General features: G+C 38.7%; 2 protein-coding genes across 2 annotated transcripts; both read left to right on the forward strand.

Annotated features, from left to right (window-relative positions):
* Nucleotides 1-11,171: 11,171 nt before the first annotated feature.
* LOC149845647 (vacuolar protein sorting-associated protein 24 homolog 1-like) lies at nt 11,172-34,616 on the forward strand. The gene is made up of 6 exons (XM_089995888.1): nt 11,172-11,522; nt 11,629-11,705; nt 11,790-11,892; nt 33,014-33,135; nt 34,051-34,245; nt 34,330-34,616. Exons 1-6 carry the CDS (start codon nt 11,411-11,413, stop codon nt 34,408-34,410), a joined length of 690 nt encoding a protein of 229 aa, XP_089852014.1. The 5' UTR covers nt 11,172-11,410; the 3' UTR covers nt 34,411-34,616.
* A 21,585-nt stretch (nt 34,617-56,201) lies between these two features.
* LOC149845648 (putative xyloglucan endotransglucosylase/hydrolase protein 32) lies at nt 56,202-58,847 on the forward strand. The gene is made up of 4 exons (XM_089995889.1): nt 56,202-56,412; nt 56,497-56,597; nt 56,725-56,942; nt 58,314-58,847. The coding sequence occupies exons 1-4, from the start codon at nt 56,202-56,204 to the stop codon at nt 58,702-58,704; spliced, it is 921 nt and encodes a 306-aa protein (XP_089852015.1). The 3' UTR covers nt 58,705-58,847.
* The last annotated feature ends 13,242 nt before the right edge of the window (nt 58,848-72,089 follow it).

Consider the following 72,089-nt stretch of genomic DNA (forward strand, 5'->3'; position numbering starts at 1 on the left):
TAGACTGACTCTGACTCGAAGGAAACGAACTTCGATGATGCTTGCCCAGCTGATATGCTTCACACTGAAATGATGTGGTGGAGGGAATCTGAGGAAAGACCAAACGAAGCTTTGACAGTAAAGGATGACCAAGACGACGATGCCACTGAACAGGACTAAATGAATGGTCCACTGCAGCATGAACAATACCCATTGGATGATGTAAGTAGTAGATTCCATTTTCTTCATAGCCTCCACCAATCTTTTTCCCCGTCAGCAAATCCTGAAAATGACAACCCATTGGATCAAATATTACTCTACAGTTTTGTTCTTTTACAAGACAACTCACAGAAAGTAAACTTTGAGGAAATTTTGGAGCATGAAGAGCATTTTTCAACTGTAATGAGGAGGATATAGAAATATTTCCCTGACCAACAACCGGGGAGGTACTCCCATCGGCTAATGAGACTCCAAGCTGAGCCTTAATATCCTTTAGATCTGAAAAAACAAGTGAATTTTCACACAAATGTCTGGATGCACCAGAATCAATAATCCACTTACGGTCAGTCGGATGAAGAAGATTTCCGGTTGAATAGGCAACACCAGCAACATGAGAGGTAGAGCTCAAAGGACGAAGAGCTATCAATTCATCATATTCAGCACGACTGAGGGTTATACTACTGTCACTTGCAGAAATATTGTCTTGTGCCTTTGTTGCCTCGAGAGAAGTAGTATTAGCTCTAGGAGCATATGACTTTGATGAAGATGAGGTTGGTCGGCCATGCTTATCCCAGCAACGATCTTCTAAATGTCCAGATTTTCCACAGAATGTACATTGAAGCTTTCCTCTGCCTCCCACACCTCGGTCGCGACCTCGTCCTCTGATGTTCTGAAGATTTCCACGTCCATAACCAGATGAGACAACTAAGGCAGAAGACTGAGTCACAGGCTGAGAATGTGGAAGAGATATAGCAAGTCTGCTTAGACGGTTATATGCCTCAGCAAGAGTAGGTACATCTGAACCAGTCAACATTTGGACTTTTGCAACAGAAAATTCTGAAGATAAACCTGTAAGAAACCTAGCAACCATAGTTTGTTCTTGATTATCCTTTTGTTTCGAACAACAGAGAGGTCTGTGAGCATTAAGTCTTTCAAAAGCAGCTTTTACGGAGGCATAGTACTGGGCCAAGGTTTGATCTCCCTGCTGTAAATTGTATATTTCCTGTTCGACTTGTAGGATACGACTCACATTAGTTTCTTGTGAGTATGTATCTCGAAGATTGTCCCACATCTGTTTGGCTGTATTATAATAAATTAAACCATCTGCAATATGGGGTTCGACACTATTCATAATCCATGACATGACTATGTCATTATCTTCATCCCAGGTAACATATTTTCCCACCTTTTCAGTGGGTCCATCTTCCAACAAGATATGTTTTCTACGATGTCCAGATACCGACATCATAAATGTTCTGGACCACCTGGCATAGTTAGTTTCATTTAACCTTACAGACGAGCCGTACGAAAAGGGATTGGCAAATGCCTTATATTCTCCAATATGTTCCAATTTTGAATCACCTTTCGAAGTTTCAGCCATACTGCAGGTTAAAAAAAAACTGGACAGTCTCCACACTAAACAAAAAAAACCCGCGTGTTACACCCACACGCCAACTGATATTCCAACCAGCAGTTGTTCACTCACGAACAAAAAAAAAAAACCCACTACAGTAGTGAGCAGCAGCCCACAAACAGAAAGATAATTCAGCACTTCAGTGAATCACAACTAACACGACTTCTGCATATGCAGCAATATTTTTTTTCATAACAGGGGCAGCTCCCCAGACATATACAGTTTGACAATAAGTCATTCATTTTTTTTCTCACGAGCAACACCACTAAGAGTTGGATTGCTGTAAAAAAAAAATAAGCAAGAAGTCACGACCTGAAATCACGACATTTTTAGTGCAAATAGTACCAACACCAATCAAACTCCCCACAGCCACGATATTAAGATACACAAAACAGGGCCCCAACCATATGTAGAATCACCAACAGTAATCAGACTCCCAACAACAACTATATCAATATCTCACGACATGTTCAGTGCACACTATACCAACAACAATCAACTCCCAACAGGTAGCCACGAAACTGACGGCAGGAAATACCACCGAGACAGTAGGTAGTCATGAAACGATAAAAACAAGAAGCTGCGAACTCACAGCAAGCATCCACGACCAGCAGCGTGATCAGATCTGTCAACAGATCTAAAAAAAACATTTTACATCGCTGACCTGATTAGGTATTTATTTCTTTTACTCATTGGATCTGTTGACAGATCTGGTGGCCTTGATCATGATCTGATTAGGTATTGAATCACGATCACGATGGCCTCCACGATCGATCGAGCCTTGATCAGACTCGATCACGCTCCCTCGTCACGGTCGATCACGCTCCCACGATCACGCTCCCACGTCACAGTCGATCACGCTCCCACGGTCGGTATGGCTTTGATACCATGTAGAAGATGAACTGGGCCCTAGAGAGAGAAGAGAGAGAGAGAGAAGAGAGAGAGAGAGACGGCTGCAAAGAAAAACCTCAGAACCTTCATCGATATTAGGGCCTCTCTCTATGTTAAATAGAGAGTGGCTTAAAGACCTAATTACAATACAGCCCTATTATAAAGAACTAAATTACAAAAAGCATCTTAATGTAAAATAACTCTACTTAAAACCACCTATTCTCAACAAACCCTATATATCTATGTCTATGTGTGTGTGTGCGACTGTGCGTGCATTTATATTGTCAAATGCATGCCCAAACGAAGCTAAGTGGTATATTATATGTTTCAACTGTTTCTGGGGCATCATCCTTCATAAAATCACATAAAACACTTTTTTTTTTATAAGACATAAAACTCTAACTTGCAATAGCGAAAGGCAACATGACTTTTACTAACAGATTGCAACTCTCATTCAATATAATAAACATTAGTGATATATGCTGAAGGGGATGGTTATGATGTAGATGGTTGAAGTCTTTGTAGATAGTTGAAGTCTTGATTTCATGCATGTTTTTATCTTCTGCTTTTCGTTAGCATGAACAAGGGCATCTGCCTCTAAATAACTGAAATACAGATAAGAAACTGCTTGTCATTCAGGACTGATCAACACTCTCTGTCATACAAAACCTAGTATTTTAGTGCAGTACCCACAATTTCTCAACTAGATCTCATCCTGTGCATGACCTCAACAGTTTTCAAGTTGCGGATTTCGCCAACTTACTGAAAACTTCCAATTATCCTATATAGCCTACTTTTGTTTTTTCACCTTTTTCTAGTTGAAATTCCTGTCGTTTTGTAGATGTTTGGCATGCCCTAGGTTGGAATGACACTTCCATGAGTATTATCACCAGTCGCAATAGAACCTGACATCTATATTAGAAAAAGAAGTATACTTGATGCTGAAAAAGAATTCTTTCTTCCATGAAGAACCGCTGGCAGTTTCAACTGCCACATCACTCACACCATCCTTCTGTGATCCTCAGCTGTTAGAAATGCCCAGTACTAATCCCATTCTGATCACGCCCCATGCACTAACCCTACTTTGTGACCAGGTTTTCATAAAATGGGTTCCACTACAATCAGTGCCACCAATCACAACAAATCTAATTGATGCTTTATGCTTTATGACCTGCCGAAACCACCAGAGGAAGCTGCGGAAGCATAAGTTAGAAGGAGGACTGATGGGACAGAATCTTCTGGTTGCTATTTGTTAGTATGGATTATAGAAAAATACATGAAATCAAACCCTAAGCCTCAATTGGCACTGGCTATTGATCATGATTATGCCAAGCAACAAGCAGCTAAGAGAATGACCAGTTCTTCATGTATCATTTACAAAATTTACAACAAAAAAAGAAAGACATCTTCATTAATCAAATTAGATAGTGAACGTCAAGAAGAAGGTAAATGAGGTGGCAGAGACTGAGGTATGTGGGCCAGGATATGGGCACCCAGCAACTGTGCAATGTAACTGCACAAAAAAGACTGCCGCCCATTTCCTTGCACACCTATTGCTGGGGCCCACAAAAATGACAAAAACCAGTCAACATTTGTCGGTCCTACAGTCTGAACAGGATACATGTTATGCAGCTGAGGGGAGCTGCGCTATTTTTGTGCAATCACAGTGCACCAAATCCTGCTCCAGCAATAGAGGGGAGTAGGATTGGAGTAGGAATGATCTTTATTAATCTCTATAAAAGACACGGTCCCTCCTCTTCTGCTGTTAAGTTCATTCTAAACGTTTAAATTTTCTTTAATTTAATAGGATGGTCTAAAAGAGAAGGCTTAATTGCTTTTAAGCTGGAGAACAACCACTTCCCAGCTGATGAGAAGAAAAACCTTTATATTAAAAGCACAGAATGTGCATGAGAAATTTCAGTTGTTTCTTTTCATTTTGTATTCATAAGGAGCAATTTTATATACTAATTAATAAAATAATATTGCAAATAGGTAGAGGATAAAAGTCTCAACTATTGATCCATTTCATCATGATACATAAGACAACTCAAAAGAAGAAGTATAAAACTTACCAGAATGACCAACAAATAGGTGCACAGAGTCATCACCTTCATCTATGGCCAGAACCATACAAAGACATTCATCAGTTAGTATTGCCATGATCTTCATTTGTAGCACTTGATAGAGCAAAGGGATCTAAAACTACAAGCTTGATGTTACATGACTAGTTTCCATTTAAAGCAACATTAAATGCCACATTGAATACTACACTAGCTCAGGCATATTTCAAACAAAATAAGAATACCTAGGGTGTAAAACCAAACAAGATTAGGAGAAATGGAGAATGAACAAACATGAAAAAGAATGAGTGAACATTCAGACCTACACAAATTTTACACCAATCACCCTAAACCACAAACACGAACTTATAAATGCTTCATGTTTAAGAAAATTGCATGAGGCATCACAGACAATTTGGAAGTTGGAACCAATGAAATTAACATGCATAATGATAAATATCATCACAATAAATTCAACTCTAAAGAAAAGCACAAATGCTTGGAAAGTTTCACTGGAAAAACATTTTTTAACAACCACAACAATGTAGGTAGTCACCTAAGACGAAAAAAAATCATAAGATATCATTTCATGAATTTTCAAATCTTGGAAAAATAAACTACACCTAAGCAAAAGTTCCAGATTCCTTCAACTGCTTTTAAAAAGAAAAAAATAATAACTACATTTGATGAAAATAATCCAAGAGAGAAAAAGTTACAGAAGCTTGTATCGATGAGAAAATTTTGAAAATAAAACAGAAATGATCTCAATGAGGATATAGCATTAGTTTCAACCAAAGGTCCATAACGGCAATATAAGCTTCTCTAGTAACAAGCTAATTCGAGAATTTGAACAAGGCTGCAAAATTAAATGAAAAATGAATAAAAAATAGGCCAAGCAGAAGCAGCGTTCCTGTCATCAAATGCAGTTATGCCTTAATGCACCAGCATATCTAGAGAAGTGGATAAACTGGGAAAATGCATTATGTTCCACAACATAATATTACACCTTATCCCACTTTTTTGAATACTTTGATGTGTTTAAATGTCTCCTATGGTTGATTTGTACTGTAACTGGAGTTTCACAAATAACCATAGTTCCATTTTAGCATTCATATGCTATATAATATCACTCCAAAAAAGGAAAAACCTGTACAATATCATATATTTAAGAAACGATTCCAACACCTATGTGCTATTGACTGAATAAAAAATGTCTAAATATCAGCTTCTGAGAAAACACCAAAAAACAGAGACAAAAAAGAAAATGCGTGCCACAAAAATAATTGTCACCAAAGAATCATAGTTTTAATAAAAAAGAAACATGAAATAGAAGCAACAACAATATTCAAAACTTTAATTTATTTTTTGACAATGATTAGCAAATCCCAACTAGTGATTCAAAGCTCAACTAGGATATTATCATGAGCATCGGAGTCCACTCCATCATTGGCATCGGGAAGATCTAGTTACATGTAATAAAAAAATGAAAAAATAGTAATGAAAAGGCAAAAGAAGGGAAATAACATAATTAAATTGAAAAGACATTCTATGAGAACAGCGACCTTCATCATCAAGTGTTTCTGCATGTACGATGTCATGTTCATCGATAAAGACATCTCCATCAACTTCATCATTCTCCCAAGTGGATTCATTGTTTTACAAGATATTCAAGTCCAACGGTCCTTGTAAAATCTATCCAACGTTCCTTCTAAAATCTAACACCCTTAAAAATGCAACCACCCCTACGACAGCAAAAGGACAAACAATTAGAGAGGGATCTGCACGCATTCATGAAACACCAGTTTAATACTTGTCTCTCACACTAATCTGTTGTCGCAAGGAATGCCGGTCTAATAAAACTATTCTGATATCACATCCTAGCTGAAAGTTTCTCTATTCGAATTAATTGAAAACCCAATCCGTGTGTTCAAGAATGCTTCGTCATGCTACTCGTTTTTCAAAAGGGTATTATTGTGTTGTGCATGGTAATGGCCTAAGAATAACAGGGATTAAAAAAAAAAAGGCATCATCCACTCAATCCAAAATCTTGTCTATTATAAGGAGAGTGAGCCTGGATAGTTGTGGCCAAGACAACTATTTCCGGTCGTGAGCTCCAGAGAACTCCGTCTTCCATCAGAATTCGATTTCGCCGATTTTCAAACGCAAGGTAACTAATCACCAATATTTCCACAATAGAATCCAGAGCCCTAAAATCCTACTAAGAAAAGAAACGAAAACTCTCGGCCGACAAGGGTCAGCATATGCTTATTACACAACTTCTTCGGAAGAAGAACCCCAAGAACTCGCTAATCACAGGCTTCGGCATGCTAGTGATTCAACAAGAAAACTAAGGAAGTGGTGGAAATAATAAATGCAATGCCAACTAGAAACATATGATGAAGCGCGAAATCGATATGAAGGGGAAATGAAAAACCAAAAAATTAGGAACCAAGAATTGTCGCAGCCATGGCGGGAGAGAGGGAAGACGGAGGCGGCGGGATAAGTCGGACTGAGGAAAGACGTGTTGCATCTTTATAATACCTTTTCTTTTATACATATTTATGGAAAATAACGCTGGTACATTGAATATATCGCGATATTTTTAGGTAGCGGTGGAGGCCCTAGAAATATCCTCAACATTTTAAAATAAAGCTTATTTTATAAATATCATGATTGCTGATTTTAAATTTATCTTTCACGTTATCGGTACACTTTTCTACGGCTTATGTTTCCGACGTTTATATCGGTGTTTTTAAAAAACAGTTTCTTTTATTTGATCGCGAGATCTTCGATTCTACAGTCTACACCGCAAAAAGGCCACTGCTCCGTTATCAGAGATTCGGATCCTACCCGAACCCGGTAGGACCGAGCTCAGTGGAACTCAGTGAGACCGAGCTAGAAATTCCCAAAGCAAACTGGACTCACCCAGGTCTTAATCAGATTAGGTCAAACTCTTGGATCCAGTTGCAGTGAAACCATAGTGGGCATGATATACAACTATATCATTGGATTTTGAACCTGCAACGTCCCAACACAAGGTGCAGTGCCGTAGCTGCTCCTACCAGACAAGCGGAGCCCTGTTGTTCAGTATAATAAAATTCTATGGTACCCTTCAGAGAGACCCCTTGCTTTGGCTTGCGCAAGGAGGTGACACTCGTAGGATTTGAACCTATACCACCTGTCCAGCTGCCTGAAGCACTCTTCTAGCAGCCTAGCCACCCAAGAATCCATGTCTGCATAACTTTTTTTTCGAAAAAAGAAGGAATTCATGTTTGCATAACTGCATCCTGTGCGATGTTGGACCGGGTCTAGATCTCAATGCATTATCATGGTCTGTCAATTGATGCCACACTCCCCTTCAAAGGAGTAACAAATCTATGACTGTGAGACTGGTAGCACTTATATATATATATATATATATATATATATATATATATATATATATATATATATATATATATATATTTATTTATTTATTTATAGGGAGAAAACACCCCAGGATCATAGACCTAATCGCACTTAGGGGTGGCAATCGGATCGGGTTGGTGAGTTGGCGGGTCAAAATACCTCAACACGAACAAGACCCATTTATTAAACGGGTCGGATGTGGCAAACACGAACACGACCCATTTATTAAATGGGTAACCCAACATGACACCGTTAACCCATTTAATAAACGGGTCAGGTCGACACGGTGACCCATTTATTAAATGGGTCGACCCGATAGCAAAGACACGATAACCGCACAGGCGCACACCACCACTGGAGAGGAGAGGTCTCGGGCTGTGGGTTGACGGGTTCATGTAAACGGGTTGACCCAACCCGTTAGAAGTTAGGGTTAGATAAGTTAATATATATATATATATATAAATGGGTTGCGGGTTGACGGGTTGGTGTAAACGAGTTGACCTGCCCGCCTAACCCATTTATTAAACGGGTCAAATGGGTTGGCATAGCCCTAACACGAACATGACTCATTTAATAACACTACAAGAAACCTGTGGATTAGCGACAACCTAAATCCGTCGCTAATCCGACGCTAATTCGTCGCTAAACAGTTTAGCGACGGATTAGCGTCGGATTAGCGATGAATAACTTTCATCGCGAATTTTTCGACGCTAAGTAGTGACAGAACTTATCCGTCGCTACTGTCGTCGCTAATTTACGACGGATTAGCGACGGACATGATCCATCGCGAGTCCTTCGCTATTTTAAATTAGCGATGGATAATATCCGTCGCTAATCCGTCGTTAAATTTAAAAAAAAAAATTAAAAAAAAATTGCTCTCTGCCGGCGTGTTCTCCGGCAGGAAACAATTTTTTTTGCACAGGCGGGTTCCGGCGTCGGGATGCTCTTCCGCAGCGAGCCAATCACGGCGGACGGCCTCAGGCGAGGAAGCGGCAGGACGGGCGGTGGAGACCGGCGAGGGACACCGCCGGGAGGAGGAGAATGGCACGGGGGAGAGGTAGCGTGAGGAGGAGGAGACCGGCTAGGGGCACCGCCGGGAGGAAGAGGACGACGCGAGGGAGAGGTAGCGGGAGGAGGAGGACGGTCCGGGGGCCGACGCCAATCACGATCGAAAGGCCTCAGGCGAGGGAGAGGCAGGACGGGCGGTGGAGACCGGCGAGGGGCACCGCCGGGAGGAGGAGGATGGCGCGCAGAGGAGAGTTAGCGGGAGGAGGAGGACGGTTCGGGGGCCGACGCCAGTCACGCTCGGAGGGCCTCAGGCGAGGGAGAGGTAGGACGGGCAGTGGAGACCGGCGAGGGGTACCGTCGGGAGGAGGAGGAGGACGGCGCAAGGGAGAGGTAGCGGGAGGAGGAGGACGCTCGGAGGGTTGCTGCGCATCGTCAGAGGAAGGGCGATTTAAATCAAACAGGGGGGGGGGAAGAAGGGAGGGAAAATTTCGCGCCTCAGGCGGGATGGTTTAAATCGAAAATTAGCGACGGATTTAGCGAGAGAATTTTTCCGTCGCTAATCCGTCGCTATTTAGCGACGGAAAAATTCCCTCGCTAAATCCGTCGCTAATTAGTATTTTTTTGTAGTGTTTTGGCGACAGAAAATTTTTGTCGCTAATTCATCGCTAAGTAGCGACGGATTTAGCGAGGGAAATATTTCCGTCGCTACGTTTGCAAATATTTCAAATGTTAGTGACAAATAGTTTTCTTTCGCTAATCCGTCGCTACTTTGCGACGGATTTTTTCCGTCGCAAATATCCGTCGCTAATTAGCATTTTTCTTGTAGTGTAAATGGGTTAGGCAGGTCAACCCGTTTATGACACGAACCTGTTTAAGCCAAACCCTAACCCGGCTAAAAATCGGGTTGTCGGGTCAGGTCAGATTTTGCCACCCCTAATAGCACTGGGTCTGCCTGCCATACTTACTAACACTGCCATGGCAGCATTATTGCATTGTTTCTCATGTTCTTGCACCCATTTCTTATTTTAGTATTAGTAACTAGTTATAGGGCTGTGAATGGATTGGATAGGGGCTGGATCCTGTTTTATCTGAACCCAAATTCAAATCTGGTTCTAAATGAGATCCAAGGATGTAAAGCTGAATCCATATCCGAAATATGTTGTGTAATACTGGATCTGTTTAAAGAGGACAATCCTTTTTATATTCTTTTGAAGGGATTTTTTTTTTATATACTCTTATTGAAAAAGCAAAGTTCTAAACCAAGTTTCACCAACTAGGCTCCAAACAAACACAGATCTGGTATTGGATCCTACAATTTCAACTAGGGCTGGATCCGAACATTGTACAGTAAATCCAGATCCGAATGAGATCCGATGATGTAAAGTTGAATTTGGATCTAAAATATGTTGGGTAATGTTGGATCTGGTTAAAAAAAAAAACCTTAAACACGGTTTTTGCATGTAAAAGATGCAAACAGATCAGGTCTGAAACCAAACAAAATATGATTTGCAATGTTAGTCCTTATTCAACCCAAATCCAACAATTATCTGAACCGGTAATTTTGAATCCGACCCGAATGGCATCCCGAATCCCGATCTCTTACTTTAAGAATCCATAATTACAAATATACTGTCAGTTTTGGATCTCATTTAGAACCAGATTTGAATTTGCAGCCCTAACTATTTAGTATTAACATATTGAAAAAAAAACATGCATGAAACATGAAAAACAAGTTCTTGTCACCATTTCCTATATAAAAGGCATAGGCCGTGGAGTGGAGGTCATAGTATCTAAGTTTTGGGCTGCTGCCATGAAAAACAAGTTCTTGGCGGGTTAGCGGGTTGGGTTGGTTGGCGGGTCGACCCGCCCGCCTAACCCGTTTATTAAACGGGTCAGCCGGGTTGGCATACCCCTAACACGAACCCGACCCATTTAATAAACGGGTTAGGCGGGTCAACCCGTTTATTAAACGGGTTAGTTTAAGCCCAACCCGAACCCGCCTAAGAGGCGGGTTGGCGGGTCGTGTCAGGTTTTGCCACCCCTGTATGAAACAAGCAGCAATGTTGTCAGAATGGAAAATTTTCAAAATGATTAAACGCCCAACTTTCCTGAGAAACTTTTTTACCACTCGGAAAACGATGTTTGAGGCAAGGACAACCGGTATTCAAAATCCGTGCCACCCAACCCAAATTACCAAACGAGGGATTGCGGCAGCCGGGAGGTTAGACTCGGGGGAGTCTACGGTTGCGGTCGTCTCCCTCAGGGATTCGCACAGAACGGGAAAAGAGATTCTCGCCAGACTTTCCTATCCGTGGGAACCCAACTTTTCTGCCGATCTAAAAAAGCAATCTCCTCGTCATCATCTCCACCGAATCCATTCTCCTTTCCCTTTTCCTTTAGTCCCTAAATAAGAAGAAGAAGAAGAAGAACTATGGAGACCGTGAAGGCTATGTTGAGGCCAAAGACAAACCCTCAGCAGCAACTCAGGGATTGGCAGAGGCGCCTCCGTCAAGAATGCAGGAACTTGGAACGCCAAATCCGAGGCAAATTCCAAAACCCTAAATTCCCTATTCTCACCGTCCCAGTATCTCCCCGTCCGTTTTTTCTTTGCTCGAAATTAGAGCTTCGTTTGGGTTTTTGATAGTGCAGATACTCAGAGAGAGGAGAAGAACGTCCAGAAGGCGATCAAAGAGTCGGTGAAGAGGAACGATATGGTCTCCGCGAAGGTAATTCTTGATTTTTTTTTTTAATTTTCCCATTTTTGGATGGATTTCGTGATCCTTGGATGCGGTGGTTTGGGTTTCGAGCAGGCGCTTGCTAAGGAGATCGTTAGATCAAGGCAAGCTGTGAGCCGACTCCATGAGAATAAGGCACAGTTGAATTCAGTGTCGATGCATCTCGGAGAGATTGTCGGTACGATCTCGCTTGATCTCAACTGGAATTTGTGATCTCTTAGTAATCCTGATGGTTTCTCTTGATTGGATTGAATTTGATGACTGAGATTATAGGTTTGCTAGGTCGCTGTTTCGAATATTTGATGATACTTTAAGGGTATATTATTCGAATAATGGTCCAATTGGCTGAATTATTATTGTTCTTTTATCTGATCTGAAGGAAGACTATAGTGCCAGCAGTTGATAGCCGGGAGGCCCAGAACTCTAGAAAAAGACATGTTATTTACACTTCAAGATGAAAACAGATAATCGTGAAGCCGATGTTAGAGTTTTTCTAAATGTCTCATTGAATGAATTTATCTGAAATCAAGTAGCAGAATCATGTTGATCTGAAATCCTCTACTGTAGCGCAATGGTAATCTGCTACTTGCTTCTCTTGAATCGATTGGAAAGATCAGACACGAAAAAAAAATTGAAAGATGCTAAATTTATTGGAAACAAAAAAAATTGTAGAAAAAATATTTTTCTTGATTAGGAAAATCGATATGCGTAAATTTCTTGTTTTACTTTATTTTCCTGGCTAAAAGCCTCGTGAACTTTGATGCATGTCCCGATCAAGCATTAGAATGCGTGAGAATTGAACCTTCATTGGAAATCCAAGCATTAGCCAAAATGGAGTATCTGTGTGACATAGTTTTAAGTTGATTCTGTTGAGGCTCAACTAGGCAGTGGAAGTACATATTTTGTTGTTTTCAGGATGAACTTGGTTTTCTAGATAATCTTTTCCCTAGTTTACATATGATGCTAGAGTTGAACTCGACTAGTGAAAGACATACTAACCTCAGATGAGGTATCTTGGGTCCACACCCTGGCAGGGGCTCACCCCTCTGATTCCCTTCAAAGTAAAAAAAAAACTTTTGGTGATTTGTTGATAAGCATGACAGACCAATGTTGTCAGTATCGGTATCGGCCCTGAATAGTTGGGCCACCAATTCAGCTACTGATACTCAACTGAATAGTTCTGTATCGGCCCAAAAATAATAATAAATTATTATGTGTCAATCATAACATGACACATGGTAAAACCATTCAAATAATATTAAAAATTATTATTATTTTTACATTTATTAAAAAATAGCCAATTCAAGCCTGCAGTGTATCGAATTTCTGCGGATACTATGCATATCGGCCGATACACACCGATACTGATAACATTGTGACAGACAACAAGTTCACTATCTATTCTTTCAAATAAGTTAGAAATTATACTACTTCAAATTATGCTGCTTCTGTTGCTCCTGTTACTTTTCAGTTATGTCAGAGAAACAATGTTAGACACCTCGTGTTAGATATTCACTCATATCAGCTTTTGGGAATACTCTTGTGTGAACTCCTTTTATGCCATCTATTGCTACTGATTCTTTATGAATGCCATGTGTCATAGTTTAGTCTTGCTTCCTATTTACTTCTCTTGTTCAAGGATAAAAAAACATGCATCAATTGACTCATTATCTTCTATCTTTCAGACTTCAGCCTACATGTCAACTCATTTTTCTACTTATAGTGTTGATCCTACATCATTAGCCACTGCTTCATGGTGTCTGTCTGATGCATACCTGATTCATTCTTTTTCTTAGTAAGGTTAGTCATATAAGATTAGACCACAAGCTTTCTTAGCTAATTGATCATTGTCATCGACATAAAGATAAGAGGTGTTTGGGTCCTTGGGGATGTATTTTTGCCTTGGTCTAATTTATTTTTTGATAGTTGACATCCTCTATTTGTTTTGGCCTATTCAATAATTTCTTCGCCTAGCTCCTTAATTTGTGCAACAAATGTCCATGTTTTTGTTTGGCTTCGGAGAGTTGTATCTTACTTCTATTTGTTTGTCAGATCATTTATTTTCATAATTTAGAAATAGATGTTGCTTTTCCATTTCAATTGGGATATGGATGGACTATAATGAAATGGAGCCCCTTTGGGATTCCCTATGAAATGAGACATGGAATGGAGCCATTGCGAAGAAGTTCCAAGAGTTATGAAGGAAACTTCGGGCTCATATTGGTCATTGGTTGAAAACGAGAGTTTAAGGCTATAAGGGATGATTAGGCATATTTAGGCATTGGAGGTCACATACTAAGCTTGTGAAGGCATTGGAAGTGGTCTGGTTCTGAATCCTACGGGTTTGATCCCCGAAAAGAACAGTTGACTTGCATGTGTTAAGCATATCGACAATTGAGACTTTTGTGCAGAAAGTGGGAGAATCTTAGGATTGATTGGAAAGTCACATTTTCCGGAAGATTGGAGTCTTATACCGAGCAATTCCTTGAAGTTGGGCCACATACGGAAAATCTTGTTAACTTAGATCGGCTAGGCTATCCAACAGCAGAAGTCATGTCAGACACTCGTAACATGTGCAATGTGGGCTCGCTCAAAAGAAGAGTCTACACTCTATGCTCGTTGCTTTTCTGACGTATCTTGGGGGGGAAGCAATGGAGGTGGGGTTTGTATGGGAGGTTGTCCGTAGTGGTTAGGTTGCATGGGTGGTTGCTGTGGAAATTCCAATCGGAGGACTTTTGACTAGGGTTCTTTCTAATGGGAGAACCCTGTTTCATAGCTCATGGATGCCTGTTACTGCTGCGATGGTTCCCTCTCTTTGATCCTGCTTCAGAGGAGTTCGGCTTCAGTTTGAATTAACCTATAAGACCTTTCAGGCCATTTTAGCTGCTGCCAAATCTGTGTTGCTAGCGCGTTCAAGAAACCGATTATGGTAGACCTTCCAACGCATGATGACGGCTAGAGTCTGCGTAGAGGTGGATCTGGAAGCAGATATGAGGGAAGGAGTCTCCGGTGGGGTGCATTTTGCAACCAGCTAATGATCCTTCCCCAGTTGTGTATGGAGTGCGGCTGCGGCTCATAGAGCAAACAAGTGCGCTATCAAATTCTCTAGTTGTCCAAATGAGAGGCAAGGTAACTGTCACTATGAGCTAGTTGGCTGACAAAACAAGAATCACTGAAGGATGAAACAAAGTAGATCTTGAGGATTGATGCGTTGTATTAGCAAGAGATATTGCAAGAGATGTTGAGAAAAATCATCCACAATCAAATAGAGAGGTGAACCATCATGAAACAATCATGTACACAACATAATATTGATAAACATGATAGAAGGAGGTGTTGGTAAGGCTGGAAAATGCATATCAACAGTTGTGAGCATGAGATTCACATTTTCTAGTCATGGTTATTATTATTGTGATATGTGATGTGGATTTATGTCTTTCTTCATGCTTGTTACATGATATGTTCTAATCAACATTCAACTGTTGGAACTGTCAAGTGCATGGTGAGATACAAAGAGCACCTATTGTAGCATATGCTGGGTATGGATGTGATGCACAATTTTGTCTCTAGTCTGTAAAACATAGATGATGGATGTAACTTTCTGTTCAATAAAGATGATACTGATGCAGGTCTTAGGTTTTTATGCTGCCCGCTATGTCACATAATTGTGGGTGCGAAGGGTGCAACATGGCAGCTACAAAAAACTTGGGTGGCGTGCGCGCGCGTGTGTGTGTGTCTATATATATATATATACCATAGTCACATATATTATTCAAGGTCATTTGTCGTGAGATTTTCAAAAACTGTTTTTTCTCTGGAAAATCTGAGAAATTAAAAAAATCAAATAAAAAGATAAAAAATTAAGTAAAAATATAAATAATAGAAAAATAATAGAAATTATCTTCATTCCCTCTTTTTTTTTTCTTCCCTTCTTCTTTCTCTTTTCTCCTCTTTTTTTTTTTCTTCTCTTTCTTCCTTCCTTCCTTTCATTCGTTTCTTACCTTTTTTCTCTTTCTTTTCTTTCTTCCTTCCTTTCCTTCCTTCTGTAGCTCCTCTTCTTTCCTCTTTTCTTTTCTCTTTCCTTCTCCTCTTCCTTCCTTTCTTAAATCCCTTTCCTCTTTCTTTTCTATTTCCTTCTCCTCTTCCTTTCTTCCTTCATTCCTTCCTTTCCTATTTGAAAAAAAAAACTCCAGATCTCATAAAATCTCACAAATCTATCATTTTGATTTGCTTTTTGAACCAAATCAAATGAAAATTGGAAGATTAGGTTGTCTTTTTGGGAAAGATTTTGATATTGGATTTTTAATCAAAAGGTTAAAAGACAGGTTGTTTTTGTTCTTATATGTCGTGATATTATCACTATAATATCATGATATATACATTTTGCAAATATTTTGAAAATATCGTGATATTTTGCTGATGTTTTTGGCTCATTTCAAAATGCCGATATTACCGTGATATTTTCAAAGTATTGTTGTATGTGCGAATATGTATCTAAGTATATACTATAGATAAAACTGGACTTGGTTAGGGTTAACTAAGTCCAGATCGTGTCAAGTTTTGGACATAAATGGACCCCGATCTGGTTGACTGCACCTGACACTACGAAAGTTGTGTCCAAGTGTCGCACCCACAAGGACGCGGGTGCGACATGGGTGTGTTGACCTTTTAGAAGAGTCTTTATTACATAGGCTGCCAGTGTATTTATAGATGGACTAATAACTTTTTGGGAGTCATTTTCCCATTTCCATGATTTTAATTGGCCTATTTGATATACTGGTACTGATCCACCATATGAACTTTAGAGGGATGCCCTGTAGCCTGTAGGCAGGAACTCTAGCTGATGTAGTGTGGACTTGTATGCTGCTCCAGGTCAAAGTTGATGAATAGTGCCCCTTGATCTGTGTTTTGAATGTGCCTCATGAGTTGGGCATCTGGATGCCAACCGAGGTTGCATCTTTTGTTTGGTGCTGTTGTAACTAGTTTCTTTGAATTTGCCCTAATTCAGGTTTGGGAAGTCCTTTGGTTTCAATTGGTTTATAGCAGGGCTACCAAAAGCATTATAGGACCCAGGGAAGCATGCTTCCTCGAAGCGCGTTTCGGAAGCGTGAAACGTGGCGCTTCTGAAATGCGCTGGGAAGCACGCTTCCTATTTAGGGGAAGCACACTTACCCCAAGTCACAGGGATTTGGCCAACCAGGTGCCGCACCCGTGTCGACGCGACGCGGGTGCGTGTGCGGCACCTGGTGTGGTCAACCCGACCCTGGGTGCGGTCAATGCACCCAGGGTCATAACTGTCCAATGTTTGGACATAAAAAAATGAAGCCCGATAAAAAAGGGCTGAGAGGAGAATTAGAGCAATTTTTTTTTGCCATAATCCCGACCTCGACTGTGCAATGACCCGACGCCGTCGATGACCAGTCTCCCTACCCTGACGCCGGCGACAACCTCGAGCGACACCGTCCGGTATGCATTCTCTCTTTCTCTCATTCTCTCCTTCAATCTCTCTCATTTAGATTGATGAAAAATCTGTAATTTTAGGTGTTGAAAAATCTGGTTTTATTTATATCACGTTGGGTTTTAAAGCAACGAGAATCAGATTTTTTTTACAGAGGTTCACGTTGGATTTTAGGGGAAAATCTGGTGTTATTTATAGATGTTCACGGTGGGTTTTAAAGCAACGAGAATCAGTTTTTTTTTTACAGAGGTTCACGTTGGGTTCTAAAGCAACGAGAATCAGATTTTTTTTTTTACAAAGGTTCATGTTGGATTTTAGGAAAAAACTTGGTTTTATTTATAGATGTTCACGTTGGGTTCTAAAGCAACGAGAATCAATTTTTTTTTACAGAGGTTCACGTTGGATTTTAGGGAAAAATTTGGTTTTATTTATAGATGTTCACGTTGGGTTTTAAAGCAACGAGAATCAGATTTTTTTTACAGAGGTTCACGTTGGATTTTAGGGAAAAAAAACTTTATTTGACAGATGCTCACGTTAGGGTTCAAATTAAAAAAAAAAACTCTGTTTGATAGGGATTGGAATGGGTTTTAGGATTCATTAAAAATTTCTATATTCCCTGTTTACCTATGTGATGTTTGTTATTTTATTGTGCACTGGTTCAATTCAATTGTTTCTCTTTATTGTGCATGTATGCATTGCTCCTGCAAATCTTGATATACTGTGTGTTGGGATTTTCATGCATATCAGTAGGCTATTTGTTTGTTTGTTTTTTCTTTTTCTTTTCTCGGTTAGCTATGTATATCTGCGGTTATGCAAACCTGTATGTGTAGAAGTTGTATATGTGTTTTGGATGATGCCATGTACATGCAGTTTTTAGTGCCTATGTACATACCATTTTGTTAACACTTATACATGCAGTTTTTAATGCCATGTACATGCAGTTTTTATTTAAGAACCCTTTCGGTTTTGGTATTTATTTATACGTACTACTACTATATTTTTTAGAACTTATTGTATATGTTATTGACCTTGCACTCAATATTTTTAATCTTAATAGTGTGCATAATTTATTTTAATATAACATTTTTTTGTTTCCCCACATGTGAGTTTTGCTGGTAGTTGTAGTGGGAGTGTTGATTCAAGTTCTTTAGCTGCAACATGTGATGGGCCACTATGGTCACATGTAGATAAGCTTGCAAAAACTAGAGGAGGTGGTGAAAACAAGAGATTTCGATGCAAGCTCTGTGAAAGAGATTTTATTGGGTCTTACACAAGAGTTAAGACTCATTTGTTGAAGATATCAGAACACAACATTTCAGGATGCAAAAGAGTTGATGAGGCAATGCGAAGACAATACAAGAAAATACAAGAAAAATATGAGAAGAAGAAGATAATGAGTGATTCTTGTGCAATTAGTGTACTATTTTTAAGCCACCAAGAAGATGCTCAAAAAGAAAAGAAAAGTGAATATAGGAGGTAGAGGAATAGGAACGACATAAGCATCATTCAATATATATGGAAGGGAAGAGACATAAAAGTAGGAAAGTATTTTTATTCTAGTTCACTCCCATTTAATGCAGCTAGAAATCCTTATTGGAAGGATTTAGTCACTTCTTTGACAAATTATAATTTGAGTGACTATGTACCTCAAAGCTCAGAAAAACTACGAACTACACTTCTTGCATAAGAGAGGGCAAATGTGGAGAGATTACTAAAGATTAAAAAATATTCATGAGAGCAAAATGGAGTTTCTATTGTTTCTGATGGGTGGACAGATATTCAAAGGCGTCCACTAATCAATTTCATTGCTTCTTCGCTTAGTGAAAATGCAGAGTATTTGAAGGGGCTGTTTATAGAAGTCATAAAAGAAGTGGGTGATCAGAAAGTAGTACAAATCATCACAGACAACGCTCCAGTTTGTAAAAGTGCAACATTGAGTTTGGAGAGTGAGTATCCTCATATTTTTTGGACTCCTTGTGTAACACACAACTTGAATCTAGCCCTCAAGAGCATCTGCAACCCCAAAGAAGAAGAAAATTTACCAGCATATGCTTTATGTTCATAGATTGAAGAATTAGAAAGAAATGTTAAAAGCATTAAGAATTTTGTTGTTAACCACCATCATGGTAATGCTATATTTAATAGGCATTCTGACTTGAATTGTTGAAGGTCGTTGAAACACGTTTTGCGTTCATCATTGTGATGGTAAAGAGGATTAAGGAAGTGAAGAATGCTTTGGTTAACATGGTAACTGATGAAAATTGGACATTCTATCGTGCTGATGATCATGTCAAGGCTTAAGAAATTAAGAAATTCATTGTTGATGATGAGTTTTAGGACAAAGTCGTATACCTTCTTCAATTTACGCAACTTATTTGAGAAATGTTGAGAGAAGTTGATGAGGATGAGCTCATGATTCACAAAGTTTATGAAATGTGGGATAATATGATTGAAAAAATACAAGTTATAGTTTTCAAGCATGAAAGAAAAAATCCTGCTTTGGATGATTCAAAATTTTTTAACCATATTCATTCAATTTTAGTTAGAAGATGGGATAAGAGCAATATTCTTTTGCATTGCATGACACATTTTCTTCATCCAAAATATTATAAAAAAAAGTGACAGGAAGGTGGTATTGATGGTGTCCCTCCAAATTTAGACATAGAGCTATCAAGACATAGAAACATGTGTATGACAAGACTTTTTCCAGAAGCATATATTCTAAATCAAGTCACACAAGAGTTTGAAAATTTTGCATCTTCGAGATTATATGGACAGACATTACTCGCGAGAGAGGAGGATAATATAGATCCTATCACATGGTGGTCAACATTTGGATCATAAACACCTCTTCTCCAATGTCTTGCATTAAGATTGCTATCCCAACTGCCTTTGGGCTGACATATTTTGTGAAGAAATTGATAAAGGAGTGAGGAGAGAGAACAGACTCTTCTTGCGGAATCGGCAACCACTCTCTTTTTTTCTTAATGACTGCACTAATACATCATTAAGCTTAATAGGGTTACAATATTTTACATGGACGAAACTGCCCTGTATTAGTAATACATATTACATTAAAAAATAAAACATGCATGTGCTGTATCGGATATGGATCCTCTACTGGATCCATATCCGTTCCATATTCTAATACCCTCCCTCAAGTTGCGCATGGGAGTGAACCATATGTAACTTGTTCTTCAGATACCAGAAACGGTTACTTGTGAGACCTTTTGTGAACATATTAGCGACTTGGTCTTCTAAAGACACGTAAATCGGTTCAATTTATTTGTCTGCTATCTTTTGTCTGATGAAATGTTGGTCAATCTCAATATGCTTAGTCTGACTCTGATGAACATGATTGAACGCAATTTGTATAACACTTCTATTATCACACATAAGAGTCGAACTTGAGATATTCTCTCCCATCTCTGTAAGTAAATGCCTAATTCAGGTCACTTCTGCTGTGGTGGCTGCCATAGATCTATACTCTGGCTCTATGCTAGATCTCACCACAACCTTTTGTTTTCTGCTACTCCATTAAACAAGATTTCCTCCAATAAAAACACAGTATCCTGAAACATACCTCCTCTCATCTGGGTCTCCTGCCCAGTCTGCATCTGTATAGGCCAATATGTCATGTTTTGGTATTTCTCATGAAGATTGTACATATGTGAGTCCATCACCCACCATGCCTTTTAAGTAACGAAGAATGCGTTTGACGACATCCATATGACCAGTTTTCGGTTCATGCATGAACTGATATACTTGATTTATAGAATAAGCAATGTCTGCTCTAGTAAAAGTGAGGTATTGTAGCATGCCCACTAAACTGCGATACTTGTCTGCATAAGGATATAACTCACCATCACAAAGACTGAGTTTTTTATTGACAACACTGGGTGTGGGCAGAGGTTTGCAATCTGTCATTCTTGCTTTGGCCAGAAGGTCAAGAGTGTATTTGTGTTGAGTCAATAACATTTTTCCATCCTGTCTGTCCACCTCTACACCAAGAAAATATCTTAGTTCCCCAAGATCTTTCATCTTGAACCGCATACTTAGTAAAACTTTAATTCGTTGAATATGGTCTGGAGCATTACCAGTGATCACGATATCATCAATATATATAAGTAAGAAAACCATAGTGGTTCCATCTCTCTATATGAATAGAGAATGATTTAGTTGGGAGCGAAAGAAACCGTGGTTCTGAATCTTTAAGGAGAAGCTTTCAAACCATGACCTGAAGGCTTGCTTTAAACCATACAATGCTCTTCTTAATTTGCATACATATTCTTTTGGGTCTCCCCCTCATAACCTTGAGGTTGCTCCATGTAGACCTCTTCTTTTAAATCCCCTTGAAGGAATGCATTTTTAACATCAAGCTCACTAAGGGTCTACCCATGCTCAATTGCAAGGCCAAGAATAATACGAATAGTTTTCATTTTCACCACTGGGCTGAATGTTTCATCATAATCTTGACCATATTCTTGAGTAAAACCTTTGGCAACAAGACGTGACTTGTATCGTTCAATGCTACCATCCGGTTTATATTTAATCTTATATACCCATTTTGAGCCAACAACATTTTTATCTGGAGGACGACCAACTATCTCCCATGTTTGTCACTCATGAAGTGCCTCGATCTCCTCATTCATCGCTTCAATTCATTTGTTAGATTGAATAGCTTGACAAAACCCAAGTGGTTCCTCGTGTTTTTCAATCTTGGATAGAAAGATTTGAAAATCCATAGAAAAGTTATCATAACTCACCCATTTTTTAATAGGATGTCTTATCCTGCCTGATCTTCTTGGTGCCTCTTTGTCGTTGGACAATGCCACGTGTTCTCTAGCAGGTACATTTGTTTGCTCTCTGGATCTCCTGGTATAGACATTTCCTTTGTATCTCAGACATTTTGTTTCTGATACCTTATCTGAAGTCGTCTCATCATGTATGCTTTCAGAAACCAAAGTAGTATGTTCTGCAGCGTGTGGAATGAGTTCAACACTGAGCCATTGATCATACCAATTAGCAACTGCATCAATATGATCACGATTGTGATCTGCTTTATTCCCCAAAAAACTATTTTCATCAAAAACAACATTTCTGGAGATTCTGATCTTCTTACTTGCAGGATCATAGCACATGTAACCCTGTTCATCTGCATAACCTACAAATTGGCATATAGAGGCTTTGTCCTGAAATTTAGTTCTCATGGATTTATCGATATGTACATAACATGTGCATCCAAAAACTCGTAACTCATCATAATCGGGATGTACATCAAAGAGAACATAATAGGAAGATTGATTTTCAAGGATAGGCATAGGGAGACGATTTATCACATGAGTGGCAGTATAAAAAGTTTCTGTCTAAAGACCAATAGGTAATTTACAACCATGCATCATACTCATTGCACTTTCCACAATGTGTCTGTGTTTGCGTTCAGCAATTCCATTTTGCTGTGGAGTGTACGGGCAAGAAACTCTACGATGTATCCCATTATCTTGGAGAAAATTTAAAAATTCTTTGGAGGAATACTCACCACCTCCATCACATTGGAGAGTTTGAATATTTTGGGAGAATTGAGTTTTAACATAGGCATGAAAGTGACAAAAAATAAGGAAAACCTCTTTTTTGTGCTTCATAAAGAATATCCAGGTAAAACGAGAGAAACTGTCAATGAAGGATACATAATATTTACTTCCAAAAGAGGAAGGATTGGGGACTGGGCCCCAAACATCGAAACATATTATCTCAAAAGGCATGGAAGCTTTTTTATTTATTTGATGAAAAGGAAGTACATGACTTTTGTAGACCTGACAACTGGGACAAACTTTGTCTTTCAACGAAGGTGAAACAGACTCTGAAAGGAAACCATTTGACACTAATTTTTCAATAAAGACTTGACTACAATGACTAAGACGAAATGCCAAAGATCTGGCTTATTACATTTTGATATACTTAGAATGCTTTTAGAGACATGATTGGACTTGGGCTTCAGGACACTGGCGGCTGGATCTTCATTGAAGATATACATGTTTTCACGTCATTCTCCTTTAGCGAACATCTCTTTCATTTGAAGATCTTTGACAAAGACAGAAGTAGGAGTAAATTCCATAGATGAATTGGTAGAGTCAACAAGCTTAGAAATAGAGACAATATTTTTCTTAATGTTTGGTGCATGAACAACATTAGATAAAGGAATGAATGAAGACTCAGACAAAGGGATGAGCACGTTGCCTACGTTTGAAATAGGGTGGTGAGTCACATCTCCAGTTAGAATATTAGATTTACCAAAATAGGGAGTCAAAGTAGAGAACTTACCTTCATTGCAAGTGACATGAGCTGCTGCCCCAGAGTCTGCATACCATATTCCATCATAATTTTGTTTCAGATTCAAGTTGGCCATAGCAGATAAGAGAAGATCCTTAGCATCATCACTGACTCGAAATGTACATGTAGTTCCTGATGTAGCAACATTTCTATTGTTTTGTGTTCTATTACAATTTTGTGGGTTGAACCAACAGTTGGTTTTGATGTGACCTCGTTTATTATACTGGTAGCATGTGGAAACATTCTTTGAAAAGCTGTCAGTGGAATTTGGTGTAGGTAGCAACCCACGTCCACTCTGGATTTAGGCTCCCCTGCCTCTGACACGCCCTCCTCGTGCACGATCAGCAAACATCCCTGTGACAAGAACCTCATGCGTAGATGCTTGCCCTGCTGAAGCATCAGACATGCTTTTCAAAGACATCTCGTACTGGAAGAGTTTAGCACGTAATTCCTCAAAACTGGGCAACATGGGCAAGCATATTAAAGAAGTGACAAGAACATGATACTCTCATCCCAGGGCATTTAGTGTCTGCTGCACCTTTTTTTTATTTGACACTGGATATCCAACAATGGCTAATTGATCTGTGATGCTTTTGACTTTGTTTAAAAATTCAATAATGGTCATTGCCCCCTTTTTTAAAAGCTGAAATTCACGCTTGAGAAATAACACCTTAGCCTCTGATATCTGAGAGTAGGTCTGAGCTAGAGTCTCCCACAATACTTTAGATGTGTAATCATCAGGAATAGAAACCAATACTTCTTGCGACAATGTGGAAGTGATCTACGCGACGAGGGCCTGATCGCGCTTCATCCAAACAACAAATGTAGGGTTGCGAATGATGTTTGGTAATCTTGTGTCTTCTTTTGCTTCGGTTGTGATAAATTCTGGAGGCATTGGAGTGGAGCCATCCAAGTGACCTGAAAGATCTTGACTTCGAATAAAAGGGGTAATCTGCCTTTTCCAAGTCAAATAGTTGTTTGTATTTAGCTTTTCCGAAACAAGTTGCCCTAGGAAATTGGAAGAAATACTAGAATTGGCTGAAGTATCCATTTGTAGACTTATGACAGAAAATCAGCTTTATGACAAAGAGAATAGTGGCTGAAATTGGATTGCTATCATAAAATAACGCAGCTTTATGATTTATGATAGAAATTGGTACAAAGAAATGATTTATGACAGAAATCGTCACAAAGTTTTTTTTTTAAAAAAGAAACAGACAATGTCACGACAAGATTTAAAAAAAAAATAAGAACTCGACAAAAATGAAAGGAAGACTCAATTGATCTTAGATATTATTTCAGATCTTTGTAGGATGCACAACAGATCTGAATATATTCAAATCTGTGAATGAATGAGAAAGGAGAAAGCGTGACCAGGAGAGATTGCGTGAAATAGGAAGAAAGAAGGAAAAGGCGACGCACAACACAACAGATCTGAATCTGAATATATTCAGATCTGTGAGACGAATAGCGAAGCTCGTGCAGGAAAAATGAATGAAGGAGAAGGCGTGACAAGTAGTTGCCAGACCAGATTCACGTGACTAGGAGAAGTCACTCGAAATAAGAAAAACTCGACTTTTGCATGAAACAGGAAAAAAAATGATAGATCGACTTTTCGCGTGAAACAAGAAGAGAAGAAAAGAGAAGAGAAGAGAAGAAGAACTCGGCTTTTCAAGGAGAAAAACAAAAAGACAAAATTAATGAAAGTGACCTGATGAAGAGGAGAAGGACTCGACTTGTCACGTCCCTGATGAAGATCCTTTTTACGCCCAGAGATGCTGCTGCTCTGATACCATGAAAAAACTGCCTTTGGGCTGGCGTATTTTGTGAAGAAATCGATAAAGGAGTGTGGAGAGAGAACAAACTCTTCTTGGGGAATCAGCAACCACTCTCTTTTTCTTAATGACTGCACTAATACATCATTAAGCTTAATAGGGTTACAATATTTTACATGGACGAAACTGCCTTGTATTAGTAATACATATTACATTAAAATATAAAACATGCATGTGCTGTATCGGATATGGATCCTCTACTGGATCCATATCCATTCCATATTCTAATAACATAAAGAGAAACAAACTCACCAGCAAGCGTGAAGAAGATTTAGTATATGTTCATTCAAATCTTCGACTACTTTCGCGAGCCAATGATGAATACATGTACTAATTTGCTCTCTTAGTTATTTGACTATTTCTTAGTTTTTTCATTTAAATATACTTGTATGTAATATTTTCAAATTGTTTAAAATTTTTAATAATGCTGACAAGGATCATCCAAATTTTGGGATGTAAACCCAAAAGAGTGTGACTTAGAGGGAGAGCATGATTTCAACATTACAAACATGGATTTATCTGAGCCCAGTCTTCCTTTTTATGATGCATTTAATGACGAAGCAAAAAATTATTAGGATTCATTACCTCATCGTCATATACATTGTATAGGATATACTTTTGGTACGTAATTATGCAATTTTTGCTTCTTTTACTAGTATACTATATAATTTACTTCTTTTCTGCTTTACTTATTTGATTGTTTGTATAATATATTTAGGTTGATTTAATTATGGTGTTAGTTTTTATGATGTAGAATAAAATTGTAGATTGTTAATTTGATTTATTGTATGCATGATGATGAATTGATTTGATGATATTATGATAATTGTTTTTTATTTCATTAGTGTTATTGTTGTTATTTGTTAACTGTTAAAACTTAAAAATTATATATATATATATATATATATATATATATAATTTTTTATATTTTTACCGCACCCAAGTTTTTTGAAAGTGCCGCACCCCTGCACCCGCACCCATGTGACATAGCACTTACCCATTAATGGGAAGCTCACTTCCCCTTCTTTTTTCTGTTTTTCCTTCTTGCTTTTCCTTCTTTTTTTCCTTTTTTTGCTTCTCCCTCGTTTTCAGTTCGCTTCCTAGGTCACTTCCTGTTCGCTTCTCTTCTCACTTTCGAGATGGTTCCTGGTTCACCTCTAAGTCGTCCCGCACTTCCCGCTTTCTAAAATTTTGGAAGTGACTCGCTTCCTGCTTCCACTTCCCGAATTGTTTCTCACTTCCGCTTCCTTGACTGACAACTGTGGTTTATAGTGTCTGCATGTCATACCATTTAATTCTTTTGATTTGCCGCTCAGTAGTTTTTGAACTCTCTTGCTTCATGACTTTATTCCTAAAAGAGTCGGTCCTGCAGGTTCGGTGCACAAAGCAGGCTGAGCGTGGGGGCACGACGTGCAACAGAGGTTGGCGCAGGGTTGGAGGAGCACAAAGGCTGAGTGTTGGGGGTGTTGCAACAGTGTCACAACAACGGGGAGGGCCGTGTCCCCGTCAGGGGACACAATCACGGTATGAAAGAGTAAAGGGGTGTGTCCAGACGGGTGACACGGCCAAGGAACCCGTGTGACCTTGGGCGAGTCCTAGGGGGATTCAGTCAAGGGGAAATAGGCTGATAGGGAGAGAGAGCAGTGCCTTTCCTTGCTGGCTTGGTATACAAGGCGAGTAGCGTGGGTGGAGGGCAGGGTGACATCTGAAACAGAGAACTTCAATCCCGACAGGTCGACGACAATGGTGGAGGACAGACAAGGGAGGGAGAACATACCTTCCCTCAGAGACAAACCAAGAACGAAGAATAAGAACCTTTGTGAGAAAATCTCTCAAAAAAATTCATCAAAAATAACTAAACCAAAGACACATATTTATAGAGTTTACATAGGAGTTGAAAAGGAAAAGAATGCACACAATCCCACCCTGGATGGGATTCCAAGGGGGGCGTCCCACTAGAGTCCCAGCCTGGGTAGGACTCCAGGCTGGTTGAACTTCTAATAAATTTAGTATCTTCCTAATCTAATAAATCCACTAGAATCCCACATGGGTTGGGCGGCTCCTACTGGAGTAGATCCAAGGCTGAAACAGATCGAGGTAGGGCGGATCTGTTGGGACGGACCTGGAGTAGAAAAGGGTGTGTAACTATCTACCCTTCTCAAACGTGCTTTGTCTTCAAGACGAGAGCTCTCGGGAAACTGTTGCAGCAACCGATCATTGTCACCTCCAGGGTCAAACACTAGGCACATAGTTTACCCATGTGCCAAGATTATCTCCTTCACTAGATGCCAAATCTCCTACTTCTGCGCATGTGCATATTTTTAGGACCGAACATTAGCCAGCTTGGCCCTTGGCTCTATCAGGATCACATGGTCATGTGATCGAGAGGTCGTTTGGCCCTTGGGCTCATCGAACACTGCTAGACTCCTGGAGCAAGGTCTCTAATTCGTTATGTATTTCAACTAGGGTTGTGGGCACCCCACTCACTGCCATCATCATAGACATCTGTGACACACTTTGCCGGACCACCTTGGTGAGTTGTTTAGACTCAGCCAGAGAATCTGGTGTCCGTGGAAGGGCTTGGATAGACACTTGATCACCTCCGTAATCAAATTCCATAATCTTGTCCTTAAAGTTCCACTGGACAAAACCCAAGAGCTGGAGCCACTGCATCTCGAGTACCACGTCCGCACCCTTGATCGACATTATGTACATGTTTGTGGTTAGGATAGTGCCCTGGATTTTTAGACGGACTCCAGGACAAAGGGTGATGCATCTGAGTTTGCTACCATTTCTGACTACTACCTCGAAGGGCTGCTGAGAGGTAGCCATGCACTTGGCTCGTTTAGCTATCTGAGCACACAAAGTTGTGCATCGAACGAGTGAAATCATCAACACACCAATTCTACCAGGTACCCTCATCGTCTGAGGTACCTCCATATCGGCTAGTGCGTGGTACGAGATCTTTGGAACCTCCTCCAGAGTGTCCTCTGCCGAATCCGACAATTCGATGTCATTAATCTCTTCTTGGAGAGTTTCTCCTCAATCACGCATGCCAATTCAAAACTCTGTATTAGGAAAATCGGTCTCGTGGCCTGGACTTCGAATTGCAGGTTTGGTTTTAGACCCGTAAGGAAAGTCCCAATCAAAGACTCCCGGGACCATCCCATGACGAGGTTGCACAATCTTTTGAACTCTGCCTGATAATCGATAACGTTGCACTGTTGACGAATCTTGGACAATGCCACATGATGATTGGTGTAGGCAGATGAACCGAACCGGTTCATGAGAGCCCTCGAGAAAGCCTACCAAGAGAACATGCCTAAGTGGGTCTCTAACCAGTGAAACTATTAGATGACATCCTCTTCCAGGTAGATAGAAGCAAAAGCCACCCGGTCTTCATTCGGCGTTCGAGCAATACGAAAGTATTGCTCAACCCAGAACACCCAACTCGTCGGATTAGAACCAGCGAATTTGGGGAACTGATGTCAGGGTCGACGGGCTTGGTAGGGTCCAATGCTAGACCCCAATGATTGGCCACCCCCACTCGTTTCCCCATTACGGTCTTGAAGACCGGTCATCTAGTCCAATCAACGCTCCATAGAATCCAGCATCGTAAGAACACGTTGGAAACACTCATCCAACTTGTCGTTGAGCGCTTCCACACACATACCCATGGTCCCCATGTTAAGTTGGACCCCGACGATTCTCTTATCGAATAAAGCGGACTTTGCCTTGAAATCCGTACAATACGTAGACCATCTCTTGGGCCCAAGTCATATCGCAGGTTTCCAGGGTTACGGAAACAAGAAGGGCTTGGGCCCTTACTGGCTAGGCTTGGTAAACGGAAAAAAGTTCTGTAACGGTACTGGAAGCGTCACATGCGCAACTAGCGAGTAGGTGTGGAGATCCCGTACGCAAGACAAACACGCCTTGGGACAACGTCAAACACCTGGGTTGGTCAGACCCTCCCAAAAGTGTCTAGGTTGCACCAAAAACGTATCTGGCTCGGTTGGGGATAGGAAAAATCAGCCACACAACTATAAAGCTGCCAGGACTGTCGTTCGGCTCTTTGAAAACCTGGGGAAACAATACAAGGCAATGAAACAAATCCTCTGGATTCAGGTTAGATCAACGTTGAGTTTGATCTAACTCTTCGTACAATAAAAAAATTCAACACGGCCAGATAAAATATAACTAAGAAAATCAGAATGTGCGTTGAAATATACCTTAACAGAATCAGGAAGGGTGTGGGCCCTTGCTACGTCGACTGGGAAGACTGCTGGTCGACGTGACTTGCCAGGAAAAGCAATGCTCTGATACCAATTGTCAGGACCTGATTCCTAGAGGAGTCGGTCCTGCAGGTTCAACACACGGAGCGGGTTGGGTGAGGAGTCACAACGTGCACCAGAGGCTGGCACAGGGTTAGAGGGGCATATCGGCTGGGTGTTGGGGGTGCTGATGTCACAACAGGAGAGAGGGAGGGTTGTATCTCCGGAAGTGACACAGTCACGATGTGGAAGAGGAAGGGGGCATGTCCAGGCGGGGCAGCGAGTGACAGCTAGGGAAGCCGTGTGGCCTTGGGCAAGTCCCAGGGGGGATTCGGTCAAGGGGAAATAGGCCGGCAAGGAGAAAGAGCAACATCTCTTCTTGCTGGCTCAGTTTATGAGGTAGGTAACGTGGGTGGAGGGCAGGGCGACGTTCGGAAGGGAGAACTTCAATCCCGACAGGCCAACAACAATGGTGAAGGACAGACAGGTGAGGGAGAACAAACCTTCCCTTAGAGATAAACCAAGAACGAAGAACAAGAACCTTTGTGAGAAAATCTCTCAGAAAAATTCATTAAAAATAACTAAACCAGAGACACATATGTATAGAGTTTACATAGGAGTAAAAAGGAAAAAAATGCACACAATCCCACCCTGGATGGGATTCCAAGGAGGGCGTCCCACCAGAGTCCCAACCTGGGTAGGACTCCAGGCTGGTTGAACTTCTAATAAATTCAGTAGCTTCCTAATCTAATAAATCCATTAGATTCCCACATGGGCTGAGTGGCTCCCACTGGGGTGGATCCAAGGCTGAAACGGATCCAGCTGGGGTGGATCTGCTGGGACGGACCTGAAGCAGAAAAGGCTCCGTAACACATACCTCCATTAATGCAATTCTAGTTTATTGATACTCCTTTTAAGGAAGTATGCTATTTTTTCACTCCTTTTAAATAATCATTTATTTTCCTCTTTGGCCTGAAGAGAAAAGTAAAATGTGGTTAAATTTCAACTCACAGTAGTGTTAAGATAAATATATCCTTGGTATGTATACATATACCTATGTGTATATGTATATATATTTATACATATATTTATATGTAATATATATGAAGAGCTTAGTCAACCTAGGTTGACTGAGTTCTAGCCGTTGGAGGCTAGTCCAACGGCTAGAAGGGTCTCCTTCTTCCCTTTAATCCCTCTCTTCTCTCTTTGTTGGGCCTACAAATATGGGTGAGTGTGTGACATTGTAAGGGAGAGAGTGATGGGTAGTTTCTTAGGTTTTGAGTGTTTGTAGTGAGGCTCCTTTGTAATTTTTCATTTCTTTTGTATTATTTGAATTTCATCCTTAATGAAATTGTTTATTTTTTTATTATTATGCTCGTACTTGAACGGCATTTAATTCTTGTGGCCCGCTAGTTGATACTTTTGTGATAACTGGTGGAATATTGAAAATATTTTTTTTTATTCTTTGTACCTCTCCACATTGCTGATATTTCTTATAGGTTTTGTTGTAGTCTTTGATGACCATACTGTGTTGTCTGGGGAATTATTTTTTGAAGTTATAAATGAAAAATAAATGATTGAGCAATGTGCATTCATGCAGTAACATGTGTTGTCTGGTATGACTGGCATGTTGATCCAACGCTAAATACTCTCATACCCATCCACATTTGGTTTTCTACAACCATGGTTACCAACTATGTCACATAAGTGTGGGTGTGGATGCAGGTGCAGGTGCAGGTGCAAGGGTGTGACATGGCAATTTAAAAAAACTTGGGTGCAGGTGTGCGGATATATATATATATATATATATATATATATATAGAGAGAGAGAGAGAGAGAGAGAGAGAGAGAGAGAGATCATGTACGTATTTATGTATATATTATAGATAAAACTAGACTTGGTTAGGGTCAACCAAGTCCAGTTTCGGACAGAAATAGACCTTGGTGCGGTTGACCGCACCTGACATTGCAGAAGCTGTGTCCAAGTGTCGGTGTGTTGCCCTTTTAAAAGTGTCCCTGTTACATTGGTTACCAACAGTGGATCTTCTAATCTACCCTAGGCCAGTTGGATGGGATTCTTGATTTTGATCATCATCTAAACTCATCTCATGGAAATAGCCTCTCCGATCCCTAAGAGAGGAACATACGTACCTGAGAGTATTTTTTTCATTTCTTTCTATCTAGAGCTACAAGTTCGGTCACTTTTACAGTCCTTCATATCACTCAGACTGCCTCCTTCCAAGTCATCAGTGGTCTTCTTTTTCTTAGTTCATTCTACTTGTATCTTAACCTTTCTCATAGGTGCCATAATATGTGTCTGCAACATGCGCATGCCATCTTAAACGACACACTTATTTTATCTTTTATTGGTATTACTCCTAGGCACATTATGATATATTTATTTTTAATCTATCCTTTCTCATAACCCCGGACATCCATCGATACTCTCATATGGATATCTGATAGTATCTGTTTTGATTTATCTAATTCCAGATTTGGCATGGAGAGGTCTAGTTAATGGGTTTCTAGTTGGTTTATGGATCCTGCTTACTGTCTTGTGCTATCTTTTGATACAGCTTCTGATTTTTCCCTTCCCCATTCATGCTGATTTTTTGTGGAGTGGCCTTTTGATCCTTCTCCTACCATTCAAGTTCAATCAATTTGCCTGAGTGATTTCCCCAATTGGTGGATTCAATCTACCTGAAGGCCAGCATGCCAACTACATGGTTATTTCAGTGTTCTCCATCCATTCACATGCAGTTGCAAGTTTGCCAACGTATGTAGGAAACATTTCACACAATAGGAATTGCTAATCAATGTGGGAAGATCACAGACACCGTGTACATGGACAAGGCTTAATGATGACAACTACAATGGAAAGGATTACCTGATTAGGATAATGATAGAGATCAGATAGTTAGAAACATGTCAGATGATACCACTGGCACTGTATATGAAATGAGAGGTGCCATTGTGTATGTTGCTGTAGAATATTGAATTAAGCCTTTGCAAATTGACAGCTCATTCCAGGAGCTGGGCGAAAGCTAAGATGCATTAGCACCAGATTGTTCTGCCTAAAAGTTGCTAATTAATACATTGAAGGTTGGTATTACTATTAACACTAAACAAGACCTGCATGATGTCATGTTTATGTTAACGTCCTGTATTAATATTCATAAAAGATTCATTGGGCATATTTTCTTGGATAAGTTGATTTTGTGCTTCGAGTACCATACATATCATGTATTTTCTTTGAGGTCATATTCTCATTAATAAAATAATTTTCTTTCATAAGAATATAATTGTTACGCATCTACCAATTCCTTTATTAAACTATAAATCATTTTCATCATCAATCTATTTATTGCTGCATCTCATGCTTTCTTTATCTTTATAATTGTTCAGCAACTGCTCGTACTGTTGGACACTTGTCAAAGAGTGCAGAGGTCATGAAGCTTGTTAATGGGCTTATGAAAGCACCAGAGGTGGCTGCTACAATGCAAGAATTCACCAAAGAAATGACAAAGGTTAAGTTTGTGCTTGTACTACTACACTCTCTTTGTTGCATAATTTATTTGACATTGCCACTTTTTTTTTCTGAGTTGTATATTACTTTGCCTAGTGCAGCTTGCAAGAGGGCCATCCATTTGTAAGCCAAATTTTATCTGGTTACTTACTATTTTATGAAAGTGAATTTGTTGCCGAAAGATAGATAATGAAATAAATATCTTCCTCTAGGATTCACAAGATAATGGAAGGAAATAAATATACTACATGGGAGAAAGGAAGAACAGTGATCTTTCTCCCCAAGTCATGGACCTACCATGAACAACTTGATGGAGCAGTACTCAAGGATTGACCAAACATGGTCAAGTGTTCAAGGCTTTTATCCGTTGATCAATCTGGTGATGATAAACATTTGCCTATATAAGAGTAGTTCATAGTTCCTGATAGCAAGGTAACCCGATATTGCATTGCCCAAGGGTCAAAATCCAGAAGTTAAACATATGGCTTTTGTGTGCAATTAGTCACTAATTAGGTTTATTTGTTTCATATGTCGTGTGCTGATCTGGCCAATATGAAATTTTTTATTTTCTACAAGAATTAAGCTTTATTATGTTAATGTAGTATGCTTTATATTCAAAAGAAAACACACTTTGCTATTTGCTTTTCTTCTTGATAGTGAATGATCATGCCAATGCAGACATCTATCTTGAATAGAGCAAATGGGTGAGGTACATATTTTGTTCTTCCCTTTCCACTGGGTTAAGCAGTCTTGGTTAAGGCAGATGTTATTAGATTAACTCAAGTCCAGTATCTAAGTAAACTGTGTTGCTCATGGCCAATTTAGCAAACACCATTCACTGGGACCAAGGAATTGAAGTTTAATTAGTTTTGAAGTTCATTGCTCATTTGACCTAAAAATGTTCTATGATCTGTAGGCTGGGGTAATGGAAGAAATGGTCAATGATGCCGTTGACTCTGCGCTAGATTCAGAAGACATAGAAGAGGAAATTGAAGAGGAGGTCGATAAAGTGCTAACACAAATTGCTGGTGAGACTGCTGCACAGTTGCCAGATGCCGTGAGAAGAGAGAAACTAAAGGAACCTGTGCGGGCACAAAGAGTGCAACAAGAGGTATTATTAAAAATACTTGCTAGCTGGATTTTCTTTTCCTCCACATTCTTGAAATTCTGCTCATAGCTTTTTCTCTCACTTCAGGTCGAACCTGTAGCCGAGGGCGTTGATGATGAAGAGGATATGGAAGCACTAAGGGCCCGCCTTGCAAATGTGAGGTCATAGCTCTTGCCTCTCGTGACCTACCTATAGGTCTACTTAAGTTGCACTTTCATGTTTTACTGTGATAATATGCTAACATAATAAAACGAACATGGCATAGCATGTGTTTTAAACACCGAGGTTTGTCTTATCTCCATTTGTTGTCTAACACGTGTATATTGGCACTAGCCCCTTTTCTCTTCCCCTATAATTATTGTTATTTACATTAACAAGATTGTTAGCCATTCTTCTTGTTTCTTTCAAGCCTGCATGCGAATCATGGCATATTTGCAAAGTTGTGACATGCTTGAAGCCTGTAGCAACTCTGCCAATACAAATGCTCTTTGGTCACCAATAATATGATTGTCAAACTAGATGGATATTCCTGTACTTTGCACCGAGAAGGGATCTCACATCTCTGGAAAGTGGGAAGTGAGACTCCAACTTGAAATCCTTCTTGGTGATATAGCCCAATTGTTTGAGAGATTCAAATGCACTCCAAGGACATGTTTGCTTGGCCCCAAATGAGAATCATTCTCTCACAATGGTGAGAGAATGATTCCCATTTGCCCCATTTCTCACTTGCAAGCAAGCATGAGCAAATGGGGCAGTGAGATTTGAAATCATGTTTGGAGCCATTTTACTCAATTCTCGTGTGATTCAGTATTACGTTGTCTGCCCTGTGATTTGGAATCATATTATTTGAACCACGAGATAGAATCACATGAGATGCAGGCAAACGTGCCCTAAGAGCGCAATTGCAAGTGAGAAAGTAGACTGCTACCCCTGAGAAAGTTGATGAGACTAGTTTACTTAGGGTGAAGGATGGAGAAAACTCACAGTTAAATGTTTTCACCTGTGAAATGGCATGCCTTTCTTGGTCATTTTTTTCTGAGAAAATGAATTACTTGCTTACAAAGCTGTGAAGAACTTTCTCATACGAGAAATATGTCCTACTTTCTCAGGTAAGAAACTGTTTCACTGGTTAGCACCATGTGTCTATCACATTTTTTGCAGAAAATGAGTTGGATCTGATCAGGAAATGATTCTGCTGGAAGGGGATTGGACCTCGGGCTTAAGGAAAATAGCTCCTATGTTTGTGTCTACTGTCCATTTCTGTGGCATACAAACACCCCCTAAGGGGGCGTGTTTTATTTTGCGGACAGTCGCATCTGCGGGTCGCTGCTATCCATGCCCCACATGCTCAACACAAATGGCGGACACGTGGTTCACCTGGAGCATGTCATCCTGCGTGCCCAGCAGGATGCCTTTGAGGTGTCCCGTGATGTTCCACTCCTCTCCCTGAAGCAATGGTGTCTGGGACACCTGGGACAAAAAACAAAACAATAAAAACAAATAAAAAAAAAAGAGTGGAACACTTGGAACAAAAACTCGACTTGTTCAGGGCACCTCTGCACCTTGCCAACAGTGTCCAGACACAGGCTTGTTCTACGTAGATTTGTCTGCAAAAATCAAACACCCCCCTGAAGTAGCATTCTGGTCACTGCATGCTCATGTGTGTAACAAAAAAAATCAATTGCCTGCCTCTGACATTCTTTAACATACGGTAAGCAATAAAGGGGAATAATATTGGCTACACTTGTTGGTTCAGGATTTGATATTTTATTTTGTTTACACTTCTGACTCTCCAGATGTGATATACACGTTTGGTTTAATGAAAACCGGCCTTTAGATCATGTTTTCCTGACATGTAGATTGGATTTTCTGGGAGTTCAAAAATCAATGGCATACAATTTGCTAAATTTTATCTTTCTTGGGGTCGAGGGGTAAGTCTTTTTGAGTTTTACACTGACATGGACAGAGACTGTAAGTACCGGATGCTGAGCCAGCACAGCTAAGTCTCTGTGCATGAAAATCAAGAAGAAGTTTTCATCTTTCAAAAAATCATACTTTTTGGTTGAAAAAAAATAAGATGAAAGGCTGATTCGTACTATTTTGACCATGCTGAACACATTCATAAGGTCAGATTTGGTCAACACGACCAGACCTAATGAGTTTCAGCTAGGCGGTTTGGAACCAAGATGGTGTAGGTGGCTGACCGATTTTAATTTGTTACTCAAACCAGTCAGTGCATATCACATTACTTGAATGCTGCTTGGCTTTTGCCTACCGAACAAGCTGCATTTATTTATTTATCCCTCAACTTGGTACTTCCAAGTATCTTACTGATACACGAGCATCAAATATGCCCTTCATCCTGTCTTGGTCAGTTTTTTTTTTTTTGACAGAAAGATATGATTCATTCGGTATACAACAACAAATCGTTTATTGTAGGAAATTCAACAGAAATACAGCTCAGAGGTGGTGATGAGATGTCTCTACTCAGAAAAAGAAATGACTAAAAGACAAACATCGAACAGTAAAAATAGCAGAATGTAGCGTACAGGCCTGGCAAGCCACGCAGACACTATCCTGGCTGAATCCTGCATGATCTAAATGATAGCAGATCCATGGGAAGAAGATGGTACACAAAAGCCTAAACAACCATTCCAATCCAGCCCAAGGCAGTTCTGGGCCATTTTTGTCGGGCCCTAGAGGCGACCTCCCATCTCAACTGGTCATGTAGCGCCATAAGATCAGATTTTGTATTCCTGAAACAATGATGATTTCTCTCCGTTGCAGATTAATTTCCAAGCTGACAATACCCATACCCTCTAAACAAATTTCCATTTCTTTCCTCTTGCGTCCAGCTACAACGTGGAAAAATAAAATGATTCCAACAAAGTGTAATTACATCACCCCATGCCAAGGAAATCAAGGCCCTGAAATAGGGGCAGTCCCAAAATAAATGTGAAAGAGTTTCCTCATCTTTATTGCATAGAATGCACCGACTAGCTAGCGAGATGGATCCTAAGATGCTTTAACCTTGTTTCTGTGTTTAACCAGCCCAGCCCAGCCCAGGAGAATCTGTCTAAGCCAAGAGTGAGGCCTCCCTTCCATAAGGAGCTATATTGTATTATCGGGCCAACGAAGGAGTAAAAAGACTTAGTGCTAATTAATTAACCATCAATGGTTAGTGACCATGTTGCGACAACTTCTGTCATAAGCGCTAGTGGTTGAGTAACTTGAGAGATGAGAGTCGACCATTGTTGAAAGACCAATTCTGAGGGGTTATGGTGAAGAGTCAAATCCCAAAATGCAAGTGAACTTGACCATAGTTCCACGAGTGTAGCGTATTTCCTTCTTGTGGCTAGATACAAAGGAGAAAATACGTCTCTAAGTCGATCATTGGGCCACCATTAGTCCTGACAAAAAAGTGTTGAAGTGACATTCCCAATATTAACACTGACACCCAAATGAAATTCCTCTAATGCCACAACTCATTCCTTCCAAATTCTCGAACCTTTTTCCCAAAACTGGTTTTCAGACCAGCTAGAGGGTCATCCTTGTAGATCATATTTTTCTATAAATACGGTAGCAATCCTACCATCTTTCTTACATATAACCCAAAGCCACTTTCCCAAGAGAGCTTTGTTGAACTTGTACAAGTTATGAATTCCCAAACCCTTTAGATGGAGAGGTTTGGAGATCAAGCACCAACATACCAAAGAATTATATGTGCCCTCTGATTTTTCCAACCAAATAAACCTTTGAAGAAGTCTAGTAAACCTTTTCTCCACTTTCTTTGGAATCTTAAAAACCTGCATTTAGTGTAAGGGCATGGGTATAATGTTAAACTTCACCAATGAAATGTGGTCAGCTTTGGATAGAAGACGGGTTGCACAATTCTAATTTTTTTTGCGTAACCTTATCTTCAAAGAGGGTCCAATGTAGCTCTTTAGAAATACCAAAGTGGAGAGGTAAACCAAGATACTTCATAGGTAGCGACCTAGTCTCATAATAAAAAATAAAGATAGCTATCTGTTGCATTTCCCCCAAGAGATTGTTCAATACCGTGATTTGACTTTTGACATCATTCATACGCAATTTCGAAATATGAAAAAAGATTTGGATGAGGATCCAAAGAACCCAAAGGTTGTGTTTGGTTGCTTCCCCAAACACCAATAAATCATCGACAAACAAAAGGTGGGAGATGATGACACTATCCAAGACCTTGAAGCCCACAAAAAGGCCATGTATTCCCGTCGAATCAATCATAACTGAACGAGTTTCTAAGTCCATGACAAATAGAAGTGGAGAGAGGGGGTCCCCTTGGCACAACCCCCTCTTTGGCTTAAAGAGGTCCCCCTTTTCTCCGTTGATGGACACCGCAATGGATGAGGCATTAAGCAAGGCCTTAATCCATGATGTCCATTTATCACCCAAACCCAAAATTTTCAAACAATATATGTAAGAAGAAGCGCCAATCTAAAGAATCAAATGCTTTTTCCAAGTCAAATTTTAAGATGAAAGATTTCTTACCTAACGCTTTGATGAAATGCAAGGCTTCATGAGTAAGAACACATGAATTATGAAACCTTCTTCTAGGGATGAAAGTGCGTTGAGAGTCTAAAATTATAGGCCCTACAAGAAGCTTTAGTCTAGATGGGAAGACTTTTGAAACAATCTTGAAGATTGTCCTCACCAATGAAATAGGCCGAAACTAATCTATGAATTTCGTGAGTCCTTTGGGATGAGAATAAGAATTAATTTACCCAATACTTGAGAAAGCTTCACATTGCTATGAAAATCAACCATCATTTGGAAGAGGTCTCTCTTAACAAAGTCTCATGGCTTCTTCAAAAATTCAATGGGGAACCCATTTACATCGGGGGTTTTCTCATTGAGTAAATTCCATACCTCATTCTTGATTTATTCCAATGAGAAAGAACCAATAGAACACATGAGGGCAACCTCATTCAACCTTGAAAAGTTCAAACCAAACATATCATATGAGGCCTCAGCAACATAAGAGAACCAATCTTTAAAATAGGTGGTTGCCCAAGGAAGAATGTATGAACCTTGGAATGTTGATCCTTCAATCTCCATTGATAGAATATGATTTGACCTTCTTCTATTCGAGGTGCACATGTTAAAGAATTTGGTATGCAGCTCCTCCGACTTATAGCCAGTGAGCCTTGGCTTGTTGCCGTCATCTAATGCTTTCCTGTATCCTCCATTCGCAAATGTCTTGTACTAATTTTTTCTTTTCCATCTTAATGTCGGAGGCCCTTTTCACATCTACCCCTTCTTTCTTCATGTGTTGCAAAGCCTTCAATTTGGACTTTCATTCATTGACTTCCTTGAACTTAGCTTGGCAATGATTTTTATTCCATTCAATGAACTTTGATCTCATAAAAGATAGTTTAAAATGAATCATCAATGCAGCCCACTTTTGAGGTCAAGGTGCCTCCTCCCACCATTTCTAATTTTTTTCTACCAAATTTGGTTCACGAAGCTACCAAAGCTTCATTCGAAAAGATGACAATGCGCGGGATCCCCTTGTGCCCCAAGATAACCAAATTATTGATCAGTGATCCAAAATTGAAATTGGATCAACCTTAGCACACATGTCATGTTAACATTATAGCATTAACAAAGTGATCAAGAAATGATCCAATCTTCTCATTACCAGTGGCACCCTCTTATTGAACCAAGTAAATTTGGACCCTTGCATGGAGAGATCCAAGAGATGACAATCATCAAGAAGTCATGCAAACTTGCACATGCTATAAGCATACCTATGATTAGTGTTTGAGTCTGCCATTTGTAAAATGGAGTTAAAGTCACCACCAATGCACTAATCTTCTGTGACAAATAAGATTGTGCCATCATGAATTTGTTTAAGCTCTTTCAAAAAATTCTTCTTGAAGGAGAAGATGCAAGACACATATACGCTAGTGAACAAAGTTCGATAACCATGGATGGGGTTAATGAACAATAGTGAAATGAAAAAATCCCCCAAGCCATAGACCGTGGTACCTATCCTCTGTCTCCAAGTAAGTAACATGCCTCTGATTGCCTCCTTGCTGGTTTGAAAGTAAATTCACAATCCCTCCAAACTTCATCCACAAAAATTAGATCAATGAAACTCATTTTTGTCTCTTCAATTGAATGATGTCTGACTTGATATGCTAAATTTTATTTGATAACAAAATCTGCTTGTCGCGGCCATGTAAGCCATGGACATTCCATGATAGGATCTTTATTAATAACCAATTTATTTCAAACCCTTATGAAGGCAAGCCCGACCTCATGTTATGAAAATATGTGAGAGAAGATTATAGTTTTTTATCTGCATAGTTGTTACCATATTTTCACAAAAAGACGTGCAAATTTAGCTTGATTGCGCTTAGAACTTCATTCAGAGTACTATCATTTTAAAAAAAAAGTGACATAAAGCTATTGCCGGCAAGAGAAGGGAGAGATGGCCATGAAGTGGATCTGTCAGTGGCGTCATGGTGGGTGTTGGCAAGGTCGGTGGTGCCATGGTGGTTGTGGGCAAAGTCAATGGCATGAAAAAGGTTCTTAGTGGACATAAATGACATGGTAGACAGAGCGGACACAATCCCCTATTACGGGTGAACCATTGCTAACAGGTGGGATGAGATAAACAAGTTGGACACAACCCCCAGAACAGGATGAATGCTCAATGTCTAGTGAGGCTAGGGAGTTCGGCTTTGGGTTGGGGTCAAGGCAAGGTAGTTGACCCAGGTCCACCCACAAGCTAGAGATAGCTACCAAATTTGGTGGTAGAGGTGGGTTCTCTTGTTCAAAATGTGGGGCCACAAAAATAGACCTTTCAAGATCCAAAATAAGGAAAATTAAGCAAAATGAAACAAATGATGTATCAAAATGCTCATAATCGTTATGAAGACTATGGACTTATCTTAAAAGAATTTAAAATTGACAATTTTTAAGAAATCATGGAAGAAAAATTCAAAATTGAAGGTCTTTTGTCAAAAACAAGAATTTGAGAAAAAGTGAATAGACTTCTGTAATTTAGATGTTTCAAAAGACATATGAATTCAAATTGTACCAAATTTGTGAGAGAAGTTTTCTAACATGATTAGAAAACTTTTCCAAGTTACAAAATGGAAAAATCAGTTCTGGTTTAGAAATGGTGACTTTCGTAAGTCACCATTCTATTTCAAGAAATGAACCTATTACAGAACCTGAAGTTTTGTAACCAGTTCTGATTTTTAATAGAATTAAAATAACAAATAGATATAAAAATTTATAAAAATTGAAAAAAATAAACTAGACATATAAAAGAAGACAACCCTTTTTACAGATATGGAAAATGATCTCCCATTGTGGAGATATGACTATGAGAAAATGGACTAAAATCTATGTAATATAAATAATATAGAATGATAGGGGTCTGGTTTTTAATCTAAATGAGGTATGAAATGACCACATAAATCACTGAAAATTGGTAAAAATAAACTAGATTTAATCACAAAGACACCGCTTTTTACGGATCAGAAATACGATCTTCGGTTAGGGAGATACTTCTCCAGCAAGTTGGCCTTGATTTGAATAGCGATTTGTTGAATAACACCATAAATCACAATAGCGATTTGCTAAAGACATTGTAAATCACAATAGTGATTTACTGAAGACAATTGTAAATCACACAATGATTTACTAAGAGACACTATAAATCGCAATTACGATTTACTAAAGAAAATTATAAATCGCAATTGTGATTTATTGAATAATGTCACAAATCGAATGACGATTTGCTAAAGAGCACTATAAATCGCAATGGTGATTTGTCGAAGGACTCCACAAATCAAAATAGTGATTTGCTAAAGAAAGTAGCAAGTTGAATAACGATTTGCTGAATGACACTACAAATCGAACAACAATTTGTTGAAGGATGTTGCAAATCGAATGATGATCTGATTTGTACTGTAAATCGCTACTCTTTGATCTGATTTCTATTATAAATCACTACTATCTGATCTGATTTCTACTGTAAATCGCAACTCTCTGATTTGATTTCTACTATAAATTATTACTCTCTGATGTGATTTCTAGTATAAATCACTACTCTCTGATCTGATTTCTGTTATAAATTGCTACTCTCTGATTTGATTTCTACTGTAAATCGCTACTCTCTGATCTAATTTCTACTGTAAATCGCTACTCTCTGATATGTTTTCTAATGTAAATCACTACTCTCTTATCTGATTTCTATTATAAATCACTCTTTTCAACAGAGAGAGAATAAAAAAACCACGGCTGCTAAGAGAGAAATCTTATTGCTCTTTTCAACAGTTACAAGAGAGAAAGAAAAGAAAGAATTTATACAAGGTAAGGACGACAATCCTAAACCTAAACAAGTTGGGTCTGATCCATAAGAAACTGAGTCTCAAACATAAACCTAAAAAAAAATCTTTTTTTTGGGGGGGGGGGCTGCCCCCCACGACCCTCGCCTGTTGACCGTGCAACAGGACCTGTGCTGGGGGGAACCCTCAGACCCCCTTTCTGTAAGGGAAAAAACTATGAATCAGGCTCTACAACTCATCAGTCAGGAACGAGAAGGCGACCATGTGTTGTAACACAAGCTAAAAACAAAGGTAAAACATCCAAATCTATTTATGGGGAGTGGGAGGACATTTTCATCCAATGCATATCTATCTTATGGGAGGACATTTCCGTCAAAAGCATATCTACCTTTTTTATATGTTATTTTATTATAAAGTCATCGTGGGCAACATTGGCATATGAATTATTACGGGTTCTAAGATATTCCTCTATACACATAGGAACACGCAAATTTGTGTTTCGGGGAGGACACACACCACCCTCCCGTCGAGACTTGTATACAATCCAGTCTTCCCTTAGTTTGGCAGTCGTGAACCCTATATTCCTGTCGACCGCTAAAAATAGGTATGTATGGCATTGCTCGCGAGGAAAGCTGCATCACAAACACCATGCTATATTCATCTCGTTCAATGTTGCACAGCTTGGGCACCACCATCCTGGGGTCATTGGTTATAACCTGTTTGTGGCTTGCATAAGACACAAGAGGTAGTGTGCAAATTGATCATTCGATGTTTGACCATGAGGAAGGATATGGTTAATATCCTTTTCGGAGAAGGTATCGACTACGTCTGACTATTGAAGACCACCTATCTGTACACAACATACCATGACAGTCACACGTCTCCAGAATTCGTTTGGACTGAGTTGAGACGTCTTGATATCCTTGAGATCAAGGTGATTTACATCCCGAGTTTGTCGCCAGTGTAAACCCTCTATACGATGTTCAATATCCGTAACATATGCGTCACAAAAAAGTCAAAGTTGCAGATGCTTACCACTGGACCTCTTCCATCATTCCAGTTTTGCACTTTGTTCATGAATACATATGGTGTTGCTGGTAAGTTCCTTAACTTAAAGGTTAATGAGCTACTACCCTTTCTTGTGCCCTTGAATCCATGGGTACCCGCGAAGGATCAAGAAATGACCGGACCTTATGGGTCTTTAACAGTAACAATAGTATTGTTGTAACTCGCTTAAACATGAATAACTCCTATTGGTGTTCGACTCCCACTCTTATGTGAACTAATACAACTATTTCTACGTAAACCAATTCTTGGTATAGGTTTTGTCATATTCTATTTATTATCATCTCATAAATATGAGTCCAAGATATACAGATATATCCATTTCACATGAAAACAAATCCTTTATTTATTTGTACTGTACATTAGGTCTCTTACAAAGTTAAGTTCTTATTTATAAATATTATCCATGTCTCTGTTTATGTTTCTGATTGGAACAAATTACTATAATTCATTCTTGCTTGCCTACAGATCAGTTGACATTTTTCACAAATCTTATGAATAAAGGCTCTTATTTTCATATTCATCATGACTTCTGCTCGTTGCATATCCTGGTCTACTACCTTACAAATAGCATTTTCTACTGCGGTTTAGCAGCAAATGGGGGTACCCCTTCTTGTGCTCTTGAATCCACAGGTACCCGTGGAGGACTAAGAAATGACCTGACCTTGTGGGTTTGTAACAATAACAATAGTATTGTTGAAACTCACTTGAATATGAATAACTCCTATTGGTGTTCGACCCCCACTCTTACATGAACTAATACGGCTAATTCTACGTGAACCAATTCTTGGTATAGGTTTTGTCATATTCTATTTATTATCATCTCATAAATATGAGTAAGAGATATTCAGATATATCCATTTCATGTGAAAACAAATCATTTATTTATTTGTACTATACATTAGGTCTCTTACAAAGTTAAGTTCCTTTTTATAAATATTATCCTTGTCTCTATTTATGTTTCAGATTGAAACAAATTACTATAATTCATCCTCGCCTACGGATCAGTTGATATTTTTCACAAATCTTACGAAAAAAGGCTCTTATTTTCATATTTATTATGACTTCTGCTCGTTGCATACCCTAGTCTACTACCATACGAATAGCATTTCCTACTGCGGTTTGAGTAGCAAATGGGGGTGCCCCTTCTTATGCCCTTGAATCCATAGGTACCAGCGGAGGACCAAGAAACGACCCGACCTTGTGGGTCTTTAACAATAACAATAGTATTGTTGAAACTCACTTGAACATGAATAATTCCTATTGGTGTTCGACCCCTACTCTTACATGAACTAATACGGCTATTTCTACATGAACCAATTCTTGGTATAGGTTTTATCACATTCTATTTATTATCATCTCATAAATATGAGTCAGAGATATATGGATATATCTATTTCGGAACCTCATGAAGAAGCCACTCCGTCCTCATTCCATGTGGGGTGATCGGGAGGTTTGCTCTCCGTGACCTCAGTGCCTCGGTATGTTGACCACTTGTAGTCTTGGTCATCTAGTATGAGCCAGGAAACGGGTTACGAGCCTCTCCTCTAGTACCAGCGGCCTGAGTTCTTCACGCTTCGACCACTAGCACTTGGTTCATCTTTACTATACAGTTTCCTCAGCAGTGGGATGGAGGCGGGGATGAAGGTTAAAATCAAAACCCGTGTGGGGTTGGACTTACGTTTTTTCCCACCCTGCCTCGCCCCATTTCGATTGGGGATGGAGGACATGAAATTAACGGGGATGAAGGCGGGGATGAAAGTTAAAATTAAAACACGTGCGAGGATGAAGGCAGAATTTTAAGACTGGGCAGGGGTGGAGACATCTCCACCCCGGTGCCATCCCTACTTAACCTAAGTCACCTTCATAGATGGGAGTTCTGGTTGCTGAGGGAGATATGAACCCGAATATTGCCTTCCTCCAAAGACACCCTTCAAACCCATTCTGGTTCCATGTAAAAGAAAGTTAAGATTTCATGAATGTCCGACAAACTGTCACTTGTCTTGGTCACTTCTTCCTCAAAATATGAATTTGTTTTATGCCATCCGCTGTATTGAGGATAAGCCTCACACGAACAGATCATTATCATGCATCTTCTGCTACAGCAGTATTAATCCCCCACAATCCAAGAAATATCAAGTTGTTATAGCCCAATCTTCCAAGTGACGGGAAAAGATTAGCCAACGTACGTGTAACGGATATGTTCATCTGCATATATTCCAAATTCCTTGCAACTATATATCACCATATTCCATATGTGCTGAAAAGACGTTCACGAACTTAGCATATCTCTTAGAATTGTGAAGATGATAACGATGTGTTCCTGTGAGGCTTATCTTCAAAATTATCACAGAATCACAAGCTAACAAAAGGGATCATAGTCTGCAGCCCTCTCACATGGATTGTAAGCAGTCGATAGATCACACCAGTGTTTCCTTTTTCCAACTTCTGTTGACGTCTTTGTTTTTCTACACGTTACAATTGGCAAGATATATATATATATATATATAAAGGAAACTAGAATAGGTTTATCAGCAAAATATGTTTACAGAACAGAAATTTGTATAGTTTTTTTTCCTAAAATTTCACCGTATGAATGTGATCTAGATGCTTGATTTGTAGAAACATACTCTTGGATCATCCTACTAGGATGTATAAGATAGATCTTTTAAGGCTTGAAAATCAACGACTCAAAATTTTTCAAGCATAAAAAATACGATTACAATGATCCAACAGATGATTCCTAACAAGACCACGCCAAATGCATCCTCTCTCTCTCTCTCTCGATATATATATATATATATATATATATATATATATATATATATATAGTCATTTTTGTTGAAATTTATTAAAAATATTAAAATATTATCCATGCGTGTTCGGATAATGTCAGTGTGTCCTATTTTTGTCGCCCCTAAACTCAGACCCTATTGAGTGTTACTATGATATGAACCCTGGAAATAAAACTTCATAAATACTCCCGACTCCTCTGCCCATTCCAAAAGCTTTCCCTTATGCCCTGGCTTGCGCATGGGACACACTATATATTTCAAACTCGAGATATCCCTTCATCTCAATATAAGTCAAGCAGACTATCTGCCTATATATATATATATATATAAGAACTAATGTATGAACCACTATGTGATCTACATGCTTGGTTTTATAAGAACCCACTCTTGAATCATCCGATTTTGATGCATAAACATGATTTTTTTAAAGCTTTGAAATCAATGGCTCATAATCATCATAAAGATTCAAACATTAAAAAATCACATTTTTTTCATCGAAAATACATGATCTAACAGTTTATTCCTAGCAAATTCACCATGCCAAGGATATCTACATAGTTGGATTTACAAAAAAATTATTGAAAATGCCAATATTTCTAGTTCTCATATATGAGAACTGAAAATATGAGAACTAGAATCACGATTTTCATGTATTTTTTGTTTTTTTTTCTTGAATCTAACCATACAGATGTGATCAACATGCTTGGTTTTATCAGAACTAGCTCTTGAATCATCCAATTTTGATGCATAAACAAGAGTTTTTTAAGGCTTTAAAATCAATGACTCAAAATCATGATAAAGATTCAAGCATTCAAAAATCACATTTTTTCATAAAAAATACATGACCCAACAGTTGATTCCTAGCAAATTCACCGTGCCAAGCACATCCACATAGTTGGATTTACAAAAAAAAAACATTGAAAATGCCAATATTTCTAGTTCTCATATTCTAGCGATTCTCTATATATAGGCAAAGCCTGGTCTTGATAATTAATTATAGCATTATAATGTTTTTCATCTAATGTAACATGTTGCAATAAATATTTTTTCTTTCCTAAAAAAACACATGTAGCAATAAATAACATACCATTTATGCCACTAATAATACACTTTAAACTTATTTTATGTTTACAAGCCAAACCAACTTCTCATTATAGATATATATTACACACCAGTCTCCATCTGTTGCAATGGTTTTCTCATTATTGACGTAAGCTCAAAAGTGTACGTACAGGGAAAGTAAGGAGAGGAAGTGCTCCCTACGTGTGTGGGACTCCTTCCAAGAAGGGCTGGTGGTTTGTTCTCTAGCATAAATAAAGACTGTCGGTAAGGCACCCCCTCACAAACTATGTAAAAGAGAGACGTTTTGGAGTTTGAGTTTTGAGATTTTTGGCATTCAAGATAGGAAGGCCTACACACCCCAATCATCATCTTTGTCCATGCATGCATCCCTCTCTTGCTTTAACTAATCACTATCGTTCATGAGTTTGTTTTTAGGTGGCATCATGGGCCATTATATATTGACAAAAAATACTTCCCTGGACCATGAGAATCTAACCCACCTAAAGACAAGCCTCCCCCCCAATAAGACATGGTGACTCATGCAATGATCTTATTCCATTCATATCTATCTTTTGTTCTATTCGAATTGTGTCCCTTTAAAGATTTATTATGATTATCAATTAAGGTTGCTTCTCATCTTTCATTTGTTTTTCCATGGAGGAGAAATATAACGCATTTAAAGGGAATTTATTTCATTCCAGCTTGTCGGTATGGATCTTTTAACATGAAATTTGGTGCATCATTTTTCCTTTCATTTATTGGAGGTTTAATCTTGATAGAAGCTTTTGATGAATGATTGAAAATTGGTGATCCATCTCTTATCTGGAGCGCTTGGTTTTATTTCCCATGAATGATGTGGGGGCCAACCTGAGATACCATCAAAACTCAGTTATAAATCTTTTTCTTGTAAGCATATTCATATATTAAGGTTACAGGTCTGAGAGGTCTGTATATTGGCTAATTGGATCTGGTCCTACAAAAGCATATCCAAAAACTAGTGGGCTGAAAAACTCGGTGTTCCGAGTACTAGCTGGCCCCGATTTGGTTTATACTGTCTGATCCAGAATGGATTTATGTACCAAACTTAGTTAGATCTAACTGGATCTCTATAGAAATTGGGAAACAAATATGGATGGATGTGGGTAGGGATGCAAACGGATCAGATCCAAATCAGCTAGATACATAGGAAAGTCAGATCCGAATCGTGAGTAGGAACAGCCAAAATTCGTAAATGTGGCATATATACTGGATCTGGTCCGTTTGCATCCCTAGATGCGGGTCGGGCCGGATATGGTCTAATCTGACCCATATTACCCTTTCCAGATGACTTTTACCCGCATAAGACAGGGACTTGGATCATAACTGTATCGATCTGTGACTCCACACTAAGTTCCGAGTTAGATACCCATACCCACTCTTCAAATGTCAAATCCAGTGTGGTGCCAAGCATTAAAATAAAATAAAATAAGACCATACCGAGTGGACGTGAGGGTCAGTCGTAACCTTTTGGATTTTACATTAGAAATGTTTGAGAAGGATGTGGGGCCGACAGCCAGTAGATGAGCCACACACTCCCCTGCCTTGGATTGGGCTAGGTGCGGGGGACAAGCTCTCCATCCCCACCCCGTCTCAAAATTTTGTCCTTCATCCCCGGTCCATCTCCATGCTGGTTTTAATTTTCACCTCTATCCAAAGGCGTAGCTAGGGGGGTAGCCCAGTCCTGCCTCCCGAAACAGTTATTTTTTTTTTTAAAGCCCAGCCCTGATTCCATATGAAATAGATTTTTATCCATTTTTGTAGCCCAGCCCAGTCCTAGCCCAGCCCTGACTGCAGCAAATAGTTCGATTCGTCCATATGAAATAGATTTTTATTAATAATTATAGCCATTTTTTATGTTATCTCAAAAAAAAAATATTCGGGGCCGCTGCCCCCGAACCCCCGACTATCACACAAATTTTTTTTTTTGCTACACCCCTGTTTGCTCCCCCCTCACATGAATCCTAGCTACACCACTGCCTCTATCTCCGGCCTCCATTTCTCGCTTCATGTCCTCCATTCCCGCCTTGTCTCAAAATTTTGCCCTTTAAGCCGACCCCGGTCTATCCCCATGGCGGGTTTTAATTTTCACCTCTAGCTCTGGGGTCTCATTTCCTCCATTCCCACCCCAAATGGAGTGGGTTCAAACGGATCTATGTTTTCTCTTGGTACAGGATTTAACCGTTTTCCCCAGGTCTACTGCCATCCATACTTGGACGGAAGTCAGAAGAACACCATGGATGGATATGCTGTTTCTTAGATGGGTACCACCAATTTTTTGAGAGCCATTCAAGTTTTAGATGAACGGCATCTACAATGCAAAAAAATGAACAGGCTGAAATATGTTTTCCATGCAAAACCCAATTCATCCAAGTTCATGAAGCTTGGATTGTTGAGCCAGCACAACCAGGTCTTGGTGTCGGGTGCAGTTTCTTCGGATTATAAATTAAAAAAAAAAAAATTATGAAGCTTGTTGGCACTTCACGTTTCTCCAAATCATTGCCCAATAAACCATGTTAAGATGTATATTACAAGGACATGTTACTTAGGCCCTTATATCTAGGCAAGGCAACAGGACACGCATGGATAAACCATGTGACACGTCATGAGATGTTCTTAATTATTTTAAGATTATTTTGATATTTTTATTAATGTTTTAAATATATACATCAAATACCAACAGTTTCTTCTCAAGAACAATTAACACAACCATAGCTTTGTGCCCTAATTTTCCAAAAAAATGCACATTGAAGGGACATGGACTAAGATGTAAACATCAAATATTTCACAAAATATTGAAGGGAGTAAGATGGGTTGAACGAGTAATGGTGATGGTGTACGTTTGAGTTGCACTTTAAAACAAGAATTGATTTGATAAGATTCAAGTCCCCATAATTCAAATTCTTATTGTCAAAGAAAGAGGCACTTTGCTTTTGGGTTTATTAAAACATAAACTTTCAGCGGCAGTGAGATGTAGGGCGTGGCTTGACGATAAGTTTAATTATTGAGAATGTGAAAGCAGCTCCAAATTTTCTTTTTTCAGTCATGGGTTCTTCATATTTCTTCAGATGTATAAGATTTCGAATCTATTCTTTGAACTCTCTCTCTCTCTCTCTCTCTCTGATAACGTAGTTGTACTCAGTATGCTTGATTTAGTAGGACTCAACCTTTCGTTTGTGTTTTTTCCATAAAAAACATGATTTTTAAGTCCAAAATTTTGATGCATTACAGTCATTTTGATTTTTCAATAGCCGAGAAAACCTGCCTTGGTGTTGCAAATTTGCAATCTGGCAATCCAAATGCCAATCCCCACTAAACAAAGCATGTAAATCACAGCCATAGTGTCAGCTTAATTAGAAAATAAAAATAACATTTGCTAAGTTTGTAATATATATATATATATATATATAGAGAGAGAGAGAGAGAGTAATGCACTCATTCTGCCCAGTTAGGCCCATTCAAAAATAGTAGTTTTCCGTATTTTTTCTCACATATAACACGATACATGTGATCTATAGGTTTTGTTTAGTGAGAACCAGCTTTTGGATCACCGAAATCTGACCTGTATTCAGGTTTTTTCAGTGATTCAAAATCAATGGCTATGAAGGCATCAATTTTTTTCGTCTCATAAAAATATATTTTTTGTTTAAGAATATGATCCGAAAGTCGATTCACACTCAATCAGGCATGTAAACACATCTAACCCTATAGATCTGTCATAAAACACTGCAAACTATGAGGCCTAACCGGCAGAACGTGAAAAGAGGGCCTAACATGTTCAGTTGTCTTATATATATATATATATATATATATATATATATATATATATATATATATATATATATATATATATATATAGAGAGAGAGAGAGAGAGAGAGAGAGAGAGAGAGAGAGAGAGAGAGAGAGAGAGAGATATTGTATTCTAAAACCTATACCAAAGGGGCCGAATGAGATAGTCGAATGGCTGGGTCGAAATCTCATAATTAAGGGGTCTGGGGTTCGAATCCACGGGGGTTATCACCAGCATACTCATAAAAAGGAAAAAAAATGACAAAAATATTGGTTCCACCCACCAAACCCTTTTTCCCGTATAAGAAAAAGAGGGATGGTCCAACTCCCGCATAATGTGAATCGGTACTATCAAAAGTAGGTTCTCATAGCCATGATTATTGAATTATCAGGATCTTAGTGGTTCCAAAGCCCATGTCAAATATATATATATATATATATATATATATATATATATATATATATATATATATATATGAGGCCCACATTATTTCCTATTTTCAAAGCATTATTATTTAGTACATGGAGAGTGTGGACTAGGGGGGAAGGGAACCCACGTAACCTCATGCTGCAAAGTGTGGCGCCACATAGGAAGACTTTTTGCTTTGCTGATGCAACCTATTTGTCCTTGAAGCTGCTACTGTGTCGGCAGGTGGGCCCACAAAGGCCCTGCCACCAGATCCATAGGCTTCATTGGTGGGCCCCAACAAGTAATGTTACTATTTTGTTGAAAGTGGAATATTACTTGTTAAAAGCCGAGTAGAACGATATATCATTTTATTAATCAATACGTCTATTTGGCTGAAAGTGGAATATTTTTTTGTTAAACAATTTTATAATGCTAGGCATGTTCTTTGTCATATGATTCTTTCACCGGTATTTAAAAACATGACTAAGTTTGGGAACTTCATGTAGAAACATGATCAAGTTCACGTTCTTGGTCACGTTTCACATGAATTTTAGATAGAGAACTTCCAACCACTAAACTCTATTTTGTTAAAGCATCTGGATAGGCTTCACAGGCTCAATGATTTTGGACTTGTATAACGATAATCTAAAAGAGTGCAAACAACTCATCATAGACTCCCATAGAAGTCATTTTGCACTCTTCACAAGTCATAGCAAAATCCTGATAAGTTGTGTTTGTCTAACCAGCTGCACTGGCCACTTGCTCATTGCAATCTGATTGTTTAAGATTAATGATACATTATGACATCAATGTAATCTATCTCTTCATTATTGATGATTATCAATGAAACATCAATAGATTATGCAAATTAATTTGAAACCCCTCTTCTCCAAATGCTATAGAAAATAATATCAACAAAATCATGATCCAGCCATTGCCATCAAAGAGCTAGGCCATAATTTCACCAATAACATGCACCAATCATGCATCTTAACGTTTCGGATTAGATAACCATCAAGTTGTTTTCCCAAAAAATTTGCGTGAATGTCACAAAGTTGAAGGGACGTCACAAGTTCAAAACCCATGGGTCACATCCCTTGTTGTAAGGTCGAAGCTGGGTGTACTCCCAGATGGGCAGGTGGGGGGGGGGCTCAAGGGTTTTACCAGTCGGAAGCCAGCCAATGCACGGTCGGTGATAGGGGGGGTTCTTCCCATAAATAATATATATATATATATAGTTGTCATTTGTGGTAGATGGTGTACAATGAATCATCAAGAAAGTCTTGATTAAGGTTATTAAAAGTCGTGTTTTAGAAAATATGTCAAAATTTTGATGCATTAAAAAAGGAGAATACTGTTCTTCTATGCATTGACTAAAAAATATTCATAGCAAAAGCAAATGTGAAGGTAGACCAGTACTTCATGATTATTTTGAAAAGATCCTCTAATTTTCTGCATTTAGACTAGTCATCAGTAACATTAGGTTTTATATGCCATCAGTACAACATTGTTTTTCAGTGGACCTCATTGATCAACCCTATGTGCTCCCTACTATTCCAACTGCCTCTTCTTATTTTATTTTACAAACTTTATAATTGGGGAAAAACAATGTCATTCTAAATATTATTTACCTAAGCTATCCATGAAGAATATCATTAAGGCAACACCATTAAATATCATTAAATACATGATCAATATAATTAGAGTCAGATGGTGTAATTTCCTTTAAAAAGATTCTTTTATTTATGTCCAATATAATTTTAGCCAGACAATAAGCTTCAATATCATTTAATTTTAAAGAAACTAAGAAATATTAAAGGCACAAATACCATTAATAAACACATGCTGGATTAAATTTCACTAAACTTGTCATGTTTGGCCAAACCATTGCTGATTAGAACAAATTGGACATGCTTCAGAATTTCATAAATGTAACAATCTATCCAAACCGACCATTGCAATAAGATAAGGCCATAGCATTGACAGGAAATGGGGAACACATCTTTTAAGGCTGCCTCCATAATACGGAGGTGGTTGGTCCCATATCTGGTTTGACCAACCAATATTAGTCCTTTGACTGTCCACGTTTCCGTGCCGCCTTGGCTGGAAATTATAGGCCATGGTTCCATGCAGACCAAATGGTGTCAACCCCACCAGTTTCCGGTAGGTGCCTGCGATGTGGTTTGGTACCATGGGGATGTCATATTCAAGTGTATGCATCACATGATTATCCAAGTTTCATATGATTATCCACATTGATACAAAATTTCTGGTGCTCACATTGGAAGCTATGATATGGGTAGTTCTAGGTATGGTTGTAAATGAACATTTTTATTACTTTCATAGGGAGGTATGATACAGTTAGTTTTTTATATGGTTGAAAATGAACATTTGCTATTGCTTGCATAGTAAGATATAGCAAAGCTATTTCTTGATATGATTGTAAGAGACGTATGACAAACAATCTCCAAAAATATGCAGTCATTGTATTCATGTTTGAATTCTTTTGATAGAAAATATTGACTTGCTTAGAGAACGATGCCGAATAAGACATGCATGGGAGACATGGAGTAGGCAGCATTAAATGGGTGCTGATCTTAATCGTGTACTTCTTCCGCCTAAGTTTGCCAATGGCATTAATTTTCCTTAGTAGCAGGTACAAGCTTGTCATGACCTGTGCCCACAACCACAGAAGATCACCGAAAGTGTACGTCATTTTAGTTGATTTATTTAACTTCTGGGCCCTTGGCTTGGCTGATTCACAGGTCTCTGATCCTGAGGGTGATTTCTCTGTGTAAATATAAATAAAAAAAAAAAAGACTCGGTTGAGTGGCCGTAAATTTACTAAATAGGTTCAAGTTGCTTGCAAAATACACCATCTATGACCACGAACTCTGTTACCCAGTTTTATTTGATTCTATGCAGCAAATATCAGTAATATTTCGAAAATACCATGATTGTATCACGATATTTTCAAAAGCCGACATTATCTAAAAAAAGTATGATAATTTCAAAATATCACCTATTTTAAAAATATAGTTATATATATAACCATGATATTAATACAGTTTAAAAAAACTTCTAATAATTTTTTTATACATTTCAAATTAATGTGCAGTTCCTATTTTACATTGTTAATGTTTCCTATGACAATATTGTCTCGAGATTCTCCTAAGAAAAGTTTCAAATTATCGCAAGATTTCCCTCCATACCCATCAAGGCGGTTGAAAAGGACAAACCACCAACTTAACTTATTCCTGCTTCTTCATAAATAAGAGAAACACCTTTCCTTTTTCTGAATTATAGACCAAAACTTTCCCTCTTGGAGAAATGTCACCGTTCCTACCACTTATATCAAAGTTCAATAGTTATGTTCACTCAATGACAAAAGTTTACCCCATGCATGTACGGCATAGTTGCTTTAGTTGACCTAATTCTCCTTGAGAAAGAATAATGGGAGTGATTGTACCCTAGGAGCAAATAAGCATAAGAAATGAATTTAATCATAGGAAACTAATTTCTATGGCTGTCTCCGTATATGATTCCTCATCACCCTCTCTTCATTTCCTTTTCTGACAATTAATGAATTTTTTCCTTCGTTTCAAATAAAAAAAAAGCATAAGAAATGAGTATGATAATAGGAAACTACTTTTTACAATGTAAATGGTTGACTGTTTACTAAGAATGCATTAACCAAATATATATGCTTAATTAAGACCCTTCTTCCCTTTTTCTTTTTTCAAAGAATTGGCATGCCTTCTCGTGAAGACAAAGTGGGTCTAGCCAACTAACTCGTGATGGGATTTGGAGTCATTTTTTTCGATTTATAACCTGAAGAAACTAACTCATGAAGACGGGTCACTGGCTCAGCCTGCCATACCTACGGTTATCATGCTGGTGGCATAAAACTCTGAGGCTAGGAGCACAGGCAAGTTTGGTCCTACATTGTAGTAGATTGTGGCGTACAAGGCATGACTAGAGATAGGCATGCTGAATTGGCGTAACTTTGACTGGTCCGGTCTGTATTTCAACTCTGCCAACTAAAACCAAAATAATTGGCTTGGGCCATTTCCAAATTAATTAGCTTGGCCCAGTGTTGCTGGTGCTAGATTAGGCTTACAGTGAAATTGGCAAAAGATGGGGTATACAAGAAACATGGCATGAACAAAAAGTTGATGTGACCCTCCTCAATTTATCTCTATATAAACGCAAGACAATATGGACATGTACCAAGATATCAAGAATTGTTAGGTCTTGTCCCAATCCTACATATGAGAGAGAGAGAGAGTCTATTTATTGATTGTACCACCCCAACTGAAGTTTCGTATCACTAGGCCCCAACAAGATAACGGACTCATTCACCAGGCAGTAGCTCATCTCTCTTTTTCCCCCAGAAAAAGAAAAACAGTTGCACTTGCTTGTTTTGTATCTTTGCTTCTTCCTATCCTCTTTCTAGCTAGATGGCACTGCCTCTTGTTTTCCTTCTAGTGACCATACTGCAGATATTAAGCCGCAGCAGCGGTCAGAGACCCCCATCTCCTGGCTACTACCCAACCTCCATCTACCCTTCCTCCTCTTTCTATCAATCCTTTGCAAACCTCTGGGGTTCTCAACACCAATCTGTTTCTCCAGACCAATCTTCTGTCACTATTTGGCTTGACAGATACTCAGGTTCTCATCTCTCTAGTTATATATGTGTTTGTGTGTGTCTACTTCTCATTAAACTGCTGATGCTATATTTCTTGTGAAAATCAGGAAGCGGGTTTAAGTCTACAAGGGCATACCGATCGGGTTATTTTGGAGCAGCAATCAAACTCCAATCTGGTTACACTGCAGGAGTCATAACCTCATTCTATGTGAGTTAATATATATATATATATATATATATATATATATATATATATATATATATATGTGTGTGTGTGTGTGTGTGTGTGTGTGAAATTTTGAATTAAGATTGAGTTGTCAGTTGAAAATTTGCAGCTTTCCAATGGGGATCAGTATCCTGGGCATCATGATGAAGTGGACATTGAGTTCTTGGGCACCACGCCAGGAAAACCCTATACACTGCAAACCAATGTATACATCAATGGAACTGGTGATGGGAGGATTATCGGGAGAGAGGTGCAGTTTCATCTGTGGTTTGATCCCACTGCTGATTTTCACAACTACGCCATACTTTGGAATCCAAGGGAGATAGTGTGAGTAACTATTTGTTCAATTATTGTCGTCGCTGTTACTACAGTTTTGCCAACGCTACTTTACTAGAGCACTCTCACCTCTGTGTGTGTCTTTTCCCTAATGACAACTTATCCTGTCATTACTGAAAAATATGTCACAATCGTAATGACCTTTTGATGGAAGTAGATTCGGTGATCGGCCGCCTGCTTTACAAAAGTCCTCGGCCAATCACTGACTGCCACATCCCACACTTCCTCCCTCTTTCAAAAGAGGATCCCACACCTCCCCATTCTTTCAAAATGATCTCAAAGTACTCGGTCCGATCATTGGATCCTTCAGTCTTTTCATGACACCAGTACAGTCATACACACTCGGATGGATTACCTTTTGCTTTCGCCCTCTTTAAAAGTAAGTAGCTAATGGTGTTGGCTTTGTGTCACACATCACAATACTCAATAGTAGACTAAGTGATTTATAATTGAGAGTCACCTTTGTGACTAGTTCAATGTTACTTGTCATGGGGATCGGTGCGAATCGGCTGATTCTTATTGTGTTGGTAGAAAATTGATATGAAACAGACCCGTTTCGGGGTTTTTTTCAAATAAATCATAAAAATCCTATAAATTAATGTTTTTAAATATTTGTAAATATTATTTTAATATTTTGTGACACATGTCAACTGTTAGATTCAGTTGAGAATTGGAATCAACCGATTCACCTGAATCGTTGGCCAAACGATTCGATCGCCCATTTGATAACATTGGACTAGCTAGCTCGTTATTTCCTCTGTATGTGAACCAGCAATTTGTGATACCATTAGCCACTTTTAAGAGAGGGATACACCTGGTGGCTCCAAAGGGTGCCAATCATCGAAAGTGATTGCTCTGATTGTTGGATCCTTGTTCTACATCATTGGAATTCTGTTTCTTGTGCTTCGTATCTTTCATGAAAACACTGTACCTATTTTCTATATCAACTGTTTTTTTCTTAATCTTTGGTTTTCAAATGAAATATAAAGGTTTAAGAAGGTGATTACCTAATTCCAGTGTTGTGTTTAAACGGTAGGTGGGAATGTATTTCCTACCCTATAAAAGTAATTCAGTTGAAAGTCTAAGTATAATATATATAGAGACTTGATAAAAGAGACCCAAGTGCCTATACCTCTATTTTGTTTAAATTGGTTTTGATGAGATAACAAGAACTTGTGGTCATGGGGCGGAGGGGTAAGCCCTCTGAGTTTTACGCTGACATGGGCTGCAACCTAAGTACGGCAGGCTGAGCCAGCATGGCTAGGTCTCTGCGCCTGGAGCGGTTTCTCCCAGTAAAAATAAAATAAAAAAGAACTCGGGGTCATGTCATGTTGGCTTTGTAACTTTGTTTGTAACGTGCAGATTCTACGTGGATGATGTCCCCATTAGGATATATGCAAGGAGGAGCCCATCCACCTTCCCTCAAAGACCAATGTGGGTATATGCTTCAATATGGGATGCATCTTCTTGGGCTACTGAACATGGAAGGTACAAAGCTGATTATAGTTACCAACCCTTTGTGGCAAAGTACACTAGGTTCATAATCACAGGCTGCCCAGTTTATTCGTCTCAGTACTGCCAGGCAGTGTCAGGCTCTCCGGTTGGCACCTTTGGTTTGACCCTCATGCAGAGGTTGGCCTTGCACTGGGCTGAGAGGTACTACTTGGTTTATGACTACTGCAAGGATTTCTCTAGGGACCGTTCCCTTCTCCCAGAGTGTTGGACCTCCTCTAGCACCTCAATTAAGACTTGAACAAAAAAAAAGTTTCAGGAACAAAACATGCAGGCTCTCCCCTTGTTGTCAAAAGGAAGATTTATGGGCCCATTTTGAGGGCAAAAGCTGAAAGTGACGTACAGTTTTATGTGTATACAAATATTGGGTAGTTTGGATACTTTTTTTACATATTGTGTGGCTATGATGTGGGTCTCAAATGATGATTTGTTGTTTTCTCAAATGTCATGTACTAGGGCATAGGACATTGTGTAATACCCCCATGGTAAGGGGCATTATAATTAAGAGATGTTGCTGCTTGTTGTAAGAATGGGAAGATTGCTAATTAAATGATGATAAATGAAACATAAGTGTGTTTTTTTTTGCCTCTCAACTTTTGTATGTTTTTTTTTCCTGTTTTTATGATCAAGCTAGGGAATTAAGCCCCCCCTTTACTTTCCAGTAGACTAGCCCTAGCTACTACTAGCTACTGGGGATTATACAACTCATGTAGTTATTCAACCACCCATACCAGTGGGGCTTGAACTTGCAATGTTACATCAAGTATGTGACTTGCACAAACTACCAAACAGACAGCCCAAAAAAAGCTTGCATCTAAATATGTGAACGGATTTGTTAAGTTCGGTACCACTCATCCCCTATGTCATCCCCCTTCATCTCTCTTTTATGTTGCAAGTTGTTTTGATCAAATCTAACCTTATAGATGGATTCAGCATGGTGGATTTAATAAGAATCGACCCTTTGAATCATATCTGTTTGTTGAAAAACAATGACTTTTTAAATCACAAAATTTCTTGTTTTGTCAACAGTTGATTTTTGAATCGCCAACAAAAAATCCAGCACACAAGTCGGATTTCGGCGCTTTAATTACTGATCTTCACTAAACAAATGATGTAGATCACACCTATGGAGCCTGATTTGATCAAAGTAATTTGCATCAATGAAATCATAAGGGGTATGAAGATTAGGATGACAAAGAGGATGAGTGGAACTGCTTTCGGATTTGTTTCATGTCATTATCAGTATTGAGGATAAGCCTCATCTTTGGCTGAAGCACCATTCATCCCCCCCACCCACACACACACAATCTAAGAGACGTTTAGATTCTCATGTATCATGTTGTTGTATCCTAATCTTCCAAGTGAGAAGAGGTAAGCCAATGTGTAACAGATATATTTCACCTACATATATTCCAAATTCACTGCAACTATCACCATATATAGGTGTCCAAAAGACATTCAGGATCAACTGAGCATCCCTTGTGTGAGAGGGTGGGTGACTACTATTACATTGAGTCCCAAGCACAGAGGCTACTCTTTAAAATTCACTTCTGTTTCTAAAGGAAGACAAAGGACGTGTTTGTTTTGTACACGTTACAATTGGCAACATACATATGTGGGATGTTGACAGGTTAACGGACATGCACTCAGCCAGAACGTGTCCTATAATGCCAAACGAAGGAAAACAAATTTTACACAGATATTAAAATGATGCCTTCGATTGTATGGGGCCAGTGCAATCAATATTTTTGAACTTATCCCAGCAGGTATTGTCAGTAACCAAAGCAATTAGTGATAACTGATACGGCAAAAATTCATTAAAGAATGGATACATGAATAAAAATGTCTGTTTTTTGTTCAAAATATAGTTGAGCAGGGAGACAACTTCTATGGAATTCGAGTTCGCAGGCATATATATGAAATTTCTCCTTGAAAATGAAGCTTGGGAATAGGAATTACAGGATTTGGATCCAATACTCAATGTGATTCCGAATTTCAGATCCAAGATCGGATAAATTTAGAAACATATTTGGAGAGTTTTAAAAGCAATTTTTTTTAAATACAACTTTTTCGTATTCCAAACTAAACATTTCTCTCAACATAACAGTTTTTCTTTTGCTGCCAAAGATGGTTTTGTACTTTTTTTTTGTTTTTTTTTTAAGCATAGCGTAACACAAAAAAAGCAAATCAATACGACATTCAAAAGTGAATAAAGAGATAAAACACACTCTGGTAGGTGAGAAAGACCGGCATCGTAATGACATTCTTTTAGTTGCTAACTATAAAATGCTTGTAACTAAAAAGTGTTGGAATTTAGTTGCTAACTATAAAATGCTTGTAACTAAAAAGTGTTGGAATTTAAAATCCATCAAAAAAACTAAAAGAATCTTATACATGTTTGTGCTAAATCGTTGAAAACCAAAACACAAATAAAATCTTAATACGAAAGCATGTCTAAATCCATTAGCGCTCTGCTAAATCGTTGACGGGTATGATCTTCTAGAACTTGTATACATGAGCCTTTTCCTTTCTCCAAACCTTATGAGAATGACTGATTTATCTTGTTATAAATGAGGAGTCTAAAGAGAGAAGGCCAATATATAAGGTTTGGAGACCATAACCTAATTTGAATCCAACTGAGAGTTTGTCTTCAATTCAGCCCATCATAGAGTTGAAAACAGACAGAACAAGTCTTTTCACATAATCCGATCATACCATATGAGACACCATATGGCCCAACCTGATTAGATCACGTAAACTGAGATTGAATCACAGACAACTTATAACGTGTGATTGCATATATATGTAAACCCACAATGATTTTTCTTAATAATCTTTCACTTGGGTCACATATATAACCTTATAATCATACATTATAACCTTATGAGCTCAAAAACAACCTTATCAATTGATGTCTCTATCAATCTGGTTCATTGATCATGTCAATATAGAACCAAAGTGGACTTCAATACAAATAACGTAATTGGACCCATTAATGATCATGTATATTGACATAACCAAATGACATAGATCAAATATGGATGTGAATCATAGAAATTACATGTAATGTGATCAAGTATGCCTATTTTCAATTGGTCCTTCCTTAAACTTTAGTGAGATCATAACAAATGAGTACAAAATGTAACCAAAACCTTAACTTTATTCTGAAGTGGTAAAGGAAACTTTATTATATTATAAAATATTCAAATATAAACTCTCACTAAACCAACATATTATAAAATAATAAAATACTTATTTGAGTTGTATGCTCGTGAAAGACCTTGGGTGACAAACCCTTAGTAAGTGGATCCGCAATCATGGAGTTTGTGCTAATATGTTATATCAATATCTAACCATTCTGCACTCTTTCTTTAAGAATAAGGAACTTAATGTCAATATGCTTTGATTTTGATGAGCGCCTGTTGTTATTGAAATATAGCATTGCTAAATTACTATCATAAAATAACCTTAGCGACCTCTCAACATTATCCAAAATCCTCAGCCTTATGATAAAAATACATAACCATATTCTATGATTGAATGCCTCATAACAGGCTACAAATTCTGTTGTCATAGTGGAAGAAGCAATGAGTGTCTGCTTGGCACTCCTCTGGGAAATAGCTCCTCCGACCAACAGAAAAAATATAACCTGACGTGGATCTACAATTGTCTTAGCATCTCGCAAAGTCAGAATCAAAATACCCAATGATCTCTAACTGATCTGACTTCCTGCATGTGAGCATGTAACCTTTTGTTCTCTGCAAATACCGCATAACCCGTTTGGCTACTTTCCAATGATCCATACTTGGGTTACTAAGATATCTGCCTAACATCCCAATAATGTATGCCAAATCAGGATATGTACATACTTGAGCATACATAAGACTCCTCACAACAGATGCATAGAGAATCTGTTTCATATCATTAATTTCAGACTGGTGTTTGGGGCACTGAGCGAAACTAAACTTGTCTCACTTAGCAATAGGAGTATCACCTGGTTTACAATTCTTCATGCCATATCTATTCAGAATCCTTTCGATATCGAGAACAATTTCGATGTATTTAGATCCCTAATACAAAAGAGGTATCCCCAAGATCTTTCATTTCAAATTTCTTTGTCAGAAATCTCTTGGTTTCGTGCAGTATGCCTATATCATTACTGGCAAACAATATGTCATCGGCATATAAACAGAAAAATATGTTTACTCCCACTGAACTTATGGTATATACATTCATCAACCACATTCATCTCAAAACTAAATGAGAGGACAACTTGATGAAATTTATGATATCATTGACGAGAAGCCTGCTTAAGTCCATAGATGGATTTCTTTAGTTTGCAAACCACTTTCTTAGCATCGCCTGATACAAAATATTTTAGTTGGACTATATATATATTGCCTCATCAGTATCACCATTAAGAAATATAGTCTTTAGATCCATTTGATGCAGCTTTAAATCATAATGAGCCACAAGTGCCATCATAATCCTAAAAGAGTCTTTCATAGAAATCAGAGAGAGTTTTTATGTAATCAATGCATTCTCTTTGAGTAAACCATTTTGCAACAAGACAAGCCTTGTATCTTTCCACATTACCCTTTGAATCTCTTTTGATTTTAAATATTTATTTGCAATCGATGGGTTTCACTCCTTCAGGTAATGGGACAAGATACCACACGCCAATGTCTCTTATGGATTTAATCTCCTCATGCATTACTTCAATCCACTTTTGAGAGTTAGAACTTTGTGTGACTTGATGAAAGTTCATTAGATTATATTTCCTTAAGCCAATATCACCATCATGTTCTTGTAGAAAGATAATATAATCATCTAAAATTGCCCTTCTCTGTCTAGTGGATTTTTTTAATGCCACTGGTTCTTGAGTTTTTTCTTAATGTTGTTGAATTTATCCTCTAGAAGTAAAAACTTGATTTTGGATAGAAAAATGTAAAGCATTGCCTTGATCTGGATTTATGAGAACAATGGCATGAATAGAAATCTGATCATTATCAACAACAACTGCAGAAAGAGAAAGAGACTATTCTTTAAAAGCAATGTATTTTATTTTATCACTCTCCCCAAACTCAGCATCCTCAAAGAAACAAGTGTGTCCCGTTTTAAAAAAGGACTTATTCTCAGGGTCATAAAACTTATAGCTTTTGGTTATTTCAGAATACCTAACAAAGTAGCAGCTAATCGTTCTAGAATCCAGTTTCTTTTCATGTGGCCTGTAGGGCCTAACCTCAGCTAGACATCCCCAAATATGAAAATACTTCATACTAGGCTTTTTTCTGTCTATAATTTATATAGGGCCTTGGTTACTGCTTTAGATGATACCATGTTCAGTACATAGGCTGCAATCTTTAATGCCTCTCCCCAGAGGAACTCTAATAAGATAAAACAAGAAATCATACTCCTTACCATATCCTTAAAGCTTTTGTTTCGTCTCTCAGCAATATCATTCATGCTAGAAGTGCCTGACATAGTATACTGAGGGACAATCCCATATTCCTCTAAAAATTTAGCAAATGGCCCTAGACGTTGTTCACATGATCCATCATATCTATCATAGTACTCACCACCATAGTCAGATTTGACAACCTTAATTCTTTTGCCAAGTTGGTTTTCAATTTCAGCCTTAAATGATTTGAATAAATCAAGAGACTGAGACTTTTCATGAATTAAATATAGGTACCCATAACAAGAATAGTCATCTATGAACAAAATAAATTATTATTGATCATTCCAAGAAGCTATAGGAAATGACCCACAAATATCTGTATGAATTAATTCTCAGACATCTATTATCCTTTTGGTACTTAATTTTCTTATATTTGTTCGTTTCTCTTTTATACACTCAACACAAACCTAAAAGTTAATGAAATCAAGAGAATCAAGAATCTCTCTTGACAAAAGCCTTTCAATTATTTGTTTAGAAATATGACCTAAGCGCTTATGTCATAATAGAGTGGAATTCTCATTTGTCAATTTTTGTTTTATACTATGAGAACTTAAATGCAAGGTTTCATTATATAAAATAACAATATTAAGCAAATAAAAGTTATCAACCATAGATAAAGAATTGGTCTCAATAAGATTTGAATCAAGAAACAATTTAAATTCATTATTTTCAAATAAACAAGAATAATCATATTTGTCTAAAGTAAAAATAGAAACCAAATTCTACCTAAAAGATGACATAATAAATGTTTCTTTCAAATCTAAATAATTCTCAGTCTTTAAAAGCAACCTACATGTCCTTATTGCCCCAACTTCAACTGTTTTATCATCGCCTACATAGATGAATCTTTCAGTATCAATTGACGTTTGACAACTTAGGTAACCCTGCATAGACACACTTATGTGAGTGGGAGCACCAGAATTCATACACCAAGTGTATTCAGACATAAAAGTTAAATTAACCTCAAAACAAACTAAAGTAAGGATCATACCTGTCTTTTCATGCCAAGCACAATATTTGGTACAATCCTTCTTCATATGATCCTCCCTTTTGCAAAAGAAACAACTCGACTTTGGATCCTGATATATTTTATGTTTCTTTTGCGATTGAAGGTCCACTACAGTTTCCTTAGTACTTTTCTTTTTCTTAAACTTGTCCTTAGAGACTACTGTCAAATGAATACTTTCTATCTTCTCTTGCTTCATCATATTCTCTTCTTTCACACAGTATGAAATGAGCTCATTAAGAGTCTATTTATTCTTTTGGCAGTTATAATTGACTGCATTGTATAGGAAGAGATATCAAAACTAAGTATATAAGCAAGTCCCCAGACAACTCTAACTTTAGTGCCTTTAGTTTCGAAGCAAGATGTGACATTTTCATAATGTACTCCCTAATGTTTTCTTTACCTTTATACCTTATAGAGACAAGACTCGAAATGAGAGTGTTTTTCTTAGCCTTTTCGTCTTTCACAAAATATTTTTTGATTTCTTCAAGAAAACCTTTGGCATTAACCTCTTCGAATATAGTGCCCCTAAAGGATTCAAGAATTACACATTTCAGGATCATGAGACTCATGCGATTGGATCAATCCCACCGCTCAAAATTCTTTTTATTCTCAGCGAAACTCTTATCCGTAAGAGTAGGTCATTGATCATCTCGTAGTGCAAGATCTAAATCCATACATCCAAGAATGATCATAACATCTTCTTTCCAGTTTTTAAAATTGAAATCACTCAAAACAAGGTTAGAATTAATATTTGCAAATATTGTAGAAGCAGAGGTATCAATCGAATAAAGAACAAAAACAAGCTTACAATTAAGACATATTTTTATATGCATTATCATAAAAACAATATATTTAAACAGTGGTGAACCCAATCACGAGATCCCCATCACAACATTGAGATTTAGTCTTTGGACAAAAATGTCAAATTGTAAGTGATACTCTCAATACAGTAATCAAACATGGACAATTAATCATGTCAAATAACGAGTCTTTCTTTAGACATACTCGTTATTCATATGAAAAACTGTACAATTATCCCATATTTATTATTGAAAATATGTATTTGGGTTCGGCCAAATAGTAATCTTCCTTTGGGCCGATTACTATTCGCATGAACCTCAAATATATAAATATCACAATATTCCAAAATGAGGTAATCTACACAATAGAGGTTACTTTGGCAACATATTGATTCAATCAATTCAATTTAGAATATCGAACCTATAATCAAAAGAATATCAAGGATCAAATACGTAAGTCTATACACATGAACATAAAGAAAATGCAATTATAGTATGAATGGGGCCCAAAACATAACCAAAGATGTCTCTCCAAAGTGACCCATGAAGCACACCAAATAGCCTTAGAATAAAATCCTCATATTTTTTTACAGGGCTTGTGCATGGGTCTGGCCAATCGGATCTGGCCGGACCTACCTACGGGTCAAGGCTTGGTCTGACCCGAATTGGGTCAGACTCAACACACTATAACCAGGTGCAGATCTAAACTGGTGTAACTCGAATCGAGTCAGACCCAATAATCTGTAGCTGGGTGTAAGCCTGCGTACTGAATCAGGTCTTAACCAAGCCTGATCTGCATGAAACGACACCTAACTCGGTCCAATCCTTCAACCAAATGGGGTTGAACCGGGTCATTAGACCCTTTTACCGCCCGAAATGTGACCTCAGCTGATCTGGCCCCTTACTGAGCACCGAACCGGCTCAAGTCACAACATCCTGCACAACACAAAGCCGAATTGGCCATTTGCATAGGGGGTTGAGTCAGCTAGAACTAGATGGCTGAAGCGGTTCTGTGCACAGAGGCCGAATCAGCATGGACCAAATGGTCGAACTGGCCTAAATCAAGCACCCGACCTGAGCCGAGATCGACATGTAGATTGCCTTGCCTCACAGAGTCGACAATAAGCACTGAACCGATCTTGGACTCGATCGAATGGTAGTCGAACCAACCCTAGTATAATGGCTAAAATGGTCTTGGACACCGTACCGGCTAGTCCTCGAGTCAGCCTTGCGCGTCGCTGTACAAAAACAAATTGTCTTAGGTTGCCAGATCAGTTGAAAGCCGAACCGACCTCATCTCACTATAGTCACAAACAAAGAGGACTACGACTGTCGTCGGCCTGAAGGTGCCCGACAATGGTGGCAGGCATGAGTCGGATGCTTGACACACCATCACCAATCACAGTTGGCCCTGAAAAGTCACTGTTGCTGGCTTGGGGTGAGTTGTATGCACCATCGGTTGCCGACTGGTCGGCCGAGACCCAGTCGATCCAGTGAACAGAGTGCAAGCAGCAACATGTTGGTCGACGATCCAAACAGCGATGCATCTTCTTATTGTCGATGACCAAAAAAAGGGAAACCCTTTGATCCGAACATCAGAGACATGTTCGCCCGTTGTTCGACAATGAAATAATAGAAGGAGCCTTCTATCGCATGTCGTCCAGCCAGGACAAAATAAATCGAAGGAGGGCTGAATGGCCCTTTCGTTCGATCATCATCAACAAAAAAGGGTCTGATGGCCCTTCTCGTTCAGCCAACAACAAAAGAGAAGGGCCTGATAACCCTTCTCATCTAGCAGTCTGAATAGGGGCGAGCCCCTTTGTCGCCCGACGATGAGTCAGTGATCAAAAGAGGGAGGGTCGATCGGCCCTCCTGCCCATCTGAAAACCCCTAAGGGGAGGGCCGATCGACCCTCCTTGCATGTAGGCATAACTGAATGACACGAGAAAGGTCGATCCACCCTCCTCCGCTAACGCTCTGACACCGATCATAATGGATCGGTGTTGCAAATATGAAATACACAATAAGATCGTATGTTTCAATGATTCAATGGAAACATGAGGTTCTTATACCAATTGTTAGAATTTAAAATCCACCAGAAAAAACTAAAAGAATCGATATACATGTTCGTGATAAATCATTGAAAACCAAAACATAAACAAAATCCTAATGCGAAAGCATACCTGAATCCATTGGCGCTTCAGTAAATTGTTGACGGGTATGATCTTTCACAACTGATCATTTTTCCTTTCTTTAAACCTTATGAGAGGTTTTGGTTTCTCTTATTGTAGATGATGAGTCTAAAAAGAAAGTCAATATATAAGGTTTGGATCTATAACCTAATTTGAATTTATAAAGTAACATGTCTCTTAACATAATAAGATCATACCATATGAAACATCATATGGCCCAACCTGATCAGATCAAGTAAACTGTGCTTGAATAAGAGATTGCATATATATGTGAGCCCACAGGATTTTTCCCAACAAAAAGTGCTTGTGAATCTTATGACACCACTTGAAACGGTGCATACCACTGCGTGTGTGTTGCACAAGGGAATTTCAGGTCATTAGTCAACAGTAAGTTATGTTTTTTCAGTAAACTCCAAAAGATGTGAAAGTTAACAACCATTGGCTAATGAATATTGGCCATGCACCAAAGTTCAGGGCATCCTAAGATGCTTAGGAATTGCTATTTTAATAAGCAACATAAGGACACATTTTGGGTCATTCATCCCTATGACAGGTGCATTTAATAGAACAACTACTACTGATGAAATAACTCCAGCTTTGTGAGCAACTTATCATAGGCAAGTTGTAGCCTCAGTTGTCAAAGAAACTGTAGGCTTAGATAGAGGGGCATCTACTTTCTGATCCAACTATCATACTCAACCAGAAACAACATATAATAAGCGTGTGCCATTTGCTCACGTGTAGGGATGGCAGTGGGGCGGGTGGGGCGGGCGGGGCGGGGCATGGGACAAGGTCTCCACCCCCGCCCCGCCTCAAGATTTTATCCTCCACCCCCGCCCCGCCTCTTTGGCGGGGATGGATTTTATCCTCCACCTTCATCCCCGTTTCATGTCCTCGGGCGGGGATATTGTGGGGAAAAGTGGTCGGGGCGGGGCAGGGAAAAGTGCACGTCCATACCCGCCTCCACCCCCGGATGGGGATGGATTTTAACCTTCGTCCCCGCCTCCATCCCCGTTTCATACCCTTCATCCCCGGTCCAAACGGGGCGAGGCAGGGCGGGGCCCCGCTTTCCCCCGGTCCACTGCCATCCCTACTCACGTGGTTGATATCTGATTTAAAATGCTGGTACTGTGTCTGGACTCGGTTCCAGTCAGGACCCACCATAAAAAAAAAACATACCCGAATCCTATAAGAATTACGTGGACCAGACTCGAACCATACCTAGTAAAATAATATTTTCATCTTTTTTACATTGAAAAATTACAGATCTTAGACATAACTCTGGTCGGGCCCGGGTCTGGTATGAAATTTCACAAACCATAGCCGCTCCATATATTAATCAGACTCTTTGAGTCTGACCCAGAGTCTAATTGGACCACGTTGTTTGACCCTACAGAGTTTGGTACCAGTCAGGTCCAGGTCAAACCCGACCCATTGACACCCTTAGTTATGTCACAAAGATATATCATATACATGGGTATGACCTCACTCAGGGCACAAAGTTCATGAATTTTTCAAAAAAATAGAACACAAGGTCGTAGATTTTTTAAAAGTTAAATAAATTAAAATTAGTTTTCAATTATGAATTTATAATTAAAATTATTTAAAAATATTACAGTAATGTGTATGTGTTTCTAGGTCATGTCTCTCAGAAAGCTTTTCCTTATGCTTGAACTTGTGTATAGGAGACACTCTCCAGGTTTCGAATTCGAGATGTGGCTTCATCAAAGGACAAATCGAGCTGCCCTCTAACCAGGAGTGCATATCAAAGCCTGAATAAGAAGGCAAGGGAGAAGCCTATTAATTATGTTGCAATAAATTCTCGATAATTAATTATAGCGACCACAATAAATTCTTGATAATTAATTATAATGATCCAGTTACAAGTTTTTCATATATTAATGCAGCATGTTGCAATGAACCACTTACCCTTTACGCTGCCAATAGGGGTAGGCATCCGGCCTGGACCCATTTAGAGCTTGGGTCGTCTTGCTCAACCGGGAGATGGTCTGACCTGTTTGCTAAAGGGTCGGGTTTTAGCCCGGTTCTTAATGGCCGCTCGGGTTTGAAAAGCAGCCCTAGTACCTGGCTCATTGGCCCAATGAGCCAATGTGAAGCTGGCCGGGCCTGGCATGATGTGGCCCAAACCAAACTAATTAGTGTAAGTAATTAAAAAATTCTCATGTAATCAAATAATTATTTTTTTAGTTTCATCAAATTAATGCAACTAATTAGGTAAATAATAATAATTATCAAGTTATTATATAATTAATTAATTAATTTAAATTTTATATTAATAAATAGCTTAGGCCCATCGGGCCAGCACGGTAACCTGCGGGCTGATCCGGATCCGACTCACATATATAAAGGTCCGGGTTTTAGCCCGGTACCCAAGGGGCCTGGGCCTAAAACCTTGACCCAAACATGGCCCCATGGCAGGCCGGATCGGCTTGGCCCATCGGGCTGGCCGGCCTATTGCGCACCTCTAGCTGCCAATTCACTCTAATATTCTTTAACTTGGTTTAAGCCAACTCAACCAGTCATTATACATCTATTAAACAACATTGATCTACATCTTTTTTCATGGCTTATATTGAGGGTGTCTTGAATTTTGGACCCGCTTCCATCAGGTCCAATAATATTTTGTACAATGAGAATTTTCAGTGAGGTTTGTGATGGTCACAAAGATCCTGAGCTTGTATAGTTTTGTAATTTTCTTTTTTATGCCGACTAAGGTTTTCTGCTCTTTATCATATATATATATATATATATATATATATATATATATATATATATATATATATATATATATATATATATATATATATATATATATATATATATTGTCGCCTCTTTTTGAAGTCATGTATGAGAGTTTTTTAGTGTATTGAAGATTAGTGATTTGAGACCAACGGAGCTCTGTGTGGTTGGTAAGATCTGTCAGTGCAAGTTTCCTTGTGGTAGGATGTTGCAGGTTCAAACCCCAGTGGTATGTTGAATAATAACTTGTAGGGGTCTGCTTAACCCCAGCTTGCCTTTAAAAAAAAGTAGTAATGTTTTGAGTGCTTTGTGTCTTGCCATTATATTTTCTCACATCTTGTTAGTAGATGTTTGCTTCCCCTTCACCCATGAATGTAAACTTGAGTAAGGAGCAACATAAATCTCATGTACCCTTTATCTTGTTGTTTATATAACAGCTTCTCATTATTAATGTACATGAAAATCTCTTTGTATACCAAAAGCACAAAATTGTATATGAACTCCTTTCAAGAATGGCTTGCTCTTTGGGGTAAGTAAACTGTCGGTAGGGCAGCACACCACAAAGTATATATGTAAAAAGGGACGCATGTAGATTTAAGTTTGGCATTTTTTTTTATGCAAGATTGGATAGCCTACTCACCCCCAAATCATCATTGTCCATGTATCTTTCTCCTTTTTTTTTCTTTCTTTCTTTGTTTTTTTCTATGACATCATGAGCCATTATTGGACGAAGAAAGATCCATGGACCATGAAAACCTAAGCCACTTAAAGACAAGGCCTAATAGGACAATGTGGCTCCTTCCAATGAACCACCTTCTTTCCATGTCCTTTGTTCTGTTTCACTTGTTTCTCTTTAATGATTTATAAAGGTTGCCTCTCTTATTTAATATTGTTTCCATGAAGGCGCATGCATATATCGTATATTTAAGAGGAAATAATTTCATTCCTTGAGCAAACAGTCCACATTGTTGCAACAGTACAGATCTTACCTGAATTTTGGTCACAAGTTAAATCATGATCAGACAAAATCTTCTTGTAAGCACAATGAGTTCTCCCACTTTTTGGTCAGATCTATGACTTGAAGACAGTTTAATTGATAGCATTCATGCTGGGCATTATGGGAGGCTTGCATTTGACACCAGACTTTCAGTCCATGAAGCCAATGCAGCTCCCCTCCATTCATGCAGGTTCAGAATTTCAAGGTTGCCAGAAAGGGAAGCGGAAACAGAAAAGAGAAACGAGGTTTTTCGGACACATGTGAAAGGAACTGAGAAGCACATGAGAAAAGTTTCTTTTACAATTTTCTTATTAGATTCAATAAACTTCTTTTTAAACTCTATCCTCTGAATTGATAAGCTTTATTATCTTCCTGGATCTGAAGCTAGGAATGGCAGTGGACCGGGG

Source organism: Nuphar pumila, chromosome 2, assembly GCF_984573655.1.
Source record: "Nuphar pumila chromosome 2, dmNupPumi1.hap1.1, whole genome shotgun sequence".
NCBI lineage: Eukaryota > Viridiplantae > Streptophyta > Magnoliopsida > Nymphaeales > Nymphaeaceae > Nuphar > Nuphar pumila.

What these genes read in the sequence shown, in the direction of transcription:
- LOC149845647 (XM_089995888.1), top strand. Translation starts at nt 11,411, where the DNA reads ATGGAGACCGTGAAGGCTATGTTGAGGCCAAAGACAAACCCTCAGCAG. An exon ending in CTTGGAACGCCAAATCCGAG is followed by an intron (nt 11,523 to 11,628) that starts GCAAATTCCAAA and finishes TTGATAGTGCAG; the next exon opens with ATACTCAGAGAGAGGAGAAG. An exon ending in GCATCTCGGAGAGATTGTCG is followed by an intron (nt 11,893 to 33,013) that starts GTACGATCTCGC and finishes ATAATTGTTCAG; the next exon opens with CAACTGCTCGTACTGTTGGA.
- LOC149845648 (XM_089995889.1), top strand. Translation starts at nt 56,202, where the DNA reads ATGGCACTGCCTCTTGTTTTCCTTCTAGTGACCATACTGCAGATATTA. An exon ending in TTGGCTTGACAGATACTCAG is followed by an intron (nt 56,413 to 56,496) that starts GTTCTCATCTCT and finishes TGTGAAAATCAG; the next exon opens with GAAGCGGGTTTAAGTCTACA. An exon ending in TGGAATCCAAGGGAGATAGT is followed by an intron (nt 56,943 to 58,313) that starts GTGAGTAACTAT and finishes TGTAACGTGCAG; the next exon opens with ATTCTACGTGGATGATGTCC.